The 72,089-nt window shown below is 32.5% G+C and overlaps 3 protein-coding genes, 1 long non-coding RNA gene and 1 other non-coding gene across 5 annotated transcripts; 1 reads left to right on the forward strand and 4 right to left on the reverse strand.

Annotated features, from left to right (window-relative positions):
- The first annotated feature begins 8,379 nt into the window (after nucleotides 1–8,379).
- On the forward strand, nucleotides 8,380–9,903 carry LOC121215902 (uncharacterized). Its single transcript, XR_005911892.1, has 3 exons — nucleotides 8,380–8,570; nucleotides 9,089–9,256; nucleotides 9,583–9,903. It is a non-coding gene; the product is annotated as an uncharacterized lncRNA (long non-coding RNA).
- A 5,962-nt stretch (nucleotides 9,904–15,865) lies between these two features.
- Nucleotides 15,866–18,027, reverse strand: LOC107899553 (L-type lectin-domain containing receptor kinase IV.1). The gene has a single exon (XM_016825309.2). It carries the CDS (start codon nucleotides 17,970–17,972, stop codon nucleotides 15,954–15,956), a length of 2,019 nt encoding a protein of 672 aa, XP_016680798.1. The 5' UTR covers nucleotides 17,973–18,027; the 3' UTR covers nucleotides 15,866–15,953.
- Nucleotides 18,028–23,980: 5,953 nt separating this feature from the next.
- Nucleotides 23,981–27,166, reverse strand: LOC107899554 (protein ESKIMO 1). The gene is made up of 5 exons (XM_016825310.2): nucleotides 26,605–27,166; nucleotides 26,340–26,511; nucleotides 24,801–25,000; nucleotides 24,545–24,703; nucleotides 23,981–24,453 (listed from the first exon to the last, which is right to left on the reverse strand). Exons 1-5 carry the CDS (start codon nucleotides 26,982–26,984, stop codon nucleotides 24,105–24,107), a joined length of 1,260 nt encoding a protein of 419 aa, XP_016680799.1. The 5' UTR covers nucleotides 26,985–27,166; the 3' UTR covers nucleotides 23,981–24,104.
- A 1,049-nt stretch (nucleotides 27,167–28,215) lies between these two features.
- On the reverse strand, nucleotides 28,216–28,288 carry TRNAA-AGC (transfer RNA alanine (anticodon AGC)). The gene has a single exon. It is a non-coding gene; the product is annotated as a tRNA-Ala (tRNA).
- Nucleotides 28,289–28,905: 617 nt separating this feature from the next.
- Nucleotides 28,906–34,035, reverse strand: LOC107899555 (protein ESKIMO 1). Its single transcript, XM_016825311.2, has 5 exons — nucleotides 33,374–34,035; nucleotides 32,664–32,835; nucleotides 31,268–31,467; nucleotides 31,026–31,184; nucleotides 28,906–29,485 (listed from the first exon to the last, which is right to left on the reverse strand). Exons 1-5 carry the CDS (start codon nucleotides 33,982–33,984, stop codon nucleotides 29,122–29,124), a joined length of 1,506 nt encoding a protein of 501 aa, XP_016680800.1. The 5' UTR covers nucleotides 33,985–34,035; the 3' UTR covers nucleotides 28,906–29,121.
- Nucleotides 34,036–72,089: the final 38,054 nt, after the last annotated feature.

Raw genomic sequence — 72,089 nt, forward strand, 5'->3', positions numbered from 1 at the left:
AGTTCTAGAGAAATTTTTGAGTAAAGAATAAAAAAATTTATACCTGGAATAAAGGTGGAGCCAAAATCACAAATGTATCCATTAATAGCTATGAAGCACTAAAGAGGTAGAAAAATGTGTTGGATATAGTATTGTCGGAGCCCTTCCCCTTGCTTGGCGCGGATTTTGGTAGTGCATGTCTCTTTTGTTGATGTTGCTTGCTTCCACTCAATATCCACCGTCGCCATTGAGTATTGTTGGATATAGTATGCTTCTCAACTATTGCTTTTGAATCCGAGTTGGAAAACCTAAAGAGCTTACCATTATTGGAGAAGATGATGACAACAACCTCAGCATCACAGAGAATGGTGAACTCTTTTGGTGGGTTCGATCCATGCTCACAACATCATTATTGATACATAATTTAGTTGGTAGCTTCGTTGATCAGTTCATCAGTTAGAGTATGCAGAAGAGAGAGATTCTCTTATGAAAAAAAAGATGAAAAAATGGAGTTTTTCAAAGAGCAACCCCTTTTCTAAGAGTCTTTAGAAGTATATAGATTGGATTTTTCTAGGTCAGATTCTGAGTCGAATTAAGATATATTCTATAACAAAAGTATATTAAGAGGTTATGGCTTAAGGGAGTAAACTTTGAATCTAATGTCATTTGAACCATAAACAAAAAACTCGAATAGGAATTTTCTTATTGTCATGGATTAATAAGTCATAAAAAGAGTAAGTTAAGCACTTATAGTTGGATAATAAGAAATCAATTTGTTTGAGTTACTAAAGGGTGAAATGAATGAATCTTGTAATGAATTTTATTAAAGGGGCTAATCATTAATAATGGAATAGGATAAATCAGATTATCCTTGAGTGCTTACTGAGTTTTTAAGCTTACACGTTAGTGATTTATAACACGTAAGTTTGAATTCTATGAGAAGTATAAGGTCCAAATTTGGGAGCTTCAGATCATCAATCACCTTGAGGTTGTGCATCATTAATTTGGATGTTTTAGATATTAGAAATTGACATGTACATAAGGACATTATTTGAATATGGTATTTGTAAAATTCAATTTGAAATTAAAGTTGTTTTAATGTAATTATTCAAGCTTTATATTGTTATTTGACTTGGATGTGTTTATGCTTTGTATGTTAAGTTTAAATGAGTTTTAAAATTAGATTTTTATGTTTTGGAACATATGGGAAGGATATGAAAATTTTTATGCTTGATTTTAAGTTTTTTTGACTAATTTTTGACTTTAGGGGTCAAGGTCCAATACCCTTGCCTCGGGTATCAATACCGAAATTGACAAAATGTAAAAAATTATAGTATAGAGACTTAGGTGCCGATACCTAGTATCACAGGGCTAGATCTTTCATCTCGCGATCCATGCGACCTTAGGCGATCCATTCGCCTAAGTCAGCCTTTAGAAATCCTCCAAGGCACCAATTTGTATAACGGAAGTGATTTATGCCAAAAGAAGCAACCAAAGAACAACAAAAAGAGCGCATATAAAGTGTTTGACTAAATGCTCTCAATATTCTTTTATTCACAAAGAATAATGAAACAATAAATGGCGTGAGTACAAATGAGGGGGAGACTCTCTATTTATAGTTGAGCTCCCCTAAAACAGACGGTCAAGGTTACAATACATCGATGGACGATATTCATCCTATCCCTTAAATCGTAGGATTTACAAGATATGCCATATCAAATCTAACCTAATCTTTACAAGATATGATTCTATCAATCTCTAAGATTAATTACCAAAATAGCCTAAGTTGTCATATCTTTATTATCGGGCCAACCAGGCTTCAATCTGACAGGTTTTTCCAATAGGTTACCAAATCGAGCCAGTTATTGCGGGCCAAATGATCCCCATCTACATAATCGACCTCCATCGAATGCATTTGGTGCGACGGTCATGGGCTTTGAACTGTGGCTTGTGACATTCTCTCCCACCTATTCTTGCAACACCCTCGTTGCGACTTCCGAATGGCACTGACTTGATTCGCCTCGATCTTGTCTCAATGCCTTAGCTTTTCCCTTCTTTTGGGAATTCTGTCTCGGCTTATGTCATTTTTTAACTCGAACCATCCTACTCGTTGCATTTACTTTGGTCAACTGTCCTACTTGCATCACTTCTTTTCCCTTGAAATCTGATGCACTACCCACCTCTCCCATAGGTGGAAGCCTTGTCAGTGACTCGACCAACTCCGATGTTTCACTCAAATTGAGCCTCATTGGTCCTAGCTTCACTGTTTTCATCGTAACTTTTCCCCTAAGTTCGATGACAAACTCACCTCTTCCTTGGGTGAAAGCCTCTCCGACGACTCACTAAGCTCAGACATTGCCTTTCCTTTGACTACGGCTTGACAGTTCCATAACTCATGTAGACCATGACACAAGAAGCACTTTACTCGCTTCTTCTTGGTCCTCTTTGCCCTCTTGGCTTTGACTTTCCATTGCTCGAACCAAGGTTCTTGGGCTCCTTGCTTGCTCCATCATCCCCTTCGATGATAGACTTCTTCGAACACTTACGCAACCTATGCGGACCATGACATAAGAAGCACTCCACTAGCTTCTTCTCACTTTCAGCCTCATTGGCTTCGACACCTCTTGTGCTCGAACAAAGTCCCAAGGTCTTACCTACCAATTTCTCTTTCTTAGAAAGTGCGAATTTCTTCAGACATTTCTTCAATATATGTGGATCGTCGTAAAGAAAGCATTTCAACTTGTCCCTTTTCCTCTTGGTTTTCTTCTTTCCAACTCGTGGTTTTCCATTACCACCATTCGTCGTTGCCATTGCCATCAACAACATCTTCATTATGCCCCTTTCCTCGGGCTTCGAAGACCCAAGCTTGTCTTTCCCTAGACCAAGCTTGACCACAGACTCTGCTACCACCATGGCTTCCGATAGCTTTTAGACACCTCTTTGTTCCACCTCCTGTTTAACCAACGACTTCAATCTATTTCGAAAATCAATCAATACTTCTTTCTCGGTCACATCTAAAACTTGGAGCATGAGTTCCTTGAACTCTCGAACATACTCCCCTACTGTGCCCCGTTGCGTTATTCCTTGCAACTTTGCCCGAGCTTCTTCCTCGACAAATTCTGGGTAAAACTGTCCCTTCAATTCACATTGGAACTCTTTCCATGTCCCAATCTCACCTTGCCTTTTATTTGTGGTCCTATCTCGCCACCATAAAAGTGCAATATCAGTAAGAAACATTGAATCGATGTTTACCTTAACTGCATCATCCGTGATGCCTTTGGCATGGAAGTAATTTTCTATCCTCCAGAAGAAATTGTCCACATCATATGCAGACATTGTCCTCACAAACTTTTTTAGCTTCGGGACATTCTCGTTACTGAGTGTTGCACTTGACACTCCTTCCCCTACGGCTGCTCGACACAAGGCCAGTTATACCTCGAGCTCCTGTATTCTTATGCTCATAGCCATCGTCATGGCCATTGTTTCCTTTTTCAAAGCCATCATCATGGCCTTGAGAGCATCGTTCCTCTCCGACAGCTTATCCCTGTATGAATTAAACAACTCATTTACCTTATCCATCGTGGAATCAAGAGACATCTTTACATAGTCTCTGAACTACTCCTTCTAGCTGTCTATGCGATCCTCGACCCTATCGAGTGTGTAACACCTCACTCGTATCCGTCGTTAGAATAGGGTTACGGAGCATTACCGGAGTTTACATTTTAGAATAATAAAAAATTTTAGTACATTTAATTCATATCATCAATCACAGAAAAACCAATCAATAACATACATATTGTCCCTTATATAGGCCCTCGAGGCCCTAAAAACACATTAGAAACAAATCGGGATTAAATCAGAAACATATATAAATTTTAGGGAAAAGATAAAAATTTACAAACTGCAAGGGTCACACGGCCAAGAGAGACACCCATGTCTTAGGCCGTGTATACATTAAAAATAGGGACACACAGCCATGTCCCAGCCCGTGTTTGTGCCTGTGTAACTCACTGACTTGGGTCACACAGCCAAACCACACTCCCGTGTGCTAGGCTGTGTACCCTTCAAAATAACCTCACACACCGGTGTGCCAAGCCGTGTGCTAGGCCGTGTAAAACCTAACTTACAACCCTTTGAAAACTATAGAGGACACACGGCCGTGCTACTTGGCCGTGTGTCACACACGGCTAAGACGCATGCCCGTGTGGATGAAAATAAGCTATTTTACAAGCCATTTTTCTCACTCTTTTCAACATGTACCTGTAATCCCTTTTGCACATATACATAATCCCCCAAAAGGTACCAAAATCATGTATAATCAAGCCAAATATATATGGTATAATATCATCCAACCAATACGCCCAAAGGCACCTCAAATGACAACATGAAAACATGTATAACCATGTACTCAATTTGGCCAAAATAATAGATTAACTACTAACTAAATTTGCATCATTACACAACATGTAAATCACTTACCAAAACATACCATTTGATACCAACTGAACCACATAATCATTAGCATCAAATAGATATATACTTACTATGGCCAAACACCAATTCACAACAAGTTATATGTCATATCTAATATACACATTCAACTACTTTTCTATCTACCATCATTAAACCATAACAGGTCATATATCAACCATTACAAGGCTACTTATATACACCTTATAATATATATCATTTTACCAACACAAGGCCAAAATACAAACTAACCAAATGGTCATTTCCACAACCAAAACACATAGGCTAACGTTAGCCAAAATACCTATACATGCCATTACACCCTTAACCAAGATATTAAAATCTACCGATATAATCGCTGGATAGTGTGATAAATCTTCGAAGAGCTTCCAACTTGATCGAGCTTCCGATAGTTTGAAAAGTAAAAAAAATAACTACGTAAGAAATGAATGCTTAGTAAGCTCGTATAAACTTTAATCAGATCAATTCATTTCCAATATGAAATTTATACATATCAAGATTCATGAAACCAAATTCAACTACTCACAAAATGAGTAAATCCATAATATCACTTATACATATTATCTTTAGCATAGTAGGATTTTAACTCTTCCAAATTTCTTTATTTTCATTTCCATTTCATTACTTTCCACACCCGTTCCATATGCATAACATATAAGACATAGTATATCATTCAACCATATCCACAAGCTAGTGCATTTAAATATAGCCTTTTCGAATTAATCACATGATAAACCATTTTATAAGAATTTGCATAATTTAAACCTTACCATTTTTTTATGAGTACAAGCATATTTTCATTTGAGCACTTACCATTTCAATTCGACTTATAGGTAAACATAATGCCATTTAACCAACAACTTGGCACTTGCCTAAGCATCAAACAGCAACACATGTTAGTATATTTGAACATATTTCATATAAATTCAACATTGATAACCTTATTTTCTCTAACATGTCACACTTGAGGTCATTACTCGTCTCAACTTACATAATTACCATGTATCAACATATCAAAAATATTCATATATGTACATGTCATGATTCATATCATTATCTTACCGTTTCATTATATACATATATCATCCATATCAATATATCATGTACCATCATTTCCATGTATTTCAAGTATATACATGTATTAGTTCGTATCGAACTCATATCGTCTCGTAACAGAACATTTCCCGTTGAACCACTTAGAATAATATCGAATATGCGGGAATCTCGCACACTATGTGCCAACACGTGTTTGAAGCCACTAATATCTCATATCTCATATCAATTCTCTCTCTCGAGCCATAACTGGGTCTGCTCACACAAGCTGTTAGTCAAGACGTAGCTACACGGTGCTGCTCACACAAGTTGTCAAGTAACCGCAACACATGCCAGAAACTCAGCCACCGGTAGGACGTACGAGACCAGCACCCAAAATACGGTAACCCCTAATGACATGTCATTTGTATCCTAAATATTCCTAGGGTTCAAACGAGACTCGATAGTCGTTGTGCGTCGTTGAATTTTCCTCGTTTTATTATAAGCTAAATTGTATAATATCATATATATATCGATTCATTTTAATAAGATTCATATAATACCATTCAATTTAATCAACAATATACATATTATAGTTCATAAGAACTTACCTAGATAAATTGCAGAAATACCAAAGTTTAGGGGCATTTTGGTAATTTTCTATTTTTCTAGATTTTCCATCCGATCTTGATCTAAATTAATAATTTCATTCAATATATTAATTTAGGAAATAAAAAAATTCATTTCTTACAATATGGTCATTTTTGAAATTTGTACAAAATTACCCCTAAAGTTTTACTTTTATTCAATTTAGTCCCTAAGCCCAAAACATGTAAATTAACCATTTATGCCCAGAATTGAGCTTAAATAAATGTTCATGGTATCCAAAAACAACCCATCTATGCAACAATTTCACATTAAATCCTTGAGCATTTATTAATTTAACAAATTAGTCCCTAATAAAAAAATTCATCAAAATCACTTAACAAAATACTTTTAAATACAAATCAACATTCCAAATTCATCATCTAACATCAAAAATCACAAGATTCATCAATGGAAACATTCAAAATCTTTAACAGTTTCAAAATCAAAGGTACAGGCTAGCTAGACCGAGTTGTAACGATCTCAAAAACATAAAAATTATTAAAAATGGATGAGAAATGGGTTACCATGCATCATCCAAAAAAGAACCAAAGCTTGGAGGTTTTAAATTTCCATTTCCATGGTGACATTCGGTGGAAGAGAAGAAAACACCTTTTGTCTTTTATGTTTTTTTTATTTATTATAAAATAACATATAAAACTTCATAATTAAAATAAGTCAAAGCATCCAACCACCCCACTATCTTTAGGATGGCTAATTTACACAATAAGGCCACCTAATTAATATTATTTACTCAATTAACACTTTTAAACTAATACCAATTGACTTTTTTTACTTTTATGATTTAGTCCTTTTTGCTTAATTAACTATCGAAATGATAAAATTTTCCAACAAAACTTTAATACCATCTTAATTACACTCTGTAAATATTTATAAAAATATTTACAGCTCGATTTATAGAAACGAGGTCGTGATATCTCATTTTTTTAAAACCACTTGAACTTAATAAATCATTTATACTACAAAAATCACTATATCAAAAACCATTTTAAAATCACAATTAACTCGTAAATATTAAATATAATATTTACAAACTTACTTGTCAGATTTGGTGGCCCCGAAACCACTGTTTCTAACATCACTGAAAAATGGGTTGTTATAGAGTGCCTCCTTTACGTCCTCTATGGATTCCTCGAGTTTACCCATATGTTCCTTTACTACTGACATCGTCTCCCCCAAAGAATTTATGGCCCACCTTTGTTCGAATTCTTCTTTCGACATCCCAACGGTACCTTCGAACCAATAGCTCGAATACCACTTGTCACGAGGCTAGATCTTTCGTCTCGCAATCCATGCAGCCTTAGGCGATTCGTTCATTCAAACTTGCCGTTTTTCAGTAAATGCTCCAAGGCACCAATTTATATAACAGAAGCAATTTATGCCAAAAGAAGCAACCAAAGAACAATAGAAAGAGCGCACACAAATGTTTGAGTAAATGCTCTCAATATTCTCTTATTCACAAAGAATAATGAAATAATGAATGGAGTGACTACAAATGAGGGGGAGGCTCTCTATTTATAGTTGAGCTCTCCCAAAACTGACGGTCAAGATTACAATACATTGACAAACGAGATTCATCATATCCCTTAAATCATGGGATTTACAAGATATGTCATATCAAATCTAATATAATCTTTACAAGATATGATTCTATCAATCTTCTAAGATTAGTTACCAAAATAGCCTAAGTTACCATATCTTCATTATCGGGCCAACCAGGCTTCAATCTGACACGCTTTTCCAACAGGTTACCGAATTAGGCCAGTTCTTACGGGCTAAATGATCCTCATCTACACAATAGGCCTCCATCGGATGCATTTGGTGCTATGGTCATAGGCTTTGAACTGCGGCCCAGTGACACTAGGCCTTTCGATAATGCCCTTGCACTATTTTGGCCATTTTGAGTGTAACACCCCAAAATAGGGCTTAAGTGTTTAGGTATTTTAGGAATTATAGTTTTAGTGTGCTTGGGAATTTTGTTAGCATGGTATTTAGAAATGTTTTTGTTTATGGTATTTAGAAAATCAAATTAATTTTTGAAAATAATGTTAAAAAGATTTTGAATTTTGAAATAGGGACTAGTTTATAAAAGTGGCAAAATTCTGTGTGTTTATGAAGTAGTTAAACCAAAACTTTAAAATAAACATAATATCTTCCCCTACCTACAAGTTTCATGTTATTTTTCTTCTCATTCAATTGTCTTGTCGTCCATTGCTCTCTCAAGTCTCTTCTATTCAAATTTCTTTTACAAACTTAATTCCTTTTAGTTTCTATCACCACCCAAGCCATAAATCTCCATAAAATATCAAGAAAAACACCCAAAATCACCATAGATTTTTCCATTGTTAAGCTTTTGGGTTTTTCGGGTTTTCGATTAAACTTTCAGTTTTTCATCATCTAAGGTAACAATTCAACTTCTAAATAGTTTTAAATGTTATTTAGTCTTTAAAACTAAGTTTTTAGCCATTAAATTGCATGTTTTAAATAAAAGCTGAAAATAACGTCGTTAATAGTGAATTTCAGGATTTTGAGTAAAAACATGGTTTCAAAGTATTTTTCAATTAGTTTTGACATGATCAGAAGGTTTTCTAAACTTACTTTAAATTTTTGTTAAAGATTTCTCGAGTTTTAATGAATTTTTGTGAAAATAGTCATAACTTGTCGAAAAATGTCGATACCATGAATTGAGTAGTTTTGCATAATTTAAAGCTTGAGAATTAGCCATAGGTGAATAAATAGATGAATGGAATCATTTTTAGGAAAAAATATTGGGTATAGATCGAGATGTTTAGATATCAAGTTTACTATGTGGAAGGTTTCGGTTACTTGAGAACATAGCTTAGGCTTATGATCTTGATTGTTTAAGGTGAATCCTTAGTTGATTGTTGATTGTGTTATTGTGTGAACTATTTTGTTGAAGTTTTGGATTCATTAGGACCTTCTACGAGCTAAGAAAAGGCTAGTTTGAGCTTTCAGCATTTCGGCGAAAGCATATTGGTGAATGTTTGGAATTGCTGCTTGTAAACACAATTCAATGCGTTATTTGGGAATTTAGTTGTAGCCTAAACCACTACTCCAAATTTTGAGTGTAAGCTTTCTCGTACTCATGTTTAACTTATGAAATATATGTTTGTGTTATTGTGAAAATGTGGATTAAGATGATATGCAATTACATGTGTTATGTGTTTATGATTACTATTGTGAAAGTGTATATGCAAGCATGTCATACATGCTAAGTGACAGTGATAATATTGTGCTAATGATGCAAATATGTAGTAATAGTGAGCGGATAATCGATAAGTAATATGTGTATTTAATAATGGATATTTTGGCTTTATAAACCTTTAGACCATTGGATATAGTTGGCATGCCATAGGATTGTGAGTACTCACCTATATGTGTTATATGATTCAGGTGTTGAAGCCTTGGGACATGTTGGAGAGATAAGGGAATGTGAGCTCAGCTTCATTCAACAAGAATTTTTGGTGCGATGGAGAGTGTTAGCTATATGCTTCACTTTTTGGGATATGTTCGACTCTTTGAGTCATTTAGTGTGTTGGAGATCCATGTATCCGATGTGTGGTGGTAGTGCCCATTTTTATGTTTCACAGCTCAACTATCAAATTATATTTAAATATGATTATAGGTATTGTGATGTACGCATGAAAGTGAATGTGATGACAATGTAAATGAACTAATGAATAATGCATGAATAAGTAAAATCTGATATTAAAACTGAGCGTTGTAATTGTGTTAAATGGATGTTTCGATAATGCTTTATGATCTATTTGCATGATAGTTGTTCTAGGCATTCACTGAGCTTGTAAAGCTCACCCACTCCTTTTTATCCATTACAGATTAGTAGCGTTCCGGTGTGAACGGTGTGTTTCCGAGGGGTGATCCAAGCAAGTCTTTTATGTTAATTCGTAGGTGTTTATTACGCAATTATGATTTGGGAAATAAAGGCAGTGTGTTTCCGAGGGGTGATCCAAGCAAGTCTTTTATGTTAATTTGTAGGTGTTTATTACCCATTTATGATTTGGGAAATAAAGGCAATGTGGTAGAACTATTGCATAAATGTTGTCATGATGTTTTGGTTATTTTCATAGCTTATTAATTCTTAGGATTTATGGATATTGTTCTTGTTATGTCACTTGGTTGCTTAGACATGTTTTCAATGGTTGAACTATTATTTTGGTCATTTTGATGTTTATTTGACGAGGTATTGGTTACATGTTGAATGGTTTATGATTGGGATAGATTATTTGCCTTATTATGTTGTATTTTTTGGTGTCTGGAGCAGATGTATCGATATTTGGGTTTTAAAAACGATATCTCTGTGATATTTTGTTGTACAGGAAGTCAGTATTTTAATTTGGTATCAATACCTTATCACGATTATCGATATTCGGGGTAATAAAACTGATACTTTTTGAAATGTATTGATATTTTCCTGTCTTTTGATTTTTAAACGAGAAATAGAATGTTGATTTGGTATCGATTTTCCAATTGATATTGATACCCTTTAAGAGGAATATCGATACCTTTGTTACAATATTGATACCTACATACTTTTTCAAGAATTTTTGTTAAGTGGTTCAAGAGCATGTATATTTGTTAATATTAGTTCCATTGAAGTATGCTGAGCATGTTTTACCGCTGATTGATGTATGTTGGACTTAAAATTCGAGCGAATGCTTATTAAAAATAATGATTTATTAATAGCATGATAAATTACTACGAGTGTGATGTGAGACAATGGTGTGGCATCCTGATATTCGGGCTCGATGACTACGTCAGGTATAGGGTGTTACATTGGGCCCTTTGAGGCTCATACTTGACTCCAGGCTCCTCCAATCACTTGAAAAACGTTTCTAAATGGTTTTAAGTTGATTTTAAAGCCTCCAAAATGCTTGTATATTGTTTCTAGGTTATTAATATAAATTGTTTATAGCTTAAATTATAGTAAAACTTCTACTTATCTGAACCCATAAAACCCTGTTATAAGTTAAAAAGCTTCGATCACTCGTTTTATGAATTATAAATGTCTTTGCATGTTTTCAAAAACCCAAAATAATTTAAAACCAGCTTGAATTATTGTAAACTTGGTTAAAATGATTTGTGGAATAGTAATATATTTTGAAATGAATGTTTTACAAAAGAAAATTTTTTATACAGGTAAAGAATATGTTCCAATAGCACCTCCTATTCATATCGTACGTCGGGACGGGTGAAGGGCGTTATATTTGTCACTTCCTTTCTTTTATCTACAACACTTCAATCACTTTCTCTTCTCTTTCTATTTCATGAACATATAAAAACATAATTAAAATATACACTAGAAATTACTTTATCATGTTTCTACTTCAACTAAACATAAAATCCATATGAAATACTTAAATCTTACCTTATCACTTTAATCTCTTCACCTTCCTTTTAACTTCTTCATTTCCAACTTCAAATCACCTACTTTCAAGATGACATAGAAGCTCACTAAGGTCTCTTCTTCACTTTTTTTTTTCTTTTGGTTGCTGTAAAAATTCTTTAAGTTTTGAGTTGAAATGGTGAAATTTGATAGAGAAGAATTAGATTGAATAAAAAGTAAAATTTCTCTCTTTTTCCTTTCTTCTACACGTTGGAAGCATGGGACATATGAAGACATATCTTCATATTTCCTTAATAATTATCTTAATAATAAATAATTTAGATAAAAAAATATTCAACATCATAATTTCATTTCTTCTACACGTTGGAAGCATGGGACATATGAAGACATTTCTTCATATTTCCTTAATAATTATCTTAATAATAAATAATTTAAATAAAAAACATTCAACATCATAATTTCAATGTAAGGGCTTATATTTCATCTCATTTTCCAACAAGATCTAATGGATATTATGTAGCCAAGAATTCCATAAATTAATAAATATAAAAATATAATTATCTTTGGTTCAATGGCGGTTTTTTTTATAAAAATAATGCAAAAAAATTAATTATAAAAATGGTAAGAAAAATAAATTAATTATGAAAATGGGCTGAAATCTACCGTGACAATAGGTGCCGCTACACTATCAGGCAGCCCCACCCAAGCTCTGCCACCAATCATCACCTAATAATGTCGTGCGAAAAAATAAATTTTTAAGTGGTGTCTAGGGGTGAGCGTTCGATCGAATCGAATAAAAAAATTTCGAGTTAATCGAGTTGACGAATCATATTTTATCATCCTAATTTGATTTGAAATTTTCTCTAATTGAGTTGAGTGAGATGGAATTCGAATCGAATATATTTGTTCAAGTTAAATTTAAAAAAAAAATTTGGGTCCTTGTAACCACTGTCACCCATCGTAATAAAATTTGTCCACCTTAATCAAAATTTTTATTAACTTTCATCACCTCATAATTTATTTATTAATTTTTTATATACTGGTTAGCTTCTTTGCTTGCTTAGTTGTTTCAATTATCTTCAGATTCTTGTCACTATGTATTTTGGAATTAAAAAATATATTAAATGTAAAAATATGATTTTTTAATAAAAGTTATTTTAAAAATAAAATGTGAAATTGATACCAATATAAAATTTTAACACGAATAGTTTATGGCATAATTAATAAATCAATTTTAATATAAATATTCAGTATGACTAAACAATTCAATAATATAAATAATATAAAATGTGAAATTAAATTTAATAATATAAATAGTAGATATAAATAAAATTATTACTATTTACGTTTAATGATTTTTTTTGGATAATTTTAATTTTTTATTTGAGAGTGAAGGGTGAGAAGTAAAAGTTTAGAGGAAAAATAAAAAATTTTGGGAAATAAAAGTTTGAGGGAAAGTAAATAGGGGGGAGTAAAATTTTGGAGGGAAAATATTAAAAAAAAAATTGGAGGGGGAGGGTTTGAGGTAGATGGGAGGTGAGATGGGAAGGGAATAAAAGTTTTAGGGGAAAAGTGGGAGGGAGTAAAAATTTTGGGGGAAAATAAAAGGTTTTGAGGGTTTTTGAGAGTAAAATTTTGAGAAAAAGTAAATGGGAGAGTAAAATTTTGGTGGGAAATGGATTTTGGGTAGATTGGGGGGTTGGGAGGGGAGGGGAGTAAAAGTTTTGGGAGGTAAGTGGGAATAAGTAAAAGTTTTGAGGGAAAAGTAAAAATGTTTGGGAGTTTGGGGTAAAAATGTAAAATATTATAGTTTGATATTCGAATTATTCGAATTATTCGAATTCGAAAACTCAACTCCATTCGAACTCGAAATTTGAAAAAAAAAATTCGAGTTGAATCGAATAACTTGATTAACTTGAATAACTCGATTCATTTAACTCGAAATTCGAATTTTTGTCAATTTTTTTGAGTCGAATTGATTTTTGCTCATCCCTAGTGGTGTTGCATGATAAATTGGTGGATAAATATCAAAATTATACATAAACTTTGATTTAATGTGCAGTTGTATACATGAACTTTAATTTGGTGCAATTATATACGTGAAACTCTAATTGTGGTTCAAATGTATACTTGAAACTTTAATTTTGATTTAATCATACGCATTTAAAGAAATAAATACATCAATTTATTTTTATATTGGATAAATATAATTATTTATGTATGCAATATATAAACATAAAATGGTGTTATATTAATAATTGTGTTAATAATTTACAAGAATCGGATGAAATTAAAATTTCATGTATAAAATTGCACGAAAACAAAGTTCATATATACATTTACACATTAAACCATAGTTCATGTATAGTTTTGATATTTATCCCTTTTTAAAAAACATATTTTTTTTCTCTTAAATATAGTACAAAAAATACACGGTATATTTTTTTATGGTTGTGGTACCGTCTAATACGTTGGTAGTATTAGTGTGATTTTAAAAATGAAGTGGCAGAAAAAGAAAAAAAAAAGGAAATAAATTCTGACATAAAAACTTGTCTTTTCTCTCCTCCATCTCATTTTTTTTTCTTGGATAATTAAATTACATCATGTTTATTAAATTTTATTCTTCAAAAGCAATTAAGAAACCTTATGTCAATTTTCCTCGAAAAAGCAAAGGTACTGACTGGTTACTATGGAAATAATAAAGGGTTGGATATTTTACATATTTTGATTTGATTTTTAGAGATTCATGATGGCATTGATGCATCTTTATTTTCCCGCTTTTCAGCTTTACGCTTTTTTAAAAAAAAATTTGTCCGCAAATGTATCAAAATTTTTTTTCTCATATTTCATTTTTGATGTATAAATAAAAAATTACGGGTATTTTTAAAAATTTATACCGATGTCGCCAATATATCAAGTGGCATCACTTAAAAGATTATTTTTTCCCATGACATTATCAGGTGATGATTAGAGGTAGAGTTTGGGTGGCATTGCTTGATGATGTGGCAACACGGTAGATTTCAACCTATTTTTGTAATTAATAATTTTTATATATTTTTGTAATTAACTTTTTGTTATTATTCTTAAGAAAAAACCCTCCATTGGTCCATATTAATTCCATCTTCATCGACTAAAATTTAAGTAGATATGTTTTAAGGCATTTTGGTAATTTTACCAAATTATCTCGCAAAATGATAAATTTTCTCCAGAAAAAAATACAATGTTGGTCCAACTTTTTCCACTTTGACCTTCAACTTTTGAATATTTAGATTTGATTTACTATCTTTCACATCAACTCCAGATTAATATCTCACGCTATAACCCTTATTTCAATGATTTACCCGGAAAATCCAATATGCTTAGTATAGTGGTTTTAGCTGTGGTACAATTTTGTATTAATTTTTCACTCAAAGGTAATTTTGTTGTGATGATTTGTCTATACATGTGTCATCAGTGATCTTTTTGTTTTAGGAAATTCACACATTTAAGATTTTGATCTCATGTTCTTTTTTCTTAGTTGTTTTTTTTTAAAAATTAATCCCTAAAATTTTAAGAGTAAAAAGAGTTAATATATCATTTGATATTTATATTTGGATTCAACGTTCAATTTGATACCCGAGTCTTTTAAAATTGATGCTTGAGTTTTTCTTTGTCCATACAAGTATCCAAGTTTGACTTCAATATTTAATTTGGTACTTAAGTTTTTATTTTGTCCCAATTAAGTTCCTATATTTTTTTTTATTAGAGGATACATGTCAAATCTTTCTTGGGCTCATGTTGTTTAGGTATCAAATTGAATATTGAAGTCAAACTTAAGTACTAAATTAAACATTGAAGCCAAATATAGGTATCAAATGGTATATTAACCGAAAGAAAGAAACCTTAGACGAAGAACAATGAGCGCGGCACCTTATGGGCTGAATTCTAATTATGTTTTTACCCTTCCTTCTCGTTTCATCCCCACCAAATAGGCCTTTATCAATATAGACTTTAAACTGTATGAGAGAAAATTCTCAGTTTTCGACTTTTCTTTTATTTTGTCCTCTGAATTCTAATTACTTGAATGAGACATGTTGATAATGAAAATTGCTAACCACAAAAATGGAGGTTGTGAAGATAGAGCACTTTGGGAATTTGATTTCATTTTTCTATTAGAGGCATGGCCTAAATTGCCCTTCAGTGGGACGGCGCCTGATGGCCATTGGGGCTTCTCCTGTTATAAAGCTGGAATAAGAAACGATAGGATAAACCAAACATTTGCTTTTAGTGGACCTTTCAAATAACCCCCAGGTAGAATTTATCAGTAATGTCTTAAGTAGCAAAAAAAGTTTATTATCTCGTAACATTGGCACAAAACAATGCATTAAAATTTATTAAAAACCTGGAGAAAAGTTTACAGTCACAGGCCCCCTGAAAGAAGAGAAGCTTCAGCAGAAGAAGAATGGGAGAATTTGTTGTTCAAGGAAGATGTGTACAGCATGGCAAATTCATCGAAGCCTGTACGATGGGAAAATGCTATACCACTAGAGAGACGAAGTGATGACATTCTGGGGAAGGGAATATCTCCTTCTAAAAACTGAACAATATGGCGCATAGTTGGCCTGGCTTCAGGCTCTGACTGGGAGCATATCAACCCAAGTTTTAAAATCAACTCGACTTCCTCAGCGACACAATCTGAACCCAAATTTGGATCCTTTGCCTCAAGAATATCACCTTTGCGCCAGCAAGAATACACCCAGTCAACTAGAATGACATCTGTTGAAGATTGTGATATTGGCCTTCTTCCGCAAGCAACTTCAAGCAAAAATGCCCCAAAAGCAAACACATCGGTGCAGGGTGTAGCTTCCCCGGTTCGAGTAAGCTCTGGGGCAAGATAACCAACTGTGCCCACAACATGAGTAGTTTGTGGTTCAGTTCCATGATCATATAATCTAGCAAGCCCAAAATCTCCTAATCTTCCATTTAGTCCACTATCAAGCAAAATATTGCTAGCCTTAACATCCCTGTGAATAACAACTTGCTCCCATTCTTCATGTAGATAAAACAATCCTGATGCTACACCTTTGATGACTCTGAATCTTTGACTCCAGTTAAGGGTGAGCTTCGGCTGGTTGTACAAGTACTTATCCAGACTTCCATTTGGCATGTAGTCATAGACCAAAAGTAGCTCACCTTGACGCCGGCAATATCCCAAGAGTTGAACTAAATTTCGGTGGCGGAGACGACCGATACTCACGATTTCTGCTATGAATTCCTTCATCCCTTGTTTCGATTCACGTGAGACTCTTTTCACTGCAACCTCAAGTTTAGTGGTTGGAAGAACTCCTTTATAGACTCTTCCGAACCCACCAGCACCCAATAGCTCCTTGTCTTTGAATCCCTTTGTAGCAACATATAGATCTTTAAACTTGAATCTATGCGGCCCATACTCAAGTTCCCAATCTTCAACAATTTCAGCGAACTTCCTCTTCCTCCTTACGAAATAAACTACACTTGAAACTCCTGCCAAAATCACACTCGCTAAAACCAAAGGCAATCCATTTGTCAAAAGCCTTGATTTTTTCTTTGGTCCTAAACGAGGAAGCTTTGGAAGTCGAGACAGGGTAAGCTCTTGCGCCTGACCATTCATCTTAAAGCTCCAACCCAAGACATAATGAGATGAGATAAGAGCGCCAGTTGAGGATGAAAAACCAACATACATCTCACTGTTAACAATTGAAGAAAGATCAAGAGGCGAAGATAAAAGTGGAGTCTTGGGTTTAGAAACTCCAGATGGTGCTAACGTGACATCCATTCGCTTCTCTCGACCATGATATTCGACCCAAATTTGTATCCTTTTCCCATCGATCATACTCAGGTTTCTAAACTGACGGCTGCCATCCTTGTAATATCCAGCTGGAAAAGAATACGTAGAATTTAGCCCATTAATATCAATCCCAACGTGATTGTTATTGATGTCATTGAAGTTGTCGCTTTGAACCGTATCGAGTTCTATAGCAATAACGTGGTTTGTACCATTGCCGTTGTTGGACTCGTTGAAGAGTCCGAGATATTCATATGGAACAGCTTCGGGGTGGCCCCTGGTTGGTGAAATTGCGAAAGCTATTCCGTGACCACCGAAAGCTTGGGATTCAGAAATAATAGCGAAGACAAAGGTAGTAGAGAAGGAAGAAACGGAACGGTTGGTTGAGTTCTTGAAGTTAATAAGGTGAGGGTAGAAAGCACCGCCTTTTTCATACCTGCCTGTTTCATTGGTGAGCTTTAGGAGCCCACACGAAGTCAACTTTGCGATGCCATCAAGGCTTAGATTAGCTGACAGAAATCCATTGTAGATGAAACCAACATCATCCATGTCTGCTAAGCTGGTCAGAAGAAGAGTTAGCAGAATTGCTAATCTGAAAGTGAAACACATTGCCATTATCTGCTTCTCTCTTTGTTTTATTTAGTTATCGATCATGTAATGGTACTTGAGATCAGTATGAAGTTCACAGAATTTCTTATATAATGGTATAGAGAGAAAAGTTCAAAGTTTTTTGACTTTGTTACCATGGAATACATAACATTTATTAATTTTAAAATTTTAAAAATTCAGAAACATATAAAATTATTTTTAAAAATTAAAAATCATTAAAATTATTAAAAAAATAAACATTATAATTTTTTTAAATTTTTTAAAAAATTAATTAAATACTAAGATATTATCTATGTGATAATTCACATAAATGCCACGTCAGTAAAATTAACAAATATTATTTTTTTATCTATTTTAAAATAATTTGACAAAAAATATAATTTTAACAAAAAAAATTAAATAGAATGTTAAAATGATATATATTCTTTTGGAATATTGGAAGGCAAAAAAGGTTATTATGCCCTGTATTTACGCCAATTCCAAAAGACATTGAAAGACATTATTGTCGACCCCATTGGAAATTTCAAAGCACAAAAAATTTAGTCAATCATTAGAAAATTTTTAAGGCTTAATACGCACTTTCCAGTTTAATTCCTAACATTATCAATTATTCTTTATTCTGTCCTTTTCACGTTAAAAAATCAGTAAAAATATCTTTAAAAATTATATATTTTTAAAAAATAAAAATATGTTAGAATTTTTTTTTAAAATGTAAAAAATAATAGCTATTATTAAAAACATCAAAATTTTGTAAAAATTATTAAACTATTATAAAAATTTATAAACTTGTTAGAAATTGTAAAAGATCCTAAAAAAATTAAAATTTTAAAAACTTAGTAAATTTTGTTGTATCTTGAAATAAAGTAGACATATGCTAATGACATTTAAATATTAAAAATTATATATGGTAATACAATAAATTTTTATAAAAATTATATTTTAAAATTTTTATTTTTTTTAAATACATCAATTTTTAGTACTTTACCAATGATACTGGTAGCGTGTTTATTTGACTTGACTCTGTATTTAATGTCTAGAGTGAGCTCCCTCCATCCAAAAAATTATTTTATTAACCATTCCCACCACATCATTCATGGTCCCTTTTCCATTATTTAATGACATTTCAACAATTTTTTCTGTCATTGATACATAGTTTTGGTAAATTTTTTTACCTTGAACTCCGAACTCAGAGCCCTAAACCATGAACCTCGAACCTGAACCCGAACTTTGAATTCAGGGTTCAAGTTTGAGTTCAAGTTCGGGGTTCAAAGTAAAAAAAATACCAAAACAATGTATCAATGACAGAGAAAAAAATTGCTAAAATGTCATTAAATAATTGGAAATGAACAATGGATGATGTGGTGGGGAGGGTTCATAAAATAATTTCTCTTTCATCCATTAGGGTGTGCATGCTCTTTTTATTTTGTACAATGGTCAAACATTCGACAATAATTCATAATATATTGGTCTAGAGACAAACAATTTATCTTGAGATAGTAAAAAAATTTGGAATAATTAAAATTACTATTAAAATGATTGTTTGAAATAATATTATTTTTATTATTTAAATAAATTTAAAAAAAGTATCCAAACTTATCAATGAAAATATCTACCAATTATAAATTCCGATTAATTAAAGTATAAAATAATTATTGTAGGTAATATTCTTTCAGGAGATAATAATCTCATATCCAAACTCTAGTAAATGTGATTTATAAAATTTTAAAATATAAAATATCTAATACTTCTTTTAAAATAGGAAATTTTAGCAATTTTTTATGTTTTTATATTTTAAATTATTCTACTCTTTTTATATATATATATTTAAAGATTTGTAAGGTTTTTGAAACGATGACATCATTGCATAACACATGGCTAAAACATCAATAACTAAAATAAGAAAAATAGTATAGTTTTATTAATTATAAATCACAACAATTCCCTTTCTTAGTAAACCATTTTAATAGAGACTGGGCCAAATTCAACCATAGGCTTGGAATATTTTTTAAAATTATTCCTTGATTGACCTTGACTTTCTCAATAAATGTGGCCTACCAGCTTGATCAAGGATTTTTTGAGCTCAAGCTACCACGATTCAACCAGAATTTCGTTTATCTAATAAATATATATTTTTTTTCTAAATCAAACCGCGTATTAAAAAGTCTATTGGAAAGGAAATTTTACCAACTCTTACTTACTATGACCAAAAGGAAATTCATTAGATTTTTCTTTGACCTTTATCTTTTGATTATGACAACTCTAATCAACTTTGGTTCTATTTGAAAGGAAATTTTACCAATCGTGGTAACAACTCTCGAAAAATATGAATTCAAATATTATCTTCCCTTAATCTCCACCTAATATTGTATTTATATTTTTTGTTCCACTATATTCCAACATACAAAATTTTTTTCGCTAATGTTACCCAATATTCAAATTGTTGGTTTAAACCCGAATTATGCAATGAACAAGAATAAGAATCGAGAAAATTGGGCACAAATATTCATGTAGAAAAATCCTCCGAAAGAGGATAAAAATCACAAGTAAAGAAAATTTTACTAAAACGGTAAAAATTGAACCGACAGTACAATATGGAGAAACAAATTAACCTCGAAATATAAAGTTTTCCCCAAATTCCCACAAACTCTATCTTAATTTTGTTGTTGTTATTCTAAGCTATCTAGGGTTTCCAAAAGGCCTATTTATAGCGTAATAACATGTTTTTTTAGTGGTGTCGAAAATAATGGTTTCGGAACCATAAATTTGACTAATGAGTCCATAATTTTTATTTTTTTTATATGGGTCTAATATAGTTTATAATGAATTTTGATTTGATTAAAATTTGCTAATTGAACAAAGAGTTAAGTGGTGTGTCCTAAAAGTCAAATGGTTTCGGAAAATAAGGTATCGGAACCTCGTTTCTATAAACTGAGCTCATAAATGAGTTATTATATTGGTATGTGAAGTTATGGTTCGAAAATTTTATTGATTGGCTAGTTAATTAAAGAAAAAGGACTAAATCATAAAAATATAAAAATCATTTTTATTAATATTTAAGTGTCCATTTGTACAAATTAAAAAAAAAAAAGAGGATGATTTAATATGACAAATTATCCATAATTGATAATAGAAGACGGTAATGTGGTTGATTTCTTAAGTTTATCTGAAATGTTTTATTAAATTAATGTTTAAGTACTAAAATAATAAAACAAAAGCAAAATAGGTAAGTATCATCTTTACTTTGTTTCTTCATTGAAAATAGAAGGAAGAAACTCCATTTGAGAAGCTTACGTCTCAGCTAAACAAAAGTCTATGCATGCAAGTGCTATTTTGTCTGTTTCTCGTAATTTTATGTTTTTAAGATTGTTTCTGTAATGAAATCTATCTAGCTCAGGGTAGAGGTGCTCATGGGCCGGGTCGGGCCAAGAAAATATTTTGGCCCGCGTCCTAGGCTAGGGCCCGTCCCGGCCCGGCCCGAAATATGGGCCTAAAATTTTATCTAAGCCTGGCCCAGGAAAAAATTTCTAAGCTCGAGCCCGGCCAGGCCCGACCCTTTTTTTAATAAGCACTAAAATTTTATTTTAAAAATAAAAAAGTATTTTAAAAATATTTTAAAATTAAAAATTAAAAATATATATTTATTATATTCGGGCCGGGCCGGGCCTGAGCCAAAAAAGTGGTGCCCGAGGCCCGGCCCATTTTCTAAACGGGTCTCTTTTTTTGCCCAACCCCATATTTCGGGCTTATATTTTTACCCGAACCCTCCCATATTTCGGGCCGGGCGGCCACCTCTAGCTCTGGGATTAATTTGTGAATTTTTCAAATGTTTAGAAATTTACCATTGAAGATTTTGAATTTTTTTTTATGTTAATTGGTTTTGTTGGAAGCTTTGTTGTAAGATATGATTAAATTGTAAAGTGTTTTTTTAGTAATTTTGAGTTTAAGGATTAAATAGATAAAATGTGAAATTAGGAGTTTATTGAAAAATTTCAAATTTTAGGGGCTGTTTATATAGGGTTGAATGTTCGGCAAAAACAGGAACATGAGGTAATTGTGAAAATTGACTTGTTTTAATATTAGGGATTAAATTGAATAAAATGTAAAAGTTTGGGGTAAATTGTGAAAAAATTGTAAATAAGAAGGAATATGTACTAAATTGAATGTTATATGAAATTAAAGCTAATAAATTGAAATAAACTATTTAATAGATCAAGAACAAGTAGATAACGTAGGAAAAAGGAAAGTTGCTGATTAGCCCTTGAAATTTTGCTATCTCTGCAATTTAGCGCAGATAAGTTCATACGGTTATTTTTTGTTATAATTCATTATTAAATGCCATTAATGATATTTTTTTTAATATACTAAATTTCTGAAATGATTTAAATGGATTGAGTAAAAGTTTCATACATGAGACTTTTGACTGAATTTCTGTTATGGACTGAGCTCTTGCATGTGTTGCGGACTCAAATATACATGTGACTCGGATTTAGCCTGGACTGGCAACCTTACATGTATACATAGCCCTGGGCAAGCTATTTTTCTGTGTTGTCGTTGGTTTAGCCCAAACAAGTAATCTGACACACTTACTCTGTATCTGATTAGCTCAAACTAGCGTCATCTGATTCCAGACTTATGTATTGAATACTTTTATAAAGATCCATAGGAAGAATAAATGTTATTTGATATGGAATTGTTTCTTTGAAGTAAACAAATTATGAACTCTGAATATGTGTGTATGTTTAGATGGTTACTGATTTGGAATTGTTGAATCATGTTGTGTTAAGTTTAACACTTTGAAATGACTATATGAATCGGTTATATCGAAATAATTATATGAAGTGTTTATACAGAATGTTTATATGGATAGATATGTAAAAAGAAGATATTTGAAATGAACATTTGGAATGGAAATGTGGAATGTTAAATGATTAGATGTTGAATGAATAATATATCAAATATGTTTACTTGTATGTGTTTTATGAGATGATAAAGTTATAAGTTTTGTATATATGAACTCGCTAATTTTGTGAGACTTGTGATATGTATAGGTTAATAATGAACTCAGGACCTTGCTTATGAATTTAATTGTAAAATGTTTAAGTTATAACCTTTATGGTAAGTTGAAGTTAAAGTTTAATACAAACTCACTAAGCAAAGATTTGCTTACATCCGTTGTATTTGTTTTCTTATTGATCATCGAAAGTTTACGTCGGTTGGAAGTTCAAGACGAGCGTCACACTATCTGTTCAACAATTCAGTATAACCTATGATTATTTTGACTTAGCTTATAAGTGACTTGTATTAGGAGTTTGAGTTTAATGGTGTTGTTTTAAACTTTATTTAAGTAAGGTTTATTGATGTGTATATAGTAGTAATTTGGCTCATGTATGCCCATATGAGTGCTTTTGGTTATTTGGTTCATGCCTTACAAAAATGGTTGTTCATTTGGTAAAATGAATGTGAATGAAAGGAATGAGATGGCATGACTGGTACGTTTATAATTAAGGATTTGTAATTATTAAATGTAATCTTGTTCATTCTGGTATCTTCTATGTTTATTTTAGAATTTATGTTCGGGATTTAAAGTTGCCTCACCTAACAATGTTATCTTCAAGGTTTGAACTTGTGTTCTCTCCTTGAGAATACAATGTGCCGTATCATTACACACAACACTTGTTGATATCGCTTCAATATATTTTAATTTAACTTAATTTTTTTATATATATAATTAATGTTATTAGCATGTTAAAATAGTTAACATTATTATTTAATTCTATTAAAGTGTTGACATGGATTTTTCTCTCTTAAAAATATCCTACCAACTCATCATATTGAAATGATTTTTTTATGTTGGAAGGGATGAACCTATATTAATATTTTAATTTGAATAATTAATAGTATTAATTATCTGGATTAATCGATCACATTATAAAAATTGAGGGATCAAGTTATGGAAAATAAAGTAAAATGATTAAATCATAAATTTCAGAAAGACCAAAACCAAAATTTAAAAAAAAAATAAAACTTATTAATTTAAGAACAAATGTCATTCTTGTTAAAAAATGTCATTCAAATTCAATTCCAATTTGAAGAAGTTCATCAATATTTCAAAGAAAAAAACAGAGAGATTATATGTGGTCATGAATGTAAAATAATGTGCGCAAAGAGGAGCTCATTCCATGTATCAGGTAACCCAGGTAAGCACCAATGGATGCAGTCTGCATATGTGGCCGGATCGGCCTGTTGTTCCGGTGTCATCAATTTGCCTTGCCTCGTGGTATAAACTGATGCATGCGCATCTTTCCGATACTCAGAGAGGGTCGTAATGTCGAGGAAGAAGACCGGTACTTTCATGGATTCGGTCACATTAGCTACCATCCGAAATAGCCTATGGTCCGTGCCAACATTCGGTGGCTTAAACACATTCGTCACTGGAAGCGTTTCTTTAGCACATCGGATTCCATCGGAATTGTTCCAATCCGAACTCCTGTTTCATGAGGCAGAAGCTATTTATATCATTCAAGTGATAGAACAATGGGACGACATATTATGTAAAAAGGAAGTTTAGTGTTTATAACTTGATATGAAGAGGGGACATGCTCATGAAGTAGACTGAAGTGAACTTGGGATCAACATTTTCTTCAATCCACTTAGCCCATGTCTTCAAAACTTTCCGAAACGCTACAGGCCGCTCGATTTCGTCGTACTCGATCGGGTCTGCATTGAACGATCCTCGTCTGTTCCGAATAAAACATCACAATGGAATGTACTAATTAACTTCATGGATAAATTCTCATGCAGATAATTAAGCTCCATTGCAGTTCACATACTTACAAGACTTTGATATATCCAGTGTCCATCCACCAAATATAAGTGTTGAAAATCAAGTAATCGACACCCTTCCAATCGTTTCCACCATTTTTGATTGATTCAGGCATGATTATACGATCTTTTATGGTGTGTCTCCATGGATTATCTGAATTGGATTCAACCAAAAATGGTGCCCAGTAGAACTCTACTGTGGTATTATACTCCTATGCTAGCATTCAAGAAATGCTTGTCAAATCACCAGCTAAAATTATGAATTTCATTCCTTCACAAAATCTGAAAGTTAGTCTCTTTACTTTGATTTTTCGTAATTTGGTCCTCGTAATTTATAAAAGTTAAGATGTTAGTTTAATTGGTTAACATTATTAAACATTTTTTGTTAAATTACGGACTTGAAAATATACATTTCAACAATTTAGCAAACATTAATAAGTTAATGCGTTTACCAAATTTAATTTTGTAAAATACAAGGATGAATTCTGACAAATTAAAGTAGAAGGATTAATTTCTTAATTTTACTGAAGTAGGGGGATGGAATTCATAATTAGACTCTAAAATAGCTTATGGTTGTTCAACAATAAAGGAAAATGGAGCGTGGGTTAGCTTTAAATTTTCAATTCATTAAGTAATTGGAACCAATTATATGAGTCATTTTTCGTTATCCCATTTCTTTAATATGCACACCTTTTCATATAATTGCATGTAAACAAATTTGGTTAAAATTTGATTTTTATCCCTCTATTATGTCTAAGTTTAAGATTTAATCATTTTATTTTATTTTTTCACAGTTTGGTCCTCATAATCTTATAATAGCGTAAAAATAGCTAATTATTCCAATTAAAATGTTAAATTTAGATTTTTCTTATTTAAAAAATACTTCCAACACACAATCCATGTCTACATAATAAGTTTGAAAGGGTGTTTTCACCAAAAAATTAAATGAATATTTTATTCGGAATAGCTAACATTGTTAACTATTTAGACTAGCAAACAAAATTATAAAATTAGGGGATTACATTTTGTTAAATTAAAGTAAAAAAAATTAAATATCAAGTTTTATCATAGTAAAAGGATCAAATCACAAATTGACCAAAACTTTTCTACCATTTCATCAATGCAGTAGTGGGGACAAGTTATCTGCAACTACAATGGAAGACCATTCAAGAATTCTTTGAACTGATTTAGAGATTCTTGAACCAGGGGCAGCCCAAAATGATCTTAATGCAATAATAAAATTATACTTTTAACCCGTAAAAATTTATAATTCTATTTTAACCCCTAAAACAAATTTTGGCTTCCCCTGATTAGAAACAATTTTAATGAGTAATTTTCCATTATCCCCATATTCTATAATATGCACATCTTTTCATGTAATTGCATATCAAAAAGAGCTTCCAAGACATGCTATTATTTCAACAATGGAGTAATTAAAACAATGTTGTCTGCAACTTTAATGGAAAAACCCTTCAAGATTTCTTCAACAGGTTTTAGAGATTAGAAAAGTTATATGCTTCAATGAAACCAGAGATTAAGGAAGAAACATACCTCAATGGTGAAGATAACCAGAGAATCTGACATTTTGAGGCTCTTCTTCCCTGGAGAAATTGAGGATTGAAGCAAACAAACCATGGATTCCCACTGGTTCCTATTCAATGAATCCCCCACAAACATAACCCTCTTTCGTCTCAGTTTTTCAAGCATCAATCTTGGTTTGAACCTTTACCATATACCAAAATAACCGCCGCTTACAAATCACTAATCAAATCAGGTTATTGATGAGACTCGAATTGAAGTGATACTTATAACTTACTTGGGCAAAGAACAATCCCTGGGTTGCCATCTCCAGCTCTGATAAAGAGAGTCTTGTCTTCCATTTCTGATGCAAGTCACTTGCTGTGAGAGGAACTCACATTCATCTTCTTTATACAAAGGGTGGGTGTTATTATCAAAAACCCAATTCCCAGTGAAAATATCACAACCCTTTGGTGGTAGCTTGACCCTATCTTCATCGTCAGCTTCCTCAATGATTCCTATGGGTCTAAACAACACATTAGACCTTGCTAACAGCCTAAAATCTCCATTGTAGATAAACCGTTTGAACAAAAGTATCAATATCAGTGAAACTAGAAGAACTACGTGATAGCTTTTGCTTTTATGGCTGATAATATTGCTGCTGCAGCTGTGCTTCATAGCTTGAAGATATGAAAACAGACAAACAAACACTAAGACAAGGCTTAACCTGAAGCAGTTAACTTCAACTAGCTGCTGGTTTTTAGGTATCTGCAAAAGTGAGATTTTTCCTTTTTCCCACTTTTTGTTTTTGATTAGTTTCTAACTACAATCTTCATATTTGACAAGGAAAAACTGAGATCATTCAGGATATGTTGATTATATATATATATATGCAGCTTTTCAAAGCCTAAAGTTAGTATGTTTTGACCGTTTTACTTTAACTTGAATACAGATTATAATAACTATATAATTTTTTGGGTTAATTCCACGGTAAGTCGTTAAACTATGAGATTAATTCTGATTTAGTTTCTAAACTTCAAAATGTTATAATTAAGTTTTCAAAGTATCGGTATCAACATCATATCAATTAGGATCTTCCATTAGCGTGGTCATTCAATACAAACTTAAATATGGCGTAAAACATATTTAAGACATATGAATTAAATTGTAAAATTGTACTTACTTATTACATGAGCAATTTAAATGTAACATCATTACATGTTTAAAAAAATAAACCACGTCAAATTAATCAATATAACTAATGGGGAAAAAAATGACTTCATGATTGAAAATACACATTTGGAAAAGTATGGTACTGGAAAAGACTAAATTTAATAGAGAGATTAAATCTTCAAAAAAAATGGGTAGGCATCTTTTATGGAATTTGACCTTTCAATACCTATGGAATATAAGAGTAATGCTGAGCCAATCTTTTAAGCCATCTCTATCTTGCCTTTTCTGTTAAATTTCTTGGAGACAGTAAACAAGAGCCACGTTATTTATGAGTTTTGTACTTTATGGCATGCAATCCCTGGAACATGTGGTATGGGTCTTTTGTATGGCATTCGTGTCCTTTGCCACAAAGAAACTTTCTTTGTTTGCTTATTTAGCATCATTCATTCACATATTGCTTCCCATAGCATACCACAAATTATACAGCCGTGCCTACACTGGTATGAAAATCCAGCAGGATCACGTGCCTGGTTTTATTACAATTTCGATTCTTGAAAATCAATGTTGCGTTAGGTAAAAAAGAAAAGCTGCAATTTCAAGCCAATGCTTTGACTGCAACCACAGTAGCTTTCTTTTTGGGCTAACCATTATTGGTTAAATATAATATAAGGACCAAGGGACCAAATCTCAAAGTAGTAAAGAGACTAAATGATAATTAAGCCAAAAAATTAAAAAATGGAGATGCGGGGTATCGATCCCCGTACCTCTCGCATGCTAAGCGAGCGCTCTACCATCTGAGCTACATCCCCGTTCGGCCTAGTTCTTAACAAGTTACATTATAACGCTATTCATGGATTAATATCGGTGATCTGTCAACAGTGTGTGTAATTACAGTAATCTTAGTGATCTAATATAATTTGCAAATCCAAAATTAAAGTAAAGGTATGCGAGATTAATGGACATTTTAACTTGTTTACTGTTAATTTGATTGCTGACCCACCTGCTATCATAAAGATTTCTAAGAATCCAAGAGGGTCATCTCATCTTCATTGCTTTTTTAAAGTTTTCTCCTTATAACAAACTGGTCAAAATTATGCTGTCACTCCTCTACTTTGGCGGGGTTTGACATTGTTAAAATTATAGTCCAATTCTCGATTTTCGTAAAAATTGACTTATTATATTATTTGCTTCGTGATTATATTATTACATTGATGGTAAATTTGAGGGAAAATATTAATGATAAAAATGAAACTTTACACTTCATTAAGTATAAAAATTGATGACATATTTTGACGGTTTTTAGTTAATGGCATTTGTTCATCTTTACCTTAATATTTGTATTTAAGATCAATATATGATTTAGTTATTTATTTGATATGGGTGGTTTGAGTAATTTAAAGAGAAAAAAGCAAAGATTTGATAAAAATTAGCAAAAGGGAAAGGTAGGAAACCTTGTTTCCATATTCAAAGTTTCCAACATATGCATTAATCTACAAATTTGTGCATTGGCTTAGGAGTGATGAAATTTGACATTAAATCAACCAAAGAAATTAAAAACCATACCCTATACGAAGCTACATCGATCAAATAATGGAGAGAAAATTTCAAGAAACTTCCAATTTTAAAGAGAAAACAATGCGATCTATGTGTACGTGTCATGAGCGAGATATGATATACGTGTATAAAGAAACTCGTTCCATGTGTCCGGTAACCCGGGAAGGCACCAATGGATACAATCAGCATATATAGCCGGGTCAGCCTTTTGTTCAGGGGTTAGTATTTTACCTTGTCGAATAGTGTGAATTGCAGTGTGTGCATCTTTTCTGTATTCCGAAAGAGTCGTAATGTCAATAAAATGGACGGGGATTTTCGTGTTTTGAGTAATGTTTTTGGCAACCACATAGAGCCGACGGTCTGTGCCCACGTTTAGGTGCATTGACTGGTTGAGGATTGGGGTTGTCTCAAGGGCACACTTGATCCCATCTGGGTTGTTCCAGTCCAAGCTCCTGCAGACATTGTTAGGTTCAAATTTATGTCAGCCTTAGAATAATAATAGAAAGAAAAAAACTAAAACAAAAATGATTAGATTTTGTTTGGTCTTGAAGAGACGAATGAATTGGTGGGTTATGTTGGTTTTGGATTGAGATTGGATTTTGAAAATTTGAAATAATTTTGATTTAAGTTTGGATTAATTATAGATTTGGATCGTTTTAATTCGGGTTACTTTAGATTCATGTAATCTTGATATCGGATCATTCATGTTTGAGGTTTTAAATTTTTAAACGGTCATTTTATGTTCTAGTAACTTAAAGTACAAATTATTTTGAGTTATTCTTTTTTTGCTCATTTAGAGTTCGAATAGTTTCCTGTTTGATTCACTTTTTATATTTTGATTAATTTGAGTTTGGGTCAATTTAGTTTCGGATTTAATGAGTTCAAATTCTTAACTTTTAATCGTCAAATCAATTAGGATCAAATTTGAGTTCATATCAAATTTTATTTTAGATTGAGTCATTCAAAACTAAGAAATAAAAGTTTTAATTAAATCATTTCAATTTTTAACCTATTTTTGGATCAGAGTTGATTGGAGCATGGCCCCATTTGTTATTCTGTTTATTTTCTTCACCCAAACTAGACCCAGGGGCACAGTATACTAATAATAAACAAGGGAATAGTTGAAAGGTCATAGGCCTACTGTCTAACTACTGGGGATCACCTAATTTTGGATGCTAAATTCCGACAACTATGGCAGCTAATGACAATGAAAACATCTAATTAAGTTCCAAGATGTGCATACAAATTAGGAGGAATCTCTATAAATGCATGGTGGCGAAGAATAAGTTAGATAAGGTGTTGTTTCTATTGACTTCACTCAAATTATTTGCAATTTACTACTTGGGATTCTTTTATTTATTTTAATATCTTAAAAAAGATTAGGGTATCTTTTTTCGGTGAAGGTAGTTATATCTACTCATAATTCATACAAAATTATTGTTTGACTCCAATTTCTAGACAAAAAAAGAAATTGTAGCAAGGCTATTATAATTAAACCCGAATTTATTAAATCACTATTTTTTAAATAATGGCATCAATCAATTTTTAATTAAATTCATATTGATTAGTTGAGTTTTGATGTACTGATTAGAATGGATTTGCAATGAAAATATTCGTGATTTAATATTGAACTCCTATAAATTTGAATATAGAACTTGTCATGACTTAAATTTGATAATTCAACTCAATTAGTCATAATATAAACTCAACCTAACCCAGTTTGATAATAAAAATCAACAACTTGAACTAAAAATGACCAAAAATTAATATGACCCAAACTCGAAATGGTTTGATTTGAAACCTAAACCCTAAATGATCAAACTTAAACCAACTCAGACTTGAAATTATTCGAATCTAAAATGATTTTAACGTGACTTAAATTAACTTAATCTGAAATCAACCCAACCCATTAAATTAACAAATCTACTTTAATATAGCTATTGGAAACATTAAAAAAGGGGGGGGGTGGGAAGATGGAAAGAGATTTATTACCTGATATGAAGAGGAGACATGCTGTTGAGGAAGACAGTGGTTCGATTTGGATTTACATTCTTATTAACCCATTTAGACCATGTGGTCAACACTTTCTTATATGCTATCGGCCGTTCAATCTCATCGTATTCGGTGTCGCCTCGATCGAAGGATCCTCGTCTACACACCAATATCCCTCAAACATCAGAACATAAATTGGATCTGATGAAACCGAAATGTTATATATGTTTCTGACTACTTACAAGACTTTCATAGTGACAGTGTTCATCCACCATATGTAAGTGTTGAAGACCAAATAATCAACGTTTTCCCAGTGCTTGCCATGTTTCTTGATTGATCCAGGCATGATTATACGGTCCAAGATGGCGTGCATGTCTGGGTTATCTGCGTTTGATTGCACCAAAAATGGGGCCCAATAAAACTCCACTGTCGCATTGTAATCCTGCAATAAGAAAAGTTTTAAAAAACTCGTAAACATGAACACGGTACGCCAATGTTTGGGTTGGTTGAATATTTCAGATTAGATTAGTTAGAGTTTTAAAATTTTTAGATTATTTTGGTTGGGATTAATTTTGGGTTTTGGATGGTGTAGTGTTGAGATATTTTTTAGTTCGGATCCTTTTAGGTTTCGTTCATAAGCACTTGAGGTTTGGGTTTTCAAATTAAGTCATTACATGTTTAAATTAGATCGGATCAAGGTAAAAATGCTAAACCCGAGTCTGGCTCAACCCACTTGTATTAATAATTTTTATATTTTTTTAAAAATAATACATTAAATACACTACAAATATTTAAATAAATATTTCTCAACAAATTAAAAATACATTAAAAAATCTTTATACTTAAATAACACTAAGATATTTGTAACTTAACAAACATATGCCTCTAATAGTAGAAAAATTAATAATAAATAAGAGTTATACAATATCTAAACAATAACCACAAAATAGTAATAATATAATAGCAAAATGGCAACAAAACAACATCAAACTAATAGCAAAACAATGATAGAAAAAAAAATTTAGTCAGACTCAGGCTAGGTTGGGCAAGGCTCGAGTAAAAAGAATCTTACTCGAGGTCTGACCCGTTTAGAAAACGAACCTTGTTTTTTGTTGAAATCTATTTTTCGGACCTATATTTTTTCTCAAACTCTTTCACTTTCCGGATAAACTTTTGAGTTTAAACAGATGACCTGATCCATGATCAGATGTAGTTGAAATCATTTTGAATTTTGGTCCGTTTAGGTTTGAATTGTTTTGGGTTAAGTTGAGATTATTTTTTGGTTTTATAAAATTGGTATATCTCAAAGCTTCAATTACCTTTTTAACCACTTTGTAGATACACTCATTACCAATGACAAAGAAAAGTCAATGAAAGAAACTTGTTTTTTGGGCCAGCCATTAGGTTAGCAAATACTAAGAAAAATGTCTGGTTTTTGGTAAAAAAAAATGTTTGACTATTCAGAAAGCAATGGATCCTGATAATCTTGATAATGATTATTCAATCATAATGAAACAAAAATACGAACTTTCAATTATATATTAAACAAATATTGTAATTAAGAGTGATTAAAGAATACCAAATGAAAACCGCTTTCTCCCATATAATAATCTGTTTGGCAAGCGAGAAAATTTTTACCTCAATTCTAAATATAGAGAGAGAACCGAACTTCTTCAAGCTCTTCCTCCCAGGCGGGACAACAGATTGAACCAAACAAACCATGGATTCCCATTGGTTTCTATTCAATGAATCTCCAACAAACATTAGCCTCTTATTCCTCAGTTTCTCAAGAAATAATCTCGGTTTATACCTTAAAAAAATTATCAGAAAAATCATCGGCATCTTCAAAATTAATCAAGGTTTAATTACAAAACAAATCCTCTACTTTACAAAAATTGAGAAACTAGTCATTGTACTTTATAATAAATTTGTCTAATTCCCAGTAAATACGTGAACTTGAACTGTTAATTAGTTACATATAAATTAGGTCAAAACTTGTTGGAGGTCATATAGTTTTATAAAATTTGAGATTTAATTCTTGTATTTTAAAAGTTAAAATCCTTTTATTATTTTTTTATCGAAATTTGTCAACTTGACATGTCAATCATATGCCACGTCATATGTGAATAGGCACGACAAAGAATTATGATTTTTAAATAGGAAAAGAAAGAGGACTTGGCTTTTAACTTTTTAAGTGGGTCAAATCTCAAATTTTGTTAAAATACAAAGATTAACAACATTTTTTACCTGTAAATTACAGGGACTAGCTTCTCAATTTTTAAAAAAGTAAATGACTAAATTTATAATTAGACAAAAAATCAACAAAGGAAGAAAAAGGCGGTTCTTACTTGGGTAAATTACAATCCCTGGGCTGCCATCTCCAATTTTGATACCTAGAATCCTTTCTTCCATTCCTCACGCAAGTTACTTGCGCCGTAAGAAACTCACACTCATCTTCTTTGTACAGAGGGTGCGTTTCATTATCATAAACCCATTTTCCAGTGAAGAGGTCACAATCTTCCGGTGGCAATTCGACGTCTTCATCGTCTTCTTCGACGACCGGCAGTATCTCAACTTTTTGTTGTACGTCGTCCGCTTTATCTTCAGCTACTTTTCCTTCATCATCGTCTTTCACCGTCGCCATGGATTTCAACTCCTTATCAACTGAAGTAATTACTTCCTTCTTTGTTTCTTCAATTCTGGTAGATTCTTGAACCGGCTTATTTGGCTCGTCGTGTTGGATTATTTCACTGGCTTTAGGCCTCGACAAAAACGGGAACTCGGCGATGGACTTTAAGTCCTCGTTGTACATGAAAAGGGCAAACAAGAAGACGGAGATTACGACGATGAATACGGGGACATGGTTGTTTTTGCGGTGTTTCATGGCTCCCGTTTCGGTGAGGAGAGTCTTACTACTACGACGAAGTTGCTGCATGAGAAAAAGAAAATAAAAAAGCATTGATTTGAGTCGATGGAAAAGGAGAGAAATGAAAGGAAATATAAACGAAAAAAGAAAAAAAAATTATGTAAAATATTTATTTAGTTTATTTAGGTTTGGTGAGAAGGGTTTTTCTTTAAAGGAACTGGTGAGTTTCTGGTAGAGGGAGAGTTGTCTTTCTCATTTTTTTTTCTTAAATTTATTGATTTTATTTATAAATATTTTAGTTAAAATATGCTCCAAATCCTCTACTCTTAGTTATACCAAATAAAAGAATTTTATTTTAAAATATTCTACCAATAAAACTAAAATTAAAAGGATTAAATTTCAAATGTAAAAAGAGTATATATTTCTATCACTAACTACTTTCCTTGATGGAAACTATCTCTGGGGGGAAAAGCAAAGGTGAAGAGTGGAATCAAAGCTTTGCCAAGTTGGTCTTCATATTTCTACCTAAGATTGGGACATGAACAAGTGTATTGTTTTGCAAATAAGATGTTTGATATGGAAGCTTCATCAGACATGAAAATTTAATGTTTATCCGATGAATGCTTAAAAAAGTCCTTGTCATGAACATGCTAACGGAGATTCATAGTTTGAAACTTCAGAGTGTTTCTTTGGAGTGAGGTCAGATGAAATGGACAACTAGCATGGTAATTAATTATTCGGGTTCGATAAAAGAAATTCATTGTTGTGTGAGCTTGAACTACTAAAGAAATCAAATTTGAGTATCTTAATACTTGAGTTTTCAATTTTAGGTCATTTAAGGTTTGAGTTGAACTTATAATTAAATTGAGTTTTTAAATTTAGAGTCAAAATTATAGATAAATATTACGGATATAATTAACTTCTTACCACTAATTCAACTCTTATTATCGAATATATTTTTATTTTGAATTATGAGTACTACATAATTCTAATAAAGAATTCAACAAAATTATATGTCTAGTTTATCACATGTTTGTTATTCTGTGGGGCTACTATAAATTAAAAGAAAATTCAGCTCCAGCAGTAGTTTCCGGACCACAGCGAAGCTTAAGCTTTGAGGCAGAGAAAAAAGAAGGATTTCAGACAACTACCAGGTCGTGTTCTTAATAAACAAAATCAAAATTGCCAGCATGTTTTGCCAGAAAAAGGTCAAACAAAAATAATAATTCGATACCATGATGATGCAAATTTTGTTATTTTGTTAACTAAAACCTCATTTTTTTTAATATAAAATTTGGAAAAATAGAGATTCGGATAACGTTAAGAGACAAATTAATGATACTGTTGACAGTAAATTTAAATGTAATAATCTTAGCATGGTTTTTACTTTTATTATGTCAATGCTTTTAGTTGGTACAATAATGTTTATTTACCATAATTATAAATTTCCCCAAACTAAAAAATTGTACCAAATATATCTCATTGGTACTTCTTGTGGATAATAAATGAAAAATGACATGGAGTCTAGGGGGCCCTCGCCGAAAATTTTATTTAGGTCTTTAAATTTTTTAAAAAATTTTTGGTAAAGGTAAAATTATATTTTGGTCTTCCTTAAAATTATAAAAATTCAATTTAATCTTTTAAAGGTTATAAAAAATTAAAATTTCATTCGACCCCCTAAAAAATTATTCTGCACTGTTTTGATGCATTATCATTGACAAAAGAGATGTAATTAGTATTTATGTTTGAAATCTTATACATTGATTTATTTTGAATGATGTCATTATTAGAAACTTTATGTTTGAGAAGTAAAGACTAAGGAACCCTTTATTTATTTGTATCATAAAGTGAAGTGAAGGATTTTGTACTTTCTCACTTCAATGTCTTTTTTTGGTGAACTATCACTTCTATTCCAAGCCAAGACACCTTATGCAGAGTGTAATGTACAATAACTTTCAAAGAAAGACACATTTTTACACTCTCTTCAAGTTATCTTTTTACCTACATTTTCTTTTTCTAAAATCCTTAAATCTTATATTTCGGTTTAGATCAAAAATTGGTATTATACTTGTATTCATATATTATTTTTTAAATTTTTTAATTTAAAGTGTTATCTAAACTAGGTATCTGTTACCCAAATCACCTCAACCTTTAATTCTATTAGGACAAAAAACAATTCATTAAATTAAGAAAAATCATTTAATACAAGTGAATGTGTAGAACGCGGCTAATCTAATTCAAACTAGAACTCATACTCACTATCCAAACCCAAACAACTAAGGAAATTCATCATTTTATTGCCCGAACGAGCTGCAAAACTTAAGGATAAAATATCAAACAAACCAAACAAATTACCCTAAATAAATAAAATCTAACATATTAGACTTCAACTTATTTATCACAAGTGTACAATCACCTTCAAGTACAATGTTACGGAAGTCCAATGACGATGTCAATTGCAATCCAGAAGCAATGGCCCGGATCTCCATCCAAGTTGGAGATAAATGACGCATCAACCAATTAAAAGTTAAGGCATCGCACAAAAGTCACATAAGAATTATCATGTATTTTTATATATCAAAGAATTTTTTTTTTTAAAAAAAAGAAATTTTTGTCAAAAATAAAAATAAGAATTTTAAAAAATTAAAAATTAAAAATATATATATTTAAATTTATTTTTATAATACAATAATTATATAAAATTTTGAAAATATATCAAAAAGTTAAATTTTATAAATTCAAAAAATAAAAAAATCCAAAATTTAAAAGTTATATAAAATTTATTTATATATAATTGTATAAAATATAAATAATTTGAATATATAAATTTAAAAATAAAAATATTCAAATTAAAAGTTGACCCCGAGGTTGATTGATCAATGTCAATATCGGTCAACGCCTAATCAAACTTGGTCAACACTTACCAATGCTCAATCAGTGGACAGTGCTTATGTGGCTATTTTATGCCACATGTTGATATGTGATTGAGCCATATAATCGTTAACTATTGTTGACTAATCGTTAACTAATGGAAGTATCAATGTAAAAAAAAATTATATACCACTTTTGAAAAAAATAAAATAGAATTTTAGTGCAACAATTATAATAACAGTTCATGATAAATACAAAAGATATTTGCACTAAATTAATAAACACATTGATTAAAACTAATTTTTGAAATTTGACTTTGTTTTCAAAATAAATCCACAAGTTTTTTGTCACGTTCACCAAACAATAACAAATAGATAAAAAAAAAAAAGAGGGGGATAAAATCTGCCATTGGTCATGTACTTTACAAAAGTTGTGGATTTAATCTCTGTATTTTTTTTGGTCATTTCTAGCCCCTAAAATTTCTAAATTTTAAAATTTCAGTCCTCACCAAACAGTAACAATCAAGTTCATTAACTAATGTTATGATATTTCTAAAACCCGATGCGCCAAATATTTTATCATATGTATAATGTTATGTCAACTTATTATTTTCACATTTTACTCACTAAAAATCCAGTTAATGGATTAACGACTCTTATTTGCATTAAGATTGAAATTTCAAAATTTGAAAAGTATAGGGGCTTAGAATGATCCAATTGGAGAATGTGGACTAAATCTATAACTATAAGCATAGTATAGGACTAGTAATTGATTTTAACCAAAAAAATTTAATTGCTACTGTTTGAGTTAGGACTAAAATTTCAGATTTTAAAAAGTACAAGGACTAAAAGTGACCAATTCAAAAAATATAGAGACTAAAATTAATCAAATAAAAGTATATGAACTAAATCTACAACTTTCGCAAAGTACAGGGACTAATAGCAGAATTTATCCCTAAAAAAGTGATTTTAAGAGGGCTTGATTCACAATGTATAAACAAATTTTAAAAAATAGTATCATAATATTAGGTTTCCTCATCATCAATTAAAATAATCTTTGATCATTCTTCGGTACCATTGCAGTTTATTCAATATTGCCTCTTTGAAAAACCGTTGTTTTAGTACTTTATTCTTCTTTATATAATTCTAGCTTATTAATCCTAACAATTTCTATTATTTTATTGATACTTTTTCTTAGATGTTATTTAGGTTGAGTACAATGGTAAACCTAAAAATTTAGATTGTGAAGTCAATTTTAAAAAATATATATTTATAAAAATCATATAAACTAATCCATACTATTAACCATTGATAAACGAATGTACTTGGTTAAATGTAAAACTATTGCAAAACTATTAAAACAGTAACTAAAAGAATAGGTACATCAAATAAATTTGAATGACGCGCACGTTGTTTTTTTATAATTGTCCACTACATTTTTTTTGTACATTGAAACTGTTGAATTGTCTTCTCCTTATCAATGTTGTTAAAAATATATTTATCAACATATGTAATCAAACAATTATCCATCCATTAATCTTCAATTCAATTCCTCAAACTATTTTTCACAATTTTCATTGCAAAAATACTATTTCCACACTTCTTGTAGCAACTAGCAAAATAAACGCAAAAGAACTTTTAGAACAAATAAACTTAAACATTCCTTTAGAAGATACTCTACTTCACCAGTAAATTTTCTTCTAAAATATTGTTCAGTCCTATTAAACATCCAGACAAATAAACTTGAGCTTTAAATAAAAAAAATTTCATGAAGCCATGAGCCGGGCCTTGGTGAGAGAGTTTGGGTAAAAATTATAGACCCGAAAAATGGGTTTGAGCAAAAAATAAGGTCTGTTTAGAAAACGGGCTAAGCCTCAAGTAAGGTACTTTTTTCCCGGGCCTGACCCATCCCGAATATGTAAAACAAAAAAAAATTGTTGCTTTTCCTTGCTTTTTTTACTATTTTCTTGTTATCTTTTTACTATTTTACTACCATTTCACTATTATGTTGGTACTATTTTGTTGTTATTGTTTGAATATTGTATAACTCTTGTTTTATTGTTAATTTTGTTACTATTTTAGAGGCATTTGCTTGTAAAATTGCACCTATCTTAGTGTTATTTAAGTATATATTAATTTATTTTCAATTTGTTGAGAAACATTTATTTTAATGTTTTTAGTATTTTGATGTATTATATTTTTTTTAAAATTATATAATAAATAATATAAAAAAATTAATACGGGTCGGGCTAGACTCAGGTTTTAATATTTTATCTAGGTCGGTCTTAGGCAAAATCTTAGGCCCATTTTTCAGACCGGGCTTGGGCCTAGCAAACGAGGATAAAATTTTGCTCAAACCCAACTCGAGTCCAGCCCATGGACACCTCTACTTGCAGATTGACCTACCATAAATTTTCCATTTATAATATTGTTTTTTAACTCTCTCCATCCCATATTTTTCTGTAACGCAATTCAATTGAAGGATTCAATTTGTTAGTAGCATAATTTTGGCAATTCAACTCGAGTTTTAACTTATAAGTGGGAAGCCAGTTTGACATTTAAGTGTTAAAAGAACTCCTCGTTAATATAGCTATTATTTCAGACTTTTGCCTTGTTAAAATTGTACTAATATATTTTATTTTCACCTTGAAACCTTGAAAATTAATATAAAAATATAATAACAACGAAAATGATTTTTTTCAAAGTATATATCATTTATTAATTATTAATTACCTAAAAACATCTTTATAATATGTTTATTCAACTCATCCACATATTCATTTTTAATATAAAAAAATTGCACAATTCGTGAAAGCTAACATTGTCTCCTACAGAAGGAAACATGTTATTAGGTTCAACACCATCGCTTACTCATAGGAGCTTATCCAATGTAATGACATGTTTTTTAAAACCTCATAAAGTTGTATCTGTGATATTTAATGGCAAAACAAATCTTGAATGTGGGATGGCACATGAAAATCGTTACCAGCGGTAGTTCGGAACCTAACATAATTACGCACCACCAGTAATGCAAAAGATAGCACCCCTAATGCCATCCTTCTATTCATTAAATTTTCATCTACAGAATAGCTTAATTCAAAAAAGAGGTCAATCAAGCCTAATGATAATAAACCCAAATTAGATATTCATCCATAGCATTCCACCCCCCCCCTATTTTATAAAGTAAATAAGAACAATTCAACGATTTCCAAACTCTACACATGTCTTAACCGTATTTACCCAAATAAGTGTAAATATTAGCACGGCGAAGATTAGAAGCCACAAAGATAAGTTGGAAAAAAAAAGAATGACAACATGATGCCATGGATAAGAAAAGAACTCATTCAACTCTTTTTTTTCTAAAGATGAGTAAGACAGAAGCTTTAGCATCACCCATAAGCCACTTGCGAAAGGAGGAACCATGTAAACATTTTATTTCTAGACAAAGCCATGCTCAAAGCTGAAAGGAAGTTTTTTTTTTTTTTTTCAACGAGCTGAGAGACTAAGGTAACAATTGAAGAGTAGTTGGAAAGAAGCTTAGTGGGGAGGTAAGAAATGTTGGGAGTAAGGTAAAATTTGATGGGCAGCTAGAAGGAAGTTTAGCAGTTGGTGGGGGGTTAAAATACCTAAAAATGTCATTTTTTTAGGAAAAATGTTCAAATTAGGCTAGGTTTTCTAAAAATTATAGGATTAGGCCAAAAAAACGAAAATGCGTCTAGCTGGACACGTTTTTAGTGGATAGGCAGGAAAACGTTTCCAACTGGAAGCGATTTCCATAACGGTTACCTCGTCCCAACAACTTCCCCCCAATGATTATGAAATGGCTATATATAGTCGGAAGATCAAATTTTGGAGACAGATATTCTTAATCGGCCCGTTCCTCCACCGTCTTTAATCGAACCATATTTGAAAGATATGGGATTTTTACACGTGGCCAGTATAGGTAGGGGGTGTAAATTGGACCCTACACTTGTAAGCGCGTTGGTGGAAAGTTTGAGACCCGACACGCACACTGTAACACCCCTTACCCAATACCGTTTCTGGAGTCGAGCATGAGGCGTTACTTGACTTAACTTAAAAGTTCGGGGCATAAAAATTTACTTTCAAATTTAATTTCATCATTCATAATAAAGCTGTCCACCTGCACAGCAGTCACTAAAATAATTATAATTCAAGCTACGAAACTCGAAATTTAGATCCGTAAATTTTTCCTGAAACTAAACTCATATATCTATTCACCATAAATTTTTCAGAATTTTTGGTTTAGCCAATTAGTACAGTTTAGTAGTTGAAGTCTCCCCTGTTTCACTGATCGACTATCCTGACCACTCATCACTAAAATTTAATTATCTCTTATTACAGACTTCATATGGTGCTTAAACTTATTTATACTGAAAATAGACTCATTAATGAATCTATACATATAAATTATAACTCATAATTCCTTCTGTACAATTTTTAATGAATTTCTAAAGTCAGAATAGGGGACTTCAAAAACATTCTTGCCCTGTTTCACTAAAATTCAAATATCTAAAAGTATATAATTCTTTTGCTTACTCCACTTCTTTCATGTGAAAGTAGACTCATTCAGATTTAATTGCATATCTCACTCAACTTCTAATTCTATTTCCACTATTTTTAGTGAATTTTCAAATTTACATCAATGCTGCTGTCCAAAAACTATTCCATTGAAATTTTTTTAAAAAAATTTAATATAACCCCTTTATAATTACCTAACCTTCCCTGCAAATTTCAAATCACAATCAATTTCAGTATTTCAACTACTTCACTTGAATACTAATGAAGTTCAACCAATCAACCATTTCAGACTAAAAACATATATTTTTCAATGTCTAACACAACCATCACCTTCAAAATTTACTTTGCATACTTAGTCATTCATTCTATTACTTTTTACTTCAATTCCCTATACATGCCATATAAATACAAAAAGTTATTTAACAAAATCTATCGGAGTATATCTGGATAGTGTGATTATCGATGTAGATCCGATCCTCCGAATGTATAAATATGTTAATCTACAAAAACAATAAACACACACATGTAAGCTTATAGAAAAGTTTAGTAAGTTCATAGGCATAAAACATAAATCTTACCAAACATTTGTACACTTATACAATATACACCATTACTAAGTTTACCTGTCAACCACAATCTTTGGTGAATTCCTTGGTATAAACTCACTACTACTTATTCTTTTATCATAATTCCTTTGGGCCCATTTGTCACTTACCATCCGTGATCAAAATTGAGGAACGGTTACGGAAAATTGAGTACTTCACTTTCACTTTGCCATAGTATAACTATGGTCTTACGTATGATCACTTATCATTTGTCCCTGATCAGATAAGTGTAGCTAAGCTACCACTTATCACTTTGTCACTTGATCAGATAAGTATAGCACTTATCACTTTTTCACTTGATCTGATAAGTATAACACTTATCGCTTTTTCACTTGATCAAATAAGTGTAGCTAAAGCTACCACTTATCACTTTGTCTCTTGATCAGATAAGTGTAGCACTTATCACTTTTTCACTTGATCAGATAAGTGTAGCTAAAGCTACCACTTATCACTTTATCTCTTGATCAGAAGTACTCAAATTCGGCGTTCCGCTTAATTTGATCATTTATTCGATTTTCGCATTTTTATTTTACTCTCTTTTCAACACTAAATACATTTCATCATACATTATATTATTCATGAAATTAACATTTAATCATTAAATTTCAGCCATATGAACTTACCTGGGTCGATTTGCAGAATTTGTAAAAGTTCAGGGACTAATCAACTACTTTTTCTTTTCCTCGGCTTGCTTCGGGTTCTCGATCTAAAATACAAATTTATTCATTCATCAGCATATAATTCAATTCTAATTCATTTCACAGTTTCTGCCCTTAAATTCTCGAAATTACACTTTTACCCTAAACTTACAGTTTTTACAATTTGGTCCCTACTCAATTAACCCCTCAATTGATCTAATTTTTCTCAATTAACACCTTTTCCAACTATTTTAAACTACTACATAGCCTTTCATATTCAAAACCGCAACACCAAACCCTAATTCCCAACTTTTTCACAATTAGGTCCCTAAAATCAATTTCTATCAAAATTACTTTAATAGAATCATCATATAACAAAATAAAAGCTTTAATTCCATGCTTATTCATCATAAAAATTCAGTACTCATCAATGGTAACTTTCAAAATCAGCCATAAGATCAATAACTAATGAAACAATTAGTTGGACCTAATTGTAAAAAAATCAAAACCACAAAAATTAGAAGAAATAATCAAGAATTAAACTTACATGATTCAAATATATGAAAAACCAGCTTGTAGGTACTCTTCAATGGCGTTTTTTGGCTGATAATTATGAAGAATTTCCTAGAAACTCTTTTAATTGAGATTTTTATTTGTTAACTTTTACAAAATTTCCAATTTTACCCTTATTACATCACTTTTCCCGATTTTTCTTGCCCAACCGTCCAGCCCATATAGTTTGGGCCTAATTTCCTTTTAAATCCCTCCTTTTTAATCATTTAAGCTATTTAATCACAATTTAACAAAATTTACACTATTTTCAATTTAGTCCTTTTTAGTTAATTGACTATCCAAACGTTAAAATTTTCTAACGAAACTTTAATACCAACTCAATGACACTCTAAAATATTTTTAAAAATACTTATGGCTCGGTTTAAAATCTTTGAGGTCTCGATACCTCGTTTTTATTTTAATTATTTTAATATTTATTCATAGTACACTATTCACTATTTCAAAAAATTTTCCCAACTTCACATTTACTTATTCTCACTAAATTAATAATATTTTCTACTCATTTGTCAGATTTAGTGATCTTGAATCACCATTCCGACACCACTGAAAATTCAGGCCATTACACACACATTTCATCTTCCATGTGGCGAGTGTAATATCACACTTGAGGACATACAATTATAGCTAGAGTTACTGATGGATGGTCCGATTGTGACTAGGTCATTTGTCACATCCGATTCGAGAGATATAAACTAGTAAATTTTAGGGTGACTGCTAAAACTTGTGCATTTTAGAGAAGTGGGCGAACTCAGTTAGGGGTCAGCCGTGTTGGCGACGTTGTACCAAGAGATGTGTTAGGCGGCGCAACCATAGAAAATTAAAATCAATGGTTGCATACTACTACCATTTTTATGTCCTCGAGCAGACTACTCTTATACATTCTCACTCATAACAATGTAAAATTCATTAGATAATATATTTTCCATAATAAAATTGTTTAAATTTTAAATTATTGTGTTAGCATATTATTTCAATAGGTGAAACCATAGGCTGAGTTATGTAGGACTACTAGAGGAGCTTTAAGATATACGGCTTCTATTATATCAACAATTGGAAGCAGAGGTATGTATTTTTTAAATTTCAATTATATAATATTAATGTAGTTAATTTAAAAATTAATAGTATGACCAAAAAAATGATGCAAGAAAGGACAAGTGAATAGGAAATATTCTCTGACGTAAATAGTAAATATTCCCTGCAAGAAAAGTAAGATTAAAATGTGTTAATTGTAATTTGAAATTTGTAATAAAAAATTGATTAAATTTTTAAAAGGGAAATAATTTAAAACTTTAATTTTTAAAACTTAAAAATTTGGATAAGCTTTGGAATTCTAGAGAAACAGTTTTGATTTCTGAAATGGGTATTTCGAGTCGTGTTTCTTATTCTGAATCTGATAGTCTTTTATAGAGGGCTATTATCTTTTTACATCATTTGAACCAAGAAATCTTTTCCCTTTCATCATTACATAATTGAGACTTTAATTAAAATTTTTTCAGAGAATATATTCTCTGATTACAAAAATACAAACTACAGAGAATATTTACTATTCATGCATCTTTTCTTGAAGGGACTATTTACTGTTTACGCCATAGAATATTTCCTGTTCACTTGTCTTACTATTCATGCGTCTTTTCTTGCAGGGAATATTTACTGCTTACGTTAGAGAATATTTCCTGTTCACTTGTCTTTTCTTGCATCATTTTTCTTGGCCCGGGTGATGGTTACCGAAGTGGTATCATCTGCATGATCCACTGTTTTGATTGAAGATGCTGAAGATTTCTCATCTTCGGATTCGGAATCCAATGTGCTGAGCATTTCAGCCATGAGTTTTTTGTATTCCTTCTTGATCTTGGCTTGAGCTAACATCGCAGTAGCTATCGACTTTGCTTGAAGGAATTTTGTTGTGGTTTGATCTGGGGCTGCGGACTTACATAGTCTTGAATTCTTGTTGAAAAAATTATCCAAATATTTTGAATCATATTTTTCATCATTAAACTTGTCCCACCATTTAGTTCTGTAGTTTCGAACTACTAGTGGAATTCCAGTAAATTGATCTTGCTCATAAGAATAATTCCATGAAACAATCCAAGAAATGCACAGTTTTGAGAAAAAATGGATTGTTCTGTAAATGTGTTTTTGGTTTGGTTCAGGCTGAAATTTGTCAAAGAACTTGGGCTATAAGTTTTGAATTTTTGCTGATAGTATCTCAAAGGATGATGGTCCATACCAATTCCACCCTTCTTGGAACCAGTTTGGGAATTTGAATTGGGTGCCGTATTTGAAATATATGAGCCAAGAATGCCTCATGTGTTGGTCGTTCATTAAGAAGGCATTGTACCATGCCATTTGGTAATCCAATATGTAAAATATGGGTGGTGGTCAATTTTGGTGGTAAATTTAGCTGGGAATTTCTTGACAGAATTTGGGTTTTCACTCCAATCCCTTGGTCGAAGAATCTTTAGTATTTGGGCTATTGAATGGGTAATAAATTTTGGATCTTTTGGGTCTGTATAGTGTTTGAACAGTACTAATCCAATTTGAACCAGTATGTTTTCATAATACTGTTGGGATTTTTGAGAATCCAATGGTTTAAAATGCCATCCATTGAAAAGTTCTTTTGCAAGTATATGTTGAGGGTTTTTTCAAAATATTTGTTTGGAAAATATTGTGAGGATTTTTGTGTAGCAGTCTGTGAAGACATTACTATTTCTTTTGGAAAAACATCTTGGAAAAATGTCTCTTTTAAAACATTTTTGAGAGATTTTGGTTTGTGTAAAACAATCTCTTTATTTTTTGAAATCTTTGCTGGTTCAGCAGTAATTTGTTTGAGAGGAGTTTCCTCTTTCATTTGTGAAAAGGCCAATGCTACTTCTGGGGATAGAGAAAAGGACTCAATCTATTTTTTTATTTGAGAACCAATTTCATTTGGAACTTGTGCATCTTGAACTATTGTATTTTTGGAGGATTTTGACAATGATGATGATTTCTCATTTTCTTCTTCATGGCAAATTTCATACCATGACTTAATTGGTTTTGAGGAAATTTGGGGTTTGGATGACTCTCCTATTTCCCTTTTCCTTTGTCTCGGAATTTGGGTGACATTTTTGAAGAAACTCTCTACTGAGAAAATCAGGCAAAGAATTAGTTTCTCCTTTGATGTATTCAATATCAAAATCAAATATGTTCAAAATTGCCTACCATCTTGCAAAAAATCTGTTTTGAGTCAATATTTTGAACATCTTTTTGTAAAACTTCTTTTGTTGATTTGCAATCGATTCGTAAAAGGAATTTTTTATTTAATAAATCACTTTGGAATTTTGTAATGCACAAAACAATTGATAATTTTTTTAATAGTACTATAATTTTGCTGGTTGGATTCCAATGCTTGGAAGTAGACTATTTGCTCTTTTCCCCCTTTGACTTGTTTTAGGATCCCACCATATCCTATTTCAGAAGCATCTATTTCTACAATCTTGGGGGCATTTGGATCGGCTAAATATAAATAAGGAAGCTTAGTGATTTGTTTTTTAATTTGGGTGATAATATTGGTGTGGTCATCTATCCAAGGTTGTGGATTCTTTTTGAGCCTATCATATAACGGTTTACATAATTTGCTAAGACCTGGATAAAAGTCTATGAGATAATTGAGGCTTCCTAAGAATCTTTGTAATTTGACTTTATCAAGGATTTGGTCTAGGAATTTGCTTGCAAACTCTATGGACCGTTCTATTGGATTAATGGTTCCTTGGGTAATATAATGACCTAAAAACCTTACTTTGGTTTGGAACAAACTTATCTTGGATTTAGAAACTACTAAACCATTATTTTTTATGACTTTTATAAAGATGGATAAATGTTTGAAGTGTTTTTTTAAGTTTTCTTAAAACACTAATACATCTTTGTAGAGACGTAAAAATTTTAATTTTAGCTTAGCTTGGTCGCTAATTGTGGCGATTTATTGAAAAAAAGTTTGAAATTTGACGTTTGATTTTTGAAATAAACAGGGAGTCGCCACCGATCCTTTTTCCTAGGTGTGATCAGACACCTATTAGATCTCTTATTAAAACAAATAAAAGGCTAAGTTTAGGTCTACGTTAAAATTCAGAGAAAATTTAGGGTTCGGGAGTCGGTTACGCGCGAGGAAGGTATTAGCACCCTCGCGACGCCCAAAATTGGTATCTTATTAAACACATGTTGTCTTGATTTTCAAAAATACGAATTCAATTTGACATTTAAGTGTGATCCGATTGAAGGAAATGAGAAGTTGCAAGTTTTTTGTTTTTTAGAAGGACGTCCCGTTTTTAACACGAGCCGATTAATTTCACCCAACATAGCGATGAAATCGATGACTTAATGTTAAAATTGGTACATTGCCTTATTCTTAAAATTAAAATGTAAAAAGTTTTTAAAATGATAGTAAAAAAAAATCCAAGAATATTATTGTCAAAAAAATGCGAATAATGATGTGAATAATAAAATATATAAAATATAAAATATTAAAATATCAAAATATCAAAATATTAGAATAATAATAATTAATATTGACAAATAAAAAATAAAATAGAAATAAAAAATGTACATAATATATATATATTAGAAATAATAATGATGTTTAAAATCAATACTATTAATAATACTACATCAATATGTACATATATAAAAAATAAATACGTGATAATATTAAAATATGTACATAATATAGTGTTAAAAATACATACATAATATAGTTAAGATATATACATAAGATAACATGTAGAAAAATATATATAAATAATATAATATTAAAGATATATAAATAAAATAGTATAAAATATATATACGTAATATAGAATCTAAAATATACCTAATATATTAAAAGAATATATATAATATAATATTAAGAAATATAATAATAACAAAAAAGGAGAGAGAGGGAGAGGGTGGATGATTTTCGGCCACAAGGTCGGCCATCGTTCGGTCGCCGGACCACCACCGGCGCCACCGTACACGGCAGCCGGACCTCAAAAAAACTTTTTCGGTAAAAATGGGTAAGCTTCCTCCTTTTATTTTTTTACTTTCGTATAAAAGAAACAAAATAAGATTGAAAGGAAAACAATAAGTAAACAAAGAACTTAAAATAAGAATAGACAAAGAAACCTCTTTTGCTTTGATCTTTGATTAATCTTCAAAAAAACTAGCTTCTCCAAAAACTAGCCTTCACAATAACTCTTCTCCTTAATTACTTTAAAAAGAAACCTCTCCAAAAATCCTTTACAATAACTTTCTCTCCCAAAAACTCTCCAAAAAAAAATCCCCCCAAAACTCTCCAAAAAAATCCCCTCCTCATATACAAAATATGAGAAGGCTTATATAGCCATTTGCAAAATATTTTTTATTGTTTATGTCTTCATTTGTAGGTACAAGTTGTGGTGGAGCAAGTGTGGTTAGTGGAGTAGGTAATGGAGCAAGTGTGGCTAGTGGATTTGGTGGTGGAGAAGGTGTGGCTAGTGGAGTTGGTGGTGGAAAAGGAGTGGCTAGTGGAGTTGGTGGTGGAAAAGGTGTGGCTAGTTGAGAAAAGTTTAAGTTGTGGGCTAGGTTTTTTATTTTGATTTGGGCTTAAGGTTTGGGCCATTGGGGTTTTGATGTAAATTGGGCTTTGGGTAGTTAAGATTTTGGGTTTTGGGTTTAATTTTGGTGGGTTAGGTAAGGCTAAATTGGGTTTTGATGTAAATGGGCTAAAATTGGCCTACAACAGCTGCCCCTCTTTGCTTATTATTGTGTAACAAGAATAGAGCAAAGATATAAAGAAAGGCCAATTTTACCCGGTCTTGCTAAGTATGGACTTCTTTGGTGCTCTTCTCATCCAGGTTGTCTCTTTCCAGTCCATCGCATCTTGTAGTTTTGGTTCAATCCACTGCAAATTCGGAGATATGCCTTGTAGCTTCAATCTGTTCCAATGTAATTCAATATGCTCTTCTATCGCTTCAGTGAGATAAGGTTTGTGGTCTTTTCTTCTGCGACTTCAGAAAGGCAAGATCTGATGTCCTTAAACAACTCCACTGCAACTTTAAGGAGACAAAATCTGACGTCTTCAATCAACTTCAATCTTTATTCTCTACTCGGCATGTGCTCCTGAGCTCAACTCATTTTCGCAATATGAATTGACTCTCTTTCGCAATATGAGTTGATTTTTGAAAAATATAAATTGAAGTAAAAAAAAAAACCTCAGTGTGTTATCTGAAGCCAACTCACATCTCGCAATATGAGTTGATTTTTTTGAAAGACAGAAATTGAAAATAGCTCAGCGCGTGAGCCAAGGCTCAACTCACCTCTCGCAATATGAGTCGATTTTTTTTTAAAAGGTAGAAATTGAAAAACGGAAATTGAAAATACCTCGGCATGTGACCTGAGGCTCAACTCGCCGCTCGCAATACGAGTTGATTTTTTTGACAATAGAAATTAAAATTACCTCAGCGTGTCCTGAGGCTCAACTCACCTCTCGCCATATGAGTTGATTTTTTTTTGAAAGGCAGAAATTTAAAAACGAAAATTGAAAATACCTCGGCGTGTGACCTGAGGCTCAACTCGCCTATCACAATACGAGTTGATTTTTTTGAAAACAGAAATTGAAATTACCTCAGCGTGTCCTGAGGCTCAACTCACCTCTCGCAATATGAGTTGATTTTTTTGAAAAACAGAAATTGAAAATACCTCAGCATGTTTTGAGGCTCAACTCATTTCTCACAATATTAGTTGATTTTTTTGAAAACAGAAATTGAAAATACCTCAGCATGTCTTGAGGCTCAACTCATTTCTCACAATATGAGTTGATTTTTTTTTTTGAAAAATAGAAATTGAAAATACCTCAGCATGTCTTAAGGCTCAACTCATTTCTCGCAATATGAGTTGAATTTTGAAAACAGAAATTGAAATTACCACAGCGTGTCCTGAGGCTCAACTCATTTCTCGCAATATGAGTTGATTTTTTTAACAACAGAAATTGAAATTACCTCAGCGTGTCCTGAGGCTCAACTCACCTCTCGCAGTATGAGTTGATTTTTTTGAAAGAAAAGAATTGAAAATACCTCAACGTGTCTTGAGGCTCAACTCATTTCTCGCAATATGAGTTGAATTTTGAAAACAGAAATTGAAATTACCTCAACGTGTCTTGAGGCTCAACTCATTTTTCGCAATATGAGTTGAATTTTGAAAATAGAAATTGAAATTACCTCAGCGTGTCCTGAGGCTCAACTCATCTCTAACAATATGAGTTGATTTTGAAAAACAAAAATTAAAAGGCTTAACTCACCTCTCGCAGTATGAGTCACTTTAAAACTAAAAATACCTCAGCGTGCCCCGAGGCTCAACTCACCTCTAGCAATATGAGTTGATTTTGAAAAACAAAAATTAAAAGGCTTAACTCACCTCTCGCAATATGAGTCAATTTAAAACTAAAAATACTTCAACGTGCCCCGAGGCTCACTTCTCGCAATATGAGTTGATTTTGAAAACAACAATTAAAAATACCTCAACGTGTCTTGAGGCTCAACTCATCTCTCGCAATATGAGTTGATTTTCCTTGAAAAGCATGAATTAAAAACATCAAAATACCAAAACCTGTCCTTTGGTAGAATTCGGGTGTCTTTTCCTTTGATTCAGTGCGACTCTCATTCAAGATTTCTTGCTCTGTTGAAGTACCTGTATATGCCATGTATGATGTTATCATGATATGCACATGTTTGTCTTAAATGCTTTTATGCCTACATGATTATGCAGTGCTCCTTAAGCATGTTTGTCGTATGTCCATTTAGCCACGATTGTTGAGGATCTGTGTTCATTGCTTTGATTCTCGACTTTCTCTTCAGGCCTTATACCTGCCTTCAAGCTTCACGAGTAATCGACGTTCCTCAGATATCACTCTTCTGCCCCCGATTGAACTTTGTTCTTACTTTGAGACTCTTGTGCTTATCAAATTTTCATCCAGGTAATGCTTAACATTTCTCTTGTTTAGAGTATGTCATTTCTCCATTTATCATGTAAATAAACACATAATGAGATGCATGAAAAAGGTCAGGTAGGGAAAAATGATATTTCATATTCATCTATTTCAAATGTGGCAAACAAAGCAAGTTGACCAATGAGAGTAAAAAATGTCAAAAAGAAAGAAAAGGTCGTATTCAACGGATACAAATGCTCTAGATATTCAACACATGAACTCTTCCACGTTCCTCAATCAATAATCTTTTCGAGCATGGCTTCTTGCGTAGAAAATTTCGAGCTTTCAGAAGTGCTTCAAATACTGTAGTCTCACTACTTGACCTATCGTTCGACCGCCAGGTTTGTTTCATTAGGACGCCCTCTCGGGTTTTCATCCTAATCTTTTTGTACTAATAAGACGCCCTTTTCGGGTTTTCGCCCTGATCTTTTTTTTTAAGATGCCCTTTTCGGGTTTTCATCTTAAGCATAATATTTCTTCACCGCATCTGAATTCACCGGATTCGGTAACTCCTTCCCATCCATCTCGGTAAGGATTAAAGCTCCTTCTGAGAATGCCTTTTTTACAACGTATGGTCCTTCCCAATTTGGTGCCCATTTTCCTCGCAGGTCTTTTTGTATTGGGAGAATCTTTCTCAGAACGAGTTCTCCTTCATGGAACTCTCTTGGTCGTACCTTCTTGTCATGGGCTGCGATCATTCTCTTTTGGTACATTTGCCCATGACAAATTGCCCTTAGACGTTTTTCTTCAATAAGGTTCAACTGATCATATCGAGCTCGAACCCATTCTGCTTCTTCTAACTTTGATTCCATCAATACTCGCAGAGAGGGGATCTCAACCTCGATAGGTAGCACAGCTTCCATTCCATAGACTAGAGAGAAAGGAGTTGCTCCCGTAGATGTTCGCACAGATGTGTGATATGCAAACAAAACAAATGGAAGTTTCTCGTGCCAATCTTTATATGTCTCAGTCATTTTCCCAATGATCCTCTTAATGTTCTTGTTAGCTGCTTCAACAGCCCCGTTCATCTTTGGGCGATAGGGCGAGGAATTATGATGTTTTATTTGGAACTGCTCGCACACTTCTTTCATCATCTTATTGTTCAGATTCGTGGCATTATCTGAGATGATTCTTTCAGGCAAACCATATCGGCAAATGATTTCCTTTTTCAAAAATTTGCACACTGCAGTCTTCGTCACATTGGCAAACGAAGCGGCTTCAATCCATTTTCTGAAGTAATCGATAACCACAAAAATGAATCGATATCCATTTGAAGCTTTTGGAGAAATTGGCCCTATGACATCCATGCCCCACATAGAAAAAGGCCACGGAGAAGTCATGACATGAAGGGGTGAAGGGGCTACATGAATTTTATCACCGTAGATTTGACATTTGTGGCATTTTCTGGCAAAATTGATGCAGTCACTTTCCATTGTCAGCCAATAATAACCGAGTCTCATGATCTTTCTGGCCATATTGAAACCATTGGCATGCATTCCGCAAATTCCCTCATGGACCTCTTCAAGTATTTTTCTGGCTTCAACATCATCCACACATCTCAAAAGCATCTGATCCTTTCCTCTTTTATACAGGATATCCCCATCAAGAACAAATCTCGCTGCCATTCTTCTAATTGTTCTTTTATCGTTCTCATTCGCTTGTTTGGGATACCTTTGATTCTTGGTATATTCTAAGATATCATGGAACCAAGGCCGTCCGTCTACTTCTTTCTCAATGCTACAACAGTGTGTAGGGACCTCGTATATGCTCATTTTGAGGGGCATTATTTCTGCTTCTCTACTTGCTTTGAACATTGAAGCCAAAGTGGCTAGGGCATCAGCCAGTTGGTTCTCTTCTCGTGGGAAGTAATGAAAAGTTATTTCTTTGAATTCCTTGATCAATCCAGCCACTAAATCGCTGTACTTAATCAATTTTGAGTCCCTCACTTCCCATTCTCCACGAATTTGGTAAATCACTAGGGCTGAGTCCCCGTACACCTCCAAGATCTTGATGTTTCATTTGATAGCTGCACGAAGCCCCATGATACAGGCCTCATATTCTGCGATATTATTGGTACAGAAGAAGTTCAGTCTTGCAGTGAACGGATAATGATTCCCGTCTGGTGATACCAGAATTGCTCCAATTCCATGCCCTAAAGCATTTGACGCACCATCAAAGCACATCTTCCATGACTTCTCTTTTGATGACTCGGATTCTATTTTTGTGATGCACATTAAGTCTTTGTTTGGGAAATCGAATCTTAAAGGCTCATATTCCTTTGTCGTTCGAGTTGCTAAGAAGTCAGCTATTGCGCTCCCTTTTATTGACTTCTGACTTACATAGGCAATGTCATATTTCGAAAGGAGGAGCTGCCATCGTGCCATTCTTCCTGATAGTGCCGGCGATTCCATCATGTATTTTATTGGGTCTAGCTTTGAAATTAGCCATGTCGTGTGATACAACATATATTGTCTGAGTCTCCGAGCTACCCAAACCAGAGCGCAACAATATTTCTCAACGGACAAATATTTTGCCTCATATTCAGTGAACTTTTTGCTGAGGTAGTAGATCGCCTTTTCTTTCTTTCCTGACTCGTCATGTTGTCCCAGTACGCCACCCATTGAACTTTCGAACACTGTCAGATACAAAATTAATGGTCTTCCCGGAGTTGGCGGTACTAGCACTAGAGGACTGGAAAAATATTGTTTTATCTTATCAAAGGTCACTTGGCATTTCTCATTCCATTCTCCCGGGTTATGTTTTCAAAGAAGCCGAAAGATTGGGTCGCATTGGTTGGTAAGTTGAGCGATAAATCGGGTGATGTAATTTAATCTCCCTAAAAATCCTCTAACTTCCTTTTGCGTGCGCGGAGGTGGTAATTCTTGGATGGCTTTTATTTTATCTGGATCAACTTCGATACCTCTTTCACTGACAATGAAGCCTAGCAACTTTCCCGAGGTAGCCCCGAATGTACATTTGGCTGGATTAAGCTTTAGTTGAAACTTTCTCAGCCTTTCGAACAACTTCTTGAGGTTCATTACATGCTCTTTTTCTCCTCGAGATTTAGCAATCATATCATCGACGTAGACCTCTAGTTCTTTATGCATCATGTCATGGAATAACGTCACCATAGCCCTCTGATGTGTTGCCCCAGCATTCTTTAACCTGAATGGCATCACCTTGTAGCAGAACGTTCCCCACATTATTAAGAAGGTAGTTTTCTCCATATCCTCAGGGGCCATCTTGATCTGATTATACCCCGAGAATCCATCCATGAAAGAAAACAATGAATGTTTTGCTGTGTTGTCCACCAACGTGTCAATATGTGGCAAGGGAAAATTATCTTTTGGGCTTGCTCGATTTAGGTCACGGTAATCCACGCACATTCGTACTTTTCCATCTTTCTTTGGTACCGGGACTATGTTAGCCACCCATTCTGGATATTTGGAGGCTTGTAGGAAGCCAGCGTCAAATTGTTTCTTGACTTCCTCTTTTATTTTCAACAGCGTTTCGGGCCTCATCCGTCTTAATTTTTGCTGGATGGGCTTGCATTCTGGCTTTAATGGGAGCTTATGGACCACTAAATCTTCATCTAGCCCTGGCATGTCCTGGTATGACCACGCGAAAACATCTTTGTATTCGCGGAGTAAAGTGATCAAACTATGCCTGGTACTTTCTGAAATAGAAATCCCAATCTTCACTTCTTGTTTCCTCTCTTCAGTGCCCAAATTTATTGTTTCCACAGATTCTTCATGAGGCGGAACCTGTTTATCCTCTTGTTCCATCATTCTTAACAATTCAGGAGACGAGACATAATCTTCAGCATTTTCTTCGGCTTCAAATTCTCCTAAGCAAACAGCCTTCTCAAAATCAATTTCAAGATTCGTAAGGGCTTATTCATGTCGTCAATATCTGAGCACTTGAAAGTTGAATGGAAAAGGAAGCTATCGGGGGACATCCAAGTATTGGAAACAACAAACAAAATGTTATGTCATGGCAATGAGGCAAATGTAAGGATAGGCTATGAAATGGGAAAATGATTATGAAATTAGTGATAATGCGAAAAATCGTGACAAAATGCATCTTCATTGATATTCACTTAAATGATAAAGAGCGAATGCAAGCTCCTACAAAAGAATTCCATTATATCTAAGGACACAATAGAAGGTTGATGTTTAGCATTACTCTGAAGGCTTATAAACTATAAGAAGCTCCTCAGCAATCCAATTGTTCAACATGAAACCAGGGGGACAAGGGCGTATCCTTGAGACGTCTTTACTCACATCAGCCCCTTTGTCAATAACATTTATACTGACATTTTGAAGACCCTTTTCAATTAACCATAGCGTGTTTCGTGGACCATCTTGTCCAGGGTACATCATTCCCGTAGATGTAAATGTTTTTGACAAAGGAGGGTACTCTATTGGTTCCCATTCTGGTTCTCGGCCCAAAGTTCTTGCAATCCTTCTTTCCTGATCTTTTTTCCACTGTCTTCTTCTTTGACGCATGTTAGGATGGAACCCTAAACCGTATCGGGCCCTGTGGTGCACTGGCTTTAAAGCCCTGACTATTCCTTGCAGATATCTCCCTAAACCTCTTCTCGCTTGAGCTCCCCTTCCTACGGTCAATTTGACACCCATTCTAGTATTTCTCGACAATTTAGGCACGGGAATTTTGTTTCCCTCAGTGAAAAATGTGGCATTGACGAATTCAAGGGATCGGAAGGAGCATTCCACTACGTCCTTGCTCACTTCAAGGTATGGCGTATCAGCAGAGATAGATGCGACAATGTCTTCTTATCCCTCGACAGTGACCAAACAGCCATCTATGATAAATTTCACATTTTGATGGAGGGATGATGGGACCGCTCCAGCAGAATGGATCCAGGGTCTTCCCAAAAGGCAGTTATATGAGGATGTAATGTCCATGACTTGGAACTCGACATCATATATGTAGGGACCCACTTCCAGAGGGATCTCAATTTTTTCCATGACTTCACGCCTTGTCCTGTCGAATGCCCTTACCGTAGAATGACAGGGCCTTAAATGGGACAGATCCATCGAAATTCTGGAAAGCGTGGCCAAAGGCATAACGTTGAGTGCCGAACCATTATCGATGAGCACGTTCGGTATTATGTAGCCCTTGCAACGGGTTGTGATATGCAATGCTTTCACTGAGCCTCTACCATTGGGCGGTATTTCATCATCACTAAAAGAAATGAAATTATCTGCATTCAAGTTGTTCATCCACCTATCCAGTTTTCAACGAATACATTGTTTGCCACATAAGCTTGATTTAACACTTTCAGCAGAGCGTTTCGGTGTGGTTCTGAATTCAACAGCAGAGATAATACCGAGATTCGCGCTGGCTTACTCAATTGTTCTACCACGTTGTACTCACTGTGCTTGATAAATTTTAAGAATTCCTGTACTTCCTCCTCGTCCACAGGATTTTTAGCTTCTTGTTCAGGCGCAGTTTCATGCTCATCATCGATCACATGCATCGGTGCTTTTCCTTTCTGTTTCAAGTCACTGTTCTTCTTTATCTCCTTCGAATAACATCTTCCACTACGAGTGAAATGACCTAATTCCCCGACGCTTCCAGTCATGGCTTTGGGTTTTCCATCTTCAGGTGTGACGATATTAACGTCATATTTCCATGGTACTGCTTTATTGTCCTTGTAAGGGAAAGAATATGGTACTTCGATTATAATTTTTGGTTTCACCGGCTCTTTCGTCGCATCGTAATAAATTTCTAACGGTTGATCAGCGCTATAAGGGGGACCTGATGACTGGCTATCAGAGGCGCATACTTCTCTTTCATTGGTCTCTTCCCTTTTGTTAAGGATCTTAATCTCCTTATTATCCATCCGGTCTCGAAGCAACCTTTTAAATTCCTCACACGACTGAATGTCGTGTCCCACAATTCCATAGAAATTGCAAAAACTTTGACCTTCTTCTCCGAGAATTCTATCGGGGTGACAAAGCAATCCTTTCTTAACCAGTACCTCCCAGATTTTCTGCAGAGGCGTCCTTATTTCCGAAACACATCTTCTGACTTTCCATTCGTCCACTTTCCCCACATGCTCACATCCCTTTCGATATGGTTAGGGAATGGGTTCCCAGTTGCATTACTGGCACTATCGAATCGTAGGATACCTGCATCAATGAGTCCTTGAACTCTTCTCTTAAAGGCTAGGCAATTTTTCGTGGAATGTCCCTGGTTTTCCGTATGGTATGCACAACTAGCGAATTGTATGTTTTAACCTCAGCGAACGAGTATGGAATATGCAATGAATGAATGAATGCATGAATGTCAAATGACTGTTAGTCATGAAAGAAATGCAAGAAATTGGTGTTAATTTCAAGATAGCCCCTATTTAGGCATTTCCTTAATCAAAAGAGTCTATTACACAACGTTTCGGTCACTCGTGTAATTGACTCCTTTATCAGAAACCCCTTTTTGGCAACCAATCTCTAATCAACCCTTTCCTAACAAGATGTCTATGATGCATGATGAAAAATAGAAATACAGACAAACAACATTGGTTAGCAAAACACATATGATCAAAGAAAAATTGTGGAAAATCTAACAAATTAAGCTCCTTGGTCCAATGGACTCGATTCCCTTACATAGAAAGCGAAAGTGCAAAAGGTAAAAGGCGTTCCTCCCGCGCACTTATTTTGGTGACTACTAAACGGACGGAGGTTCAGCATGGCTCTAGTTGGATGGCTCGTATGGTTCACTATATGCGGTTTTGGTTCTAGATGGGTACTCGAATCATCTGTACTGTCATCTACTAAGATTAGTACAGAGCCTCGGTCATGGCCCATCATAGGCTTACGAGATCAATTCGAGGGATTACATTTACTTATGCCTATGCGGAGGGACAAGTTAACTCACGAAAGCATAAGTCATATGTAACCCGAAAGTATTCACTAGCCTGTGCGGAGGGACGAGTTAACTCACGAAGGCGTAGTGTTTACTTTCACTTAAACGGACGGAGCCCAGGTATAGAGCTCATGTTATGCAAAGATGTATGTGCACGGTGTGTGGGGAGAAACTCACAAACCTTTACGTTTTATTTAAAAACTAAACCAAAACTAAAATCACAAAAATTTAAAGCTGAAAAACAACCGAATAAAACAAGTTAGAATAAATACAACATGATGCAAATGCATGATTTTTTGAAAACAAAAAATTTGAGGATCACGACTAAATGTTAATTTGAACAAGGAACTTTGAAAATTTTGACAACGCGAGTTTAATTCCAGACACGACTCTCAAAAAGGGTCCGCAGCGGAGTCGCCAGCTGTAGCGACGTAAAAATTTTAATTTTAGCTTAGCTTGGTCGCTAATTGTGGCGATTTATTGAAAAAAAGTTTGAAATTTAACGTTTGATTTTTGAAATAAACAGGGAGTCGCCACCGATCCTTTTTCCTAGGTGTGATCGGACACCTATTAGATCTCTTATTAAAACAAATAAAAGGCTAAGTTTAGGCCTACGTTAAAATTCAGAGAAAATTTAGGGTTCGGGAGTCGGTTACGCGCGAGGAAGGTATTAGCACCCTCGCGACGCCCAAAATTGGTATCTTATTAAACACATGTTGTCTTGATTTTCAAAAATACGAATTCAATTTGACATTTAAGTGTGATCCGATTGAAGGAAATGAGAAGTTGCAAGTTTTTTGTTTTTTAGAAGGACGTCCCGTTTTTAACACGAGCCGATTAATTTCACCCAACATAGCGATGAAATCGATGACTTAATGTTAAAATTGGTACATTGCCTTATTCTTAAAATTAAAATGTAAAAAGTTTTTAAAATGATAGTAAAAAAAATCCAAGAATATTATTGTCAAAAAAATGCGAATAATGATGTGAATAATAAAATATATAAAATATTAAATATTAAAATATCAAAATATCAAAATATTAGAATAATAATAATTAATATTGACAAATAAAAATAAAATAGAAATAAAAAAATGTACATAATATATATATTAGAAATAATAATGATGTTTAAAATCAATACTATTAATAATACTACATCAATATGTACATATATAAAAAAATAAATACGTGATAATATTAAAAATATGTACATAATATAGTGTTAAAAATACATACATAATATAGTTAAGATATATACATAAGATAACATGTAGAAAAATATATATATAAATAATATAATATTAAAGATATATAAATAAAATAGTATAAAATATATATATACGTAATATAGAATTTAAAATATACCTAATATATTAAAAGAATATATATAATATAATATTAAGAAATATAATAATAACAAAAAAGGAGAGAGAGGGAGAGGGTGATGATTTTCGGCCACAAGGTTGGCCATCGTCCGGTCGCCGGACCACCACCGGCGCCACCGTACACGGCAGCCGGACCTCAAAAAAACTTTTTCGGTAAAAATGGGTAAGCTTCCTCCTTTTATTTTTTTTACTTTCGTATAAAAGAAACAAAATAAGATTGAAAGGAAAACAATAAGTAAACAAAGAACTTAAAATGAGAATAGACAAAGAAACCTCTTTTGCTTTGATCTTTGATTAATCTTCAAAAAAAACTAGCTTCTCCAAAAACTAGCCTTCACAATAACTCTTCTCCTTAATTACTTTAAAAAGAAACCTCTCCAAAAATCCTTTACAATAACTTTCTCTCCCAAAAACTCTCCAAAAAAAAATCCCCCCAAAACTCTCCAAAAAATCCCCTCCTCATATACAAAATATGAAAAGGCTTATATAGCCATTTGCAAAATATTTTTTTATTGTTTATGTCTTCATTTGTAGGTACAAGTTGTGGTGGAGCAAGTGTGGTTAGTGGAGTAGGTAATGGAGCAAGTGTGGCTAGTGGATTTGGTGGTGGAGAAGGTGTGGCTAGTGGAGTTGGTGGTGGAAAATGAGTGGCTAGTGGAGTTGGTGGTGGAAAAGGTGTGGCTAGTTGAGAAAAGTTTAAGTTGTGGGCTAGGTTTTTTATTTTGATTTGGGCTTAGGGTTTGGGCCATTGGGGTTTTGATGTAAATTGGGCTTTGGGTAGTTAAGATTTTGGGTTTTGGGTTTAATTTTGGTGGGTTAGGTAAGGCTAAATTGGGTTTTGATGTAAATGGGCTAAAATTGGCCTACAACAATCATCAATGTATACTATTGTGAATTGAGAATATTGGTAAAAAATATCATTCATTATTCTTTGAAACTTAGATGGAGCATTTTTTTAATCCAAAAGGCATTACATTCCATTCATATTGTCCAAATGGTACAGTGAATGCTGTTTTATATCTTTCTTCTTCTTTTATTTGGATTTGTCAAAATCCAAATTTCATATCAAAATTTGAGAAAATATTTGCATTACAAAGTTTCTATAGCAAATCTTTCTTATTTGGTATTGGGTATCTAATCCATTTTAAGGCTTGATTGAGAGGTTTGTAATTAATAACTAATCTTGGCGTTTCTCTTTCGAGTTCTGCATTTTTTATTACATAAAATACTGAACAACTCCAAGGAGAACTATTTTTCCTAATTAATTGTTTATTAAGAAGGTCTTGTATTTCTTTTTTACAATTGTTTTTCATTTCTTTGTTCATTTGTATGGGTCTTGCTTTTGTGGGTATTTGTTTTTCATCAAAATTATTTTCATATGGTAATGTTACTTCGTGATTTTTCCTATTCCAAAAAGCATTAGAAATGTCAGAACAAATTATTGATTCTATTTCTTATTTGATTTGATTTATCCCTTTTTGTACTTCTCTTTTCTCTAATTGTTCAGTCAATTTTTTAAAACATATTTCTTCTTTTAGAAAAAAGATTTGTTTATGATTATGATTAATTAAACTATTGATTTGCCCATTATGAATGGATAAAGATTTTAATAAGTTGAGATTTCTTATTTTTGGTTTTCTACAAAAGGAAATTCTACTTTAGCGTTTACAACTTTGATGGAGATAGAATTATTTATTACTTTATAAGGTTTGAGTAAGGATATGGATGTGGTTCCTAATATGACATATTGGGTAATATCTTTTACCATTAAAAAACATGTTTAATATTTTATACCTTTGTTGGATATTTCTGCATTGGAAATTTTGTAAGTAATTTTTAGTTTTTTACCATTTGCAGCTTTAAGAGATTCTGATGTTTTGTCATAATATTTTGTTGGAATTATTCATTCTCTAATGCAATTTTGGTCCGCTCCTGTATCAAAAAGGGCTGTTGTTTCTAATTGAAACTTATTGTTTATGAAAATATTTATTTTTATTAAATATCTTTTAATAGATACTTCAGTTAGAACCATCATATATTCCTGTGTATTTTCTTCAGGTTCAGTTTCTGACGAACTTTTTTCTGAGATTTCATGTTTTAAGGTTTGCATTTGTTTTTTCATTTCTTGTTGTTCCATTTTAAGCTAAGAAAGTTCTAATTTAATTTTTTTTATTTATACATGTAGTTCAGAATTTGTAATTTGTTTCGGTTTTATTTTTTCATATTTGTTAAATATTATATCTTGTATATTATACATTTGTGATTGACTAGAAATAATTTCTTTTTCTTTTTATGGTTTATCTTTTAATGAGAATTTTAATTTAAAAAGGTATTCTATTTTCAATTCTGGGTCTTGAATTTTATAAATAACTTCGATAATAAATTCTTGGTCTTTGGTTAACATATTAATTGAGAGTTCATTTTCATCATCAGAAGACTGAGATGTTGTATGTAATTTGTCTATTTGTAATCCATTTGTTTCAGTAGATGTATCATTTTCAGAAGAAGTTGTTTCTAATAGAATCTCATTTAATTTTTGTTCTATTTCTTCATCTAGATTTAAATTATTGATTTTTCTTTTAATTTTACAATATTTTGAGATATGTCCTGGTTTTCCACATCTATAACATTTTATTGTTTTATCAATTGTATTTTTTGTTTTTTGTTGTTTCTTTCCTTTTCTGTATTTTCCATATTTGGGTTTTTTTTTATAATATTATGAAATATTCTTTTTTTCTATTTTTTGGTTTTACAAGGCAACATGTTTTTGAAGAAGAAGGTTCATTCCTAATGTCAAATTGGTGGCAAAATGATCCTAATTTCTTTCTACATTGATATCTTTCTTTCTTAAGTTGTTTTTGTAATTTTAAATCTTGACAAATTTTTAATCCTTCTTTTTGGGTGAAACTAATTTGTTCACCATATATAAGTTTTTCATATGGAATAATATCTCTGTAATTTTCTCTTATTTGATTTCTAACTTTTTCTCCTAATAAAGTGGGAAGTCCTGCTAGAAACTTTTCTTTCCAAAACGGTTGTTGGTTATCAGATCTTTGCATAACTCTAGTCATAAAGACATCTTTATACCATTTAAAATCGGTTAATTTTTTGCATTTTAAATTTGCTAATAATTCTGAATTCCTATCTTTAAGATGAGAAAGATCTCCTATAAAGTGTTTAGAGATTGAGAAAATTAAAGTTGCTACTGCATCTTGGATAATATAATCTTTTTGGTTCTTTCCAAGCCATCTTGTTAATTTGTTATTCATCTGACTGGTCAGAGTCAAATTGGGAGGATTGGTGTAATGTATTTACTGAATGTTGGACTTGTATTTGGGTATCAGGTAAAAATTAATTCAGACTTGTAACTTTCCAAAGCGTCAAGTCTATTTTGGATTTCTGTTAAGAAATCATTTTGGGTTTTTTGGAAAGGTTTTGGAATCTCATAAGGTGTGAATATTGGTTCTTTAAAACTTTTTTCTGTTATCTCTTTTACTGATTCTTTCCTAATCGGTTGACTTCCCACCAAATTCTCAATATAATCTAACTGTTTTCCTATTGTATGAAGGTTGATATTTGTATAGCTGTTTTGTTATACTATCATTTTAACATCTTTTGATGAGATTTGTTCTCCTGCATCAGGAGCTCTCATTCTTAAAGGATTTGTTTTTATTCCAGTATTTTTGTGAAGATATTGAACCTCCATTAAAGGGGGATGTCGAGATTCAACTTCTCCTTTATTAGTCTATCATCTAGTATTATGTTTTATTGTATTAATAAATTCTGAATAATATTCTTCAAATCATTCGAAGAATTTTATATGGATTTTACGGGTATTCATAAATTCATAATATTCTTGAAGAATGCTTTCTTTTTTATCATTATAATTTTTAAAGTAATCTTCTCTTACTTGCTTATTTTTGTTGGAATAGAAGTGTTTTCTACACCATTCTTTGTTTATCTCAAAAGTTTTTCTAAAACAAATATTTCTGAATTTTTTCCTTATCTCGCATTATTAGTCATTGATGAATATGTTGGTGACATATTAGGTGAATTTTGGGGACTCTCTTCCTGTCTGGCATTGATAGGTTGAGCTATATTTGAGGAATTATCTATTCCTTGTAAATTGGTTCTAAATGTTGTTGGGATAGAAGAGACAGAGGCTCTAGCTGTCCTAAAATCTGCTGTTTGTGTTTCTGGATTTGACTCTTCTTCTAAATTTAACCTCCCAAACGTTGTGTTGGTACTTCCTATTTTGAAAGAATGTCTTGGAGGCATTCTTTGTGGCCTGTAGAATATTAATTCAACTATGCCATCTTGGTGTTGAGAGATTTCACTTAATGAAGTGTTTCTTATGGGAGTTGGTGCCACAGGGTCTGTAGCACCCTCAAGTTTCCACTTATCAGGAAGGTTTATTTCATGCCGTTGTATTGTTCTTGGGATTGTGGTATAAGATCTTGAAGTATCTGTTTCTATTAAGAGGGTTTCTCCTTTTGGGCTATAGAGTAAAGTTTTGGTAATAACTACAAAATACATAGCTCTGAAATAGAGTCTATAGACTAATGTTAATACTTCTGTACCAGGAAGCATTTTGTAGTTATAGGTATGTATTTGGAGGGTCAAAGATTGTAAAATATTTTTGTCAGTCAAAGAAACCATAAAATTTGGATAACAATTAAAATGTATTGGGCCTGTACATAGGCTTGTTTCTATATTTCCTAATAATGAGTCATTAAACATGATGTGTCTTTGGTCTCTTAAGTCAATTAAAATTGAGGTATTTTTAGTGGCTTCAACACTAAGAGGTTTGACACCAACCTGGACTAGTCCAAAATGGACTTATTTGTATTTTTGATCTTTGAGTTTATTAATGACGACTCTATCTAATAATTGGATTGTTTCATATTCTTTTTGAATAGGTAAACTCCTTTCTTTTGTTTTTATGACATAACTACAAAAAGCATTTAAATTTTCAAAAGTTATTTTCTTGTAGACTTGGTTTGTTGGAACTCTTGGAAGAGTCCAATTATCAAATCTTTGGGGAATATTTTCATAATGTTCTTCTTGTTCATTAATAGTGTTGTTTGAGATTTGGTCGGACTCTTGGGATTGGTTGGAAATAAAGCTTGCGGAAGAATTGGTTCTTCTAAGGAAAGGAAACATTCTTTGTTTTCTTATTTCCTACAAGGGGGTTCTACTATCTGGATTTCTGAATTATTAAAGTCGCCTATAGGGATACTTTGTCCTTGACACGCCTAACTCATGGCTAACTAGACAGTGTATCAATACTCAGCAAAATAATAGTACATTAATGAAGACAGTTAAACCAGAACTCGAAAATATTGAAAACAAATTGAATATATTCAAAACTTAGAAATACCTGCTCCTCCTTGGCTTTGATACCAAACTGTCCCAAAATTTTAAAACCATTAGGAATGTCAGAACAAATTATTGATTCTATTTCTTCTTTGATTTGATTTATCCTTTTTTATACTTCTCTGTTTTCTAATTGTTCAGCCAATTTTTTAAAACATATTTCTTCTTTTAGAAAAGGGATTTGATTCTGTTTATTATTAATTAAATTATTGATTTACCCAATATGAAAAAATTAATAGTATATATATAATTTAAATTTTTATTATTTTAATATAGTTTGAATGGACGTCATACTCCGATCCAAGAATTCAAGAATGCATATTGTCCGAATTCTTGGTGAATCCCAACATCTGGCACGTGAAGATGCCATCGGTAGCCTACACTATGGTGGAGATACACGAATACGTTAAAATTAGGATGATCCTATGAAATACCTGCAACAACACGACTACGTTAAAATTAAGAATTCAATACCCCCAATATAAGACAGTCTTGACACAGTACCTGTGGCAACACACGTATGCGAAGAGATATATTTTTTCATGGTCCACAACCCCGTCTTTTTCTTAACAGAAGTCATGATTTTCCATGCACATCTATTTTCTCGCATTGCACATTTTTCCTTGAATTTGTCATATCGTGATTTAACAACGTAAAAGTTTACCCTGTTCTTTACGTTGTATCGCTTCACTACAACGACAAAACCATCTTTAGAGGAAAACTCCATCCCAGTTTTAAATCACCCAAATCCAACGAAGAACTCGCATGGTCTAGTCTTCAGGTGAGAGTTCTGCAAACTCCAACCCATATTTTCCTAATAGGTCAGTATTATGCATGTGGGTCGAATGTGAGTAAGCCCTGAACTGTCGATCTTCTTTGGCATCTTTGCTCGGACCTTCATCATCTGAACCTCCATCTTCTGGTTCAGTTGGAGCCAACTCTAGTTCAAAAAATAATGCAATTTCTGAACAATCCTCCCCAGTCTCCCAGATTGGATCGGCATCAGATTCAATGCCCTATTCAGTCTCAAACCCATCAGCATCTCCAGGGTTGGATGTCCTCTCGCCGATGGAGGTCGTAGGGAGTACATCATCCTTTTTTGTATAGTTGTCGAAACAACCAAAATCACATGTTGATTTCCAATCGCTAGAACTTGATGTCATACCCTTGTACGTGTTCCTAAAATTGAACATCAGTTGACAAAGTTCAAATTAAAACCATTAATTGCGTGTCGTGTCGAGGTCCAGTATTCTAAGTTACTACCAAAACTCGACTGTTGGACGTTCTGTTTGCCACGGTTGAAATCTAGGGCTAAAACTGATGAGTGTCTTCCCATTGATGATTCTGGGATATCATAATAGGAAATTTCTAACAAACCAGTGAATCCACCACACAACTGTGTTGTTGGACTCTCAGGTTGTCCTTTCGTTCCGACCTCTAGAACTGGAACATATGTTGACCTCTGATCATATTCATTTGTGTTTGCAAACTCTGCATATAACTCGAGTATTGGTGATCTACTAGTAATATGCGTCTGCACCATCGCCTCCATCCGCCTCTGATATCGAAAGTTTTACATTTGACGAGGTCAATCGAAACATAAAATTTATATTTCAATGAAGATACTCTCATCTGGTTGAGTCCGATGATTTTTCACCTAATTCTTGCATACAACTCCAGCAATTGTATGTTAGGGTTGAAATCCAATCGCGTTGTGTTATCTGATGAAAAAATGACCCCATTGTCAGTGTCACGAACTTCACCGTCGTAATAAAAAACAACATTAATTCATCCACTCATTTTCAACAAAATAATTTGTTTCACATATTCGAAACAAAAACATTATGAAAAAAATAGAGTCGTAATTATATATGAACAACAACAATCAAACCTTGATGTAATTACGTGTTTGCTCCAAATTATGTCTTACGAAACGCCTTGCGAACTTCCTCTTCTTGTGATTCTTCTTGCAATTTTGTTTGCTTGAAATTGCCTAATGGCACTCCATGTTGAAAGCCATCCTTTTATAGAGCTGGGGTGAATGGCAATTGATTTAGGAAATTTTTCTAGGTGAATGGGAAGTCTGCACGCATTGAATTTGGTAGAGGGAAAACGTTCCACGTAGGGCACATTTTCAGTGACATGTCAAAAATATTCACTTAAAACGCACCCTACATGGAGTGTTTTCTCACTACAAATTTCCCACTCACCCATCATATATCCCAAGATTCCCAGGATAATATTTTTTGAAAAATGCTAATCGATCTCAACCTGTTGTAAACTACGAGTGATCAAAACTCAGTTCTATTCGAAAAAATTGAAAAAAAAATACAAACTAAGAGTTAATCGAATCGAGTAGTTCGAGTTTCGATTTTGAATCAAATTAAATTTGACAATTCGAATAATTTGAATATACAATTGGTGTACAATTGTTGTAAATACCCTTTTGGTACCTGCCAGTTTCAAAAATTACACAAAATTGGGCTCTAAATAATTTCAAATTTTTAAAAATAATGTTAACTTTATAACTCAAAAAATTATAAAAAGTCTAAAGAATATATAAAATTTTAAAAAGTATAAAAAAACCCTAAAACCTACAAAACCCCAACCTTAACCTACCTTAACAAAAATCTAAACCCTAATCTTAAAATAAAATAACTCTAGCAGAAGGAAATCGCTTCCACACGCTTTCCTACCACATCTGCTAAAAACGCTTCCAACTAGACGCATTTTCGTTTTTCGGTCTAATCCCGTAAATTTTCAAAAAATCGACCTAATCCGATAATTTTTTATAAAAATAGCATTTTTAAAAATTTTACCTATTGACGAAAAATGTTGGGACCAAGGTGAAAAATATTGGGTAGGAAGCATAGCCATCGATGAGAAAAGTTGGTACAATGATAAAAGTGCTAGGATCAAGTAAAAATTCATTAAAGTGATCTGCAAAAGGGGATAGAGAAAAATGGTGCCAATAGAAAACAACAGATGTATATATAGCCACATGAAAAATTTTAGGAAATAAATTGTTCCAAACTTGATGGAAGAGAGTGCGAGAAAGAGAGAGTTGTGACCGGGTGAAGAATCTTGTCTATGTAATTTTTTATTTTGTTTTTATTTTATTTTATTTTGGTTATTGTAAATAAAAAAGACAAACAAAAAGATTAATTAAGTATAGTAGAGATACTAAAATCATAATTTAACCAATTTTTGTCAACTTGCACAATTTTAATAATAATGTTGACAAACTCAAAAACCGAACGGGTTGATTTAATTTGCACACTGTAATGTTGACAAACAAACAAAAAAGTAAATGTGTTTTTTTTTTTAATTTTCATCATCATTTTGATTGTATTCTCTAACTTGTTATAGGTTCCTGAACGTCTAGGTAAGCATGTGATTTCATAAAAAGATTTCATAAAAAAATTCAAGTAAACTGGTAATTTTAATTCAGCTCACAACATTAATTAATTACCAGTTTACTTAAATTTGTAAGGTGTATAAAGTTACTAGATGCTTGGAATGAAGCAAAACCCTACCAAAAACATGAAAGGAGGCCTCAAAATTTGTCATTAACAATTTAAGGAGACATCAAAAGGCATATGTTAAAGTAATTGATAACTCTAGAATATAGAGTTATTTTCAATATTTTTAGGCTAATAATTCATGCAAAATTTGAGCGGTTGAGAACAAATTTTGTAGTTTTTTTTTAATCATTTTATATGCTAAACACATTATTTTTGGTAGTTTTGAAGCTAGTTAGTACATTGGAAGAAAAGATGTACTTGAAACTCACTTATGGATGCTTAGTGTTGCAGCAAAAGCCATGCAGGATTGGGCCGATGTGATTCCATCCTTGAACAACCCAAAGAAGCTTATTGGACCTTGGAAATACTCTTGGGGCAACTCTAAAGTGGGTTAACAAAATTGGATAGCCCACTAAGGAAGGAAGAAGCCCAAACTGTCCACTAAGGAAGGAATGAGCCCAACCGTCCACTTGAGGTGCCCAAACCGTCCGTGGGACTTGGTAAACACCTAATTTAACTACCAAATCAACATGGATTTCTCTCTCCACTAGTCAAGGTGACCATCCACCTTCCCTTCACATTTCAAGCACTTTCTCCATGTCGTCCACTCCTCTTCCACAAACTAAAGGCTGGCCACCTACCTAAAGAGAAACAAGGGATGACTTTGCTAAAAATAGAGGGCTTAAACAAGTATAAATAGGGGCAAACTATTGGGGTCATTCACTCATCACTCACTCATCATTTCTTCTTCCATCTTTTATTCACTCTCACCACATTTGAGAGAGCACACACGAGTTGAGAAAGTAATTCAGAGGTTCTTATGAGCATCCAAATTTGGCACCTTGAGAGTAGTTGTGCTAAGGAGAAAAGGAGAAAAAGGAGGAAAAACAACATGAGCAGTACCACAAAAAATCACCGAAATCGACTTCTAGTTTCTTTCACTTTAATCTTTTATTTTGTTCAAAGTTGATAAACATGATTGTCATTTACTCTTTTGCTTTCAATTTAATGATAATGACTTAATTTTGTTGACGCTAGATTGATTGCAAACCCTTAACTTTTATTATTAATTTTCTGTTGATGTTGTTATGTGCCTTGATTGTTTATTCATTCAAATAAATTCATAATCATGCTTGCTAATGCATAATTCATATAGGGAAGAATATGAGCTAGTTATTTAATCCAAACAAGATGGTAATTAGTAGACACAATATTTGAATGGTACATGTTTGACTTTTAAATGATTAAATTAGTAATGATATTAGAAATATTGTTACCTTGCATAACCCCTAAATATGATGTTTGCTTATGAAACTTTGAAATTGATTGAACATAGAAGTATGCTAAAGAAACTTAAAGGTTAAAAAAAAGTATGACTTCATAACTTATAAACTATGGGTTAGTAAATAGCCAAGTTCTCATGGTTCTACCATAACATTATTAACACTACTCTTAATCATTTTAAGTTATGAAAAGCAATTAATCTAGCTCATTCTGTAACACCCCTTACCCTTGTTCCTTGCCGGAACAGAGTATGAGGTATTACTAGAACTCAAACACTTGTAATTGTTCCAATTGAGATACTTTATTACCAAATATTATTTTATTTTTTATTTTTGAAAAATTTCGACATAATCCCTTTTATAGATAAGCAACCTCACCTGCAAATTTCCAGAATCATAGCCAGCCAATTCCAAAGTCACAATCGACATCTATATTCTGACATAAATTTAATAACATACTTAACATTTTAATTACCATCATAAATATTGTATAAAATGATTTATCGAATAACTTATAATACATCAAGACTAATTACTTTGTAACATAATACATCCAAAATTAAGTCTACTATACATGCCATAATTTTAAAGTGTTGATTACAAAATACCAAAAGTTGTGGATAGTGTAGATGAGTTCCCGACTATTTCCGAATTCCCGAGCTGGATTGATAACACTATAAAAAAATATTTGGTAATAAAGTATCTCAATTGAAACAATTACAAGTGTTTGAGTTCTAGTAATACCTCATACTCTGTTTCGCCAAGGAATACGGGTAAGGGGTGTTACACATTCATGTCATAGTAATTAAATTTTTTAATTAGCTATTTATTATTTTGTGTTATCTTTCTCATTTGGTTGCATACTTAGTAATTTTGTTTAGGATTTTTAGTTAACTCAACTCATTCTTAATTACTTTTATCACCAACTTTCCAATTGATAATTTCGCAATACTTGCCTTGCATATACAGTTCCTGTAGAGACAATACTCTTTACTCACTACTTTATTACTTGTGGATGACTGTGTACACTTGCACATCATTCGATAGTTCTGTGACAATAACAAAGAATTTAAATCTTGAAATACTATTGACATTTGCCACAAATTTTGTGTTGTACTTTTTTTAGCTAGTATTATTGCACATGAGGGTATATAATTTAATTTATATAAAAAACTATAAAATATAATAAAACAATTTTTATTTATCTAATATATAATTAAATTGAAAATTATAAAATATTATCCCAGTTTTACTTAAAATATACTATCAAAAGAAGAACTTGCTCTCCTACCTATTGGCCTACTATAATTTTTATATGCATAACATTATTTTCAAACCCTCTACACACTATCATTATCCTTTTACACAATTCAATTGAAGGATTAAATTTCATACTAGCATAATTGGACAATTCAATTTGAGTTCTAACCCATAATAGGAAAGCCAATTTGGCATTAAAGTGTTAAGAATCCCTCTTCAATCGACTTTTGCTTTATTAAAGCTATAGTATATTTTATTTTCACTGCAAAACATTGAAAAATAATATCTATAATAACAATTCAAATTCATTTTTCAAAGTTTATATATATATCAAGAAAATATTTGGTATACTGCCAATAGAGTTTTTAGACTTAAGTATGGTCAGAGGTTGATATGTATCCTAGAGGGATATAGTAAAATATTTAAATAAAAAAATACATGACAATTTTTTAAAGCTACTTTTGGGATAAAAGAGACACATTATAGTAAAATCGTTGCTCACACTAACAATCTAACATACAATAATCATTGAAAGTCTGAGTAATAAAGTCACCAACATTAACAAGAATTGTCTTGATTACGTAATCTGCAAGTTTTGTTCTTACACTAATCATTAAACAATTAATCTCGCAAACTATAAGTTGCGCATTTGATACTCACATGTGATTATCTTATAGATGCATCTACTGAAAATTATATTAAAATATTCACTTGTTGTTTGTACATATAAAACAGTTTAGTAGAATTAATTATTAAATGCCTCTAGTTAATAGCTAAATCATATCTTTTGAGAGCAAACCTTTTTGCATATGTATAAGGCTATGATATTTTACTTGAATTGGTACTTGTGCACATCATGCCAATAAATTATAATAAGTCCTCCCCATTAGAATTGAGAAGCTAACTACAATCCATTTTAAAAATTTTGAATGTGCGATATGTGTTTAAGTTACTCCACCACAATGCACAAATGAGTATTCAAATAAAGTTGAGAATATATATTAATTATGAGTCTCCTTGTATTATTATATGTTTTAAATGAATTAGAGATTCAATTATGACATGATTTATGATTACTATTTGATTTGATAGTTTTCCTAACATTACCGAAGAGAAATAATAGTTGGATAATTAAATTACTTAGAATGAATCATCATTAAATAGATTCTCGTAGAAAGTGATTTGAACTAGAAGTTCAAACAAATAATTCATTTTATTACAAGTTAACTACCAGATGTATTTACTGACCTGATGAGAATACTCAAGTGTCATATAC

Source organism: Gossypium hirsutum, chromosome D04, assembly GCF_007990345.1.
Source record: "Gossypium hirsutum isolate 1008001.06 chromosome D04, Gossypium_hirsutum_v2.1, whole genome shotgun sequence".
Classification (NCBI taxonomy): domain Eukaryota; kingdom Viridiplantae; phylum Streptophyta; class Magnoliopsida; order Malvales; family Malvaceae; genus Gossypium; species Gossypium hirsutum.

What these genes read in the sequence shown, in the direction of transcription:
- LOC107899553 (XM_016825309.2), bottom strand. Translation starts at nt 17,972, where the DNA reads ATGGCAATGTGTTTCACTTTCAGATTAGCAATTCTGCTAACTCTTCTT.
- LOC107899554 (XM_016825310.2), bottom strand. Translation starts at nt 26,984, where the DNA reads ATGAAGCACAGCTGCAGCAGCAATATTATCAGCCATAAAAGCAAAAGC. An exon ending in ACTGGATATATCAAAGTCTT is followed by an intron (nt 24,704 to 24,800) that starts GTAAGTATGTGA and finishes TATTCGGAACAG; the next exon opens with ACGAGGATCGTTCAATGCAG. An exon ending in ATGTCCCCTCTTCATATCAA is followed by an intron (nt 24,454 to 24,544) that starts GTTATAAACACT and finishes CTCATGAAACAG; the next exon opens with GAGTTCGGATTGGAACAATT.
- LOC107899555 (XM_016825311.2), bottom strand. Translation starts at nt 33,984, where the DNA reads ATGCTTTTTTATTTTCTTTTTCTCATGCAGCAACTTCGTCGTAGTAGT. An exon ending in TCTCTATATTTAGAATTGAG is followed by an intron (nt 31,468 to 32,663) that starts GTAAAAATTTTC and finishes TTCTTATTGCAG; the next exon opens with GATTACAATGCGACAGTGGA. An exon ending in ACTGTCACTATGAAAGTCTT is followed by an intron (nt 31,185 to 31,267) that starts GTAAGTAGTCAG and finishes ATTGGTGTGTAG; the next exon opens with ACGAGGATCCTTCGATCGAG.